Source organism: Falco cherrug, chromosome 11, assembly GCF_023634085.1.
Source record: "Falco cherrug isolate bFalChe1 chromosome 11, bFalChe1.pri, whole genome shotgun sequence".
Lineage (NCBI taxonomy): Eukaryota > Metazoa > Chordata > Aves > Falconiformes > Falconidae > Falco > Falco cherrug.
Window position 1 is genome coordinate 29,180,429 of NC_073707.1, and position 54,691 is coordinate 29,235,119.

The 54,691-nt window shown below is 43.5% G+C and overlaps 2 protein-coding genes across 5 annotated transcripts; one reads left to right on the forward strand and one right to left on the reverse strand.

Moving 5' to 3' along the window:
• The first annotated feature begins 1,138 nt into the window (after positions 1 to 1,138).
• GOLIM4 (golgi integral membrane protein 4) lies at positions 1,139 to 37,777 on the forward strand. 4 transcript variants are annotated; one of them, XM_027806605.2, is made up of 16 exons: positions 1,139 to 1,907; positions 17,732 to 17,806; positions 19,028 to 19,077; positions 19,826 to 19,879; positions 20,387 to 20,537; positions 21,886 to 21,968; positions 22,554 to 22,637; positions 25,580 to 25,747; positions 26,557 to 26,889; positions 28,112 to 28,350; positions 30,437 to 30,516; positions 31,004 to 31,116; positions 32,303 to 32,470; positions 33,225 to 33,293; positions 35,380 to 35,460; positions 35,821 to 37,777. In XM_027806605.2, exons 1-16 carry the CDS (start codon positions 1,721 to 1,723, stop codon positions 35,974 to 35,976), a joined length of 2,091 nt encoding a protein of 696 aa, XP_027662406.2. In that variant the 5' UTR covers positions 1,139 to 1,720; the 3' UTR covers positions 35,977 to 37,777. The 4 variants fall into 4 exon arrangements, with proteins under 4 accessions (XP_027662406.2, XP_027662407.2, XP_055579522.1 ...); XM_027806606.2 differs by having other exon boundaries at positions 35,725 to 35,894; XM_055723547.1 differs by lacking the exon at positions 17,732 to 17,806.
• Positions 28,700 to 30,430, reverse strand: LOC129737047 (uncharacterized). Its single transcript, XM_055723548.1, has one exon. The coding sequence runs from the start codon at positions 29,711 to 29,713 to the stop codon at positions 29,051 to 29,053; it is 663 nt and encodes a 220-aa protein (XP_055579523.1). The 5' UTR covers positions 29,714 to 30,430; the 3' UTR covers positions 28,700 to 29,050.
• Positions 37,778 to 54,691: the final 16,914 nt, after the last annotated feature.

Consider the following 54,691-nt stretch of genomic DNA (forward strand, 5'->3'; position numbering starts at 1 on the left):
TAAAAGTATCACTTTTTCAAAGCAATTACAGTTGTTTCCTGGGTGCCTACCACCTGATTTCCAACAGTCCTTGAACAGAGAGCAAGGCATTCTGTTACAGGACAACCGATATAAATTTGAAATACATTTAGAGAGAAGTCATACCAGCTTGTGGTACTGACTGCTACTAATTACTGGTATATGTAGAGTATTCGAATAATGAATGTTTAAGCTTCTTTAATGCAGTTTTTCTTTTAAGGCCTGAATAATGCCTGTGAAAAACACAGAACAATGAGCTGGATATATCTAGAAAAAATAACTTTGGAGTATGTCTTGGATTTTTTTTTTGTTTGTTTATTATTACTTCTGGTTTAGCCTGAGTCTTGGTTGTTTGTTTTGTTTGTTTGTTTTGTTTCTTCCCTGTAACAAAACACACTAGTAGAGAGAATGCTAGCTACGCTGGTTCTGAACTCATGCTGGCTGAGCATAAATGCCTGAAGACCTGTCTCACCTGCCCAGGCAGGAGAACGGAATTTAGGAGCATTTAGGAGCCCTGCGTTACCACAGACATGCCCCAACCCCAGTCAGGGTTCACCAGCGGCCTGAGCTCGGCTCTGGGCCAAGGGCGACGCACCGCACCTCTGGGGCGCGGCTGGCTGGCACCCCGAAGGAAGGCGCAGCCAACCAGCTATGGGAAACATAAACTAACCTGCAGAAGGGTGTCAAAACCCGAGGCGTTTAGTTAGAAAAACTGGCTCTTTGGAGCTTTCACAGCCCGAGACCCCGCGGCGGCTGCGGGGGGCGGGTACCCTCCGCCCGCCCCAGGCCGCGCCACCCTCTGCCCCGGCGCTGCCCCACGGCTGCCCCGGCCGCCAGGCACCGCACGGCGACCCGCGACCCGCAGCCCGCTCCCTCACGGGGGCCGGGCAGCGCGCAGGCCCCGGCCGCCCCGCAGGAGCCCGCCCCGCCGCCCGCAGCCGCGGGTCGGGTCGGCCTGGCCTGGGCCGGGCGTGAGGCGAGGGGCGGGCGGAGGGAAGCGAAGCGCCCGGCGGCCCGGACGGACGCGGCGGGCACCCAATGCGCTCAGGCGCTGCCGCCCCGAAGGGAGGGGAGAGACCCGCGGCCGGGCCCAATGAGGCCGCGCCCGGAGCGGGACTTCCTTCGGGGATCCCGCGGCGGGGAGCCGCGGCGGAGCGGTGGTGACACGTAAGTGCGGGGCCGGGGAAGTTGCCTTTGTTCCTCTCAGGTGGCGGCCGAGCCACCGGCCGGGCGGGTCCCCGCGGCGGGGCCGGGCCGAAGGCGCCGCCTGAGGCGAGCAGGGAGCCGCCCCCGCCCCGCAGCCCCGCTCCCGCAGGCCGCGGTAGCTCGGCGCCGCTGCCCGCCGCCTGCCGCGGGGACCCGGCGGCCGCCCCCTCCCGCCGCCGCAGGGCCGGGCGGGCACCGGGCAGCGTCGCGGCCGCAGCATGCGTCTGGGGCGCCCGCCCCGCGCCGCGCAGAGTCCCGCCGGCCGCGCTGCGGCGCGCAGGGCCCGCAGGCAGGGGGAAGCCGCCCGGGGCGTCGCGGCCGCGGCGGTGCCCAGGGGCTGAGGCGCTCGGCCGGCCCCTCCCTCCCTCCGTCCCTCCCTCCTCGTCCTCCCGGCGCGGGCCCGGGGCCTCCGATGTCGCCGCCTCGTCGTCCGCCGCCTCCAGCCGCCCGCTGCTAAGCCGTGAGGGGCGGGGGCCCTCGGGACCCCGCCGGGGACATGGGCAACGGGATGTGCTCCCGAAAACAGAAGCGGATTTTCCAGACCCTCCTGCTCTTGACGGTGGTGTTCGGCTTCCTCTACGGGGCGATGCTCTACTACGAGCTGCAGGGCCAGCTGAGGAAGGCTGAGGCCACAGCGCTCAAGTACCAGCAGCATCAAGAGTCCCTCTCGGCTCAGTTACAAGGTACCTACCTCGGCAGCAGCCTCTGCTGCCCTTTCCTAAGGCTTGCAGAATGCCCCCCTCCTCTTCCTCCTCCTCGTCCTCTGGGCTCCAGCTGTCCATCCCCCCCCGAAGTTTTGCTGCTTATGCGCTTCTCCTCCATCTCCCCCTCCAGCCTGTGGGGTTTCGGTAGGATCCTACCCCCACTGAATTCAGTGGGAGCTTTTGTCACGGACCTCCAGAGAGCTCTCCTTCCCCCTCACTCCCACACATTTCATAGAGCGACTCTTACTCCCAAAGGACTGCACGTCCCTTGGCAATTCCTGGTATGAATGGGAAAGGCAGGCATACTGCTCTGCCGCTCATCTAACAGTACAGACCACATCCAGCTTTGGGACTTTGGCGTGCTTCTGTGTTGTCTTAGCAGTCTTAACTTTATGCTGCTGAGAGAACGTTCAGCTGCAAAAATGCAAAGCTGCAGTTCCTGGGCAGCATAAACCTTAAATAGCTCCAGGAGGGTAGAGAGGACTATTCTCATAAAACGTTTCGTAAAGGGTATTTTGAAAGTCAAGTTCTAATTGGTTATTTGGATGACGCTATTCTGTTACTTTTGGAATAACTTTTAATTACTTGGCTTAAAGCTGCCACGTGAATACAGATCCTTGTGTATCTTGGTTTGAGGATGCAGCAGTTGTGGGCATCCTGTACTTGAAGATGAAAAGATGCTGATGTCTGACATCTGCGTGTTTAGAAATTGGATGCAAAGCAGCAGATATATACGTGAAACAGCCATACTCTAGGAAGTGCAAGACCTCAGCGCCTCTCTAAGTGTCAAGTCCAAGGTTATCAGTTTGGCATATACAAAGTCCAGAGCCAACTTTCAAAACTCTTCGGAGTTTTATTTCTCAAAACTGTATAAAACAAGAACAAGAGTGGTCTGCTCTAGCAGCTGTAACAGTACTTAACTTCAGGGTGATCTTCAGCCATACTTTTCACTGAGGAAGCATACAAAAAAACCTTGCTTAGAAGCATACAGTTTTTATGCAGAGAGCATAGAACTGGGCTTGTTCTGTTAGATTCTTGCAGTGAATTGTTACTTGAATATGTTTAGCTGTGATCTGAGACCATCGTTACTTAGTGTTTTGATTTCAAGCCATTTCCAGGTAATGCCATGGAAAAATTTGACAGAAACCTTCATTTTAGTCACAAAAAAGGTGCAAGTGTTTGGCTGGGAGATGGGTATGTGGCAGATGGCTAAAGGGCTACTTTTGCTAGTCTGTATATTTGCCAACAGTATTTGAAGAGGACACAGGAACATCTTGTTCTCGAGCTAAAATTCAACAAGTCAGCTTTTTCTGTTGCTCTGGCTATACCAAAAGAGGAGCATGCAATAAACTTTATCCTAACACAGAGGAGAGATTATCTTGATCACATATGTTGGGTCTGGACTGTTAGTTTAAACTTTCTGTGTCCAAAATGTTATATTGAGTAGTAAGTGCATGGAAGCAGCAGGCAACTAGTAGCTGATAAACGTGGTGACAATGCTGCATTTTGCGTTGAGTATTCTCTTGCTTGTTTCAGTGTATCAATGAGAAATGTAAAATACAGACCAGGATCTGAAAACGTTAATACATTTAGAGTCGCAGAACAATAGACTGGTTTGGGTTGGCAGGGCCCTTAAAGCCCACCTAGCTCCAGCCCCCTGCCCTGGGCAGGGCCACCTCCCCCCAGCCCAGGTTGCCCCCAGCCCCGTCCAGCCTGGCCTTGAGCCCTGCCAGGGACGGGGCACCCACAGCTGCTCTGGGCAGCCTGGGCCAGCGCCTCCCACCCCCACAGCGAAGAATTTCTTCCTCATATCTGACCTATATCTACCGTCTTGTAGTTTAAAACCTTTCCCCCTTGTCCTGTTGCTACAGACCCTACTAAAAGGTCTGTCCCCATCTGTCTTATAGGTCCCCTTCAGGTACTGGGAGGTTGCTATAAGGTCTCCCCGGAGCCTTCTCTTCTCTAGGCTGAACAACCCCAACTCAGCCTGTCTTCACAGGAGAGGTGCTCCAGTCCTGTAATCATTTTTGTGACCTCATCTAGACACTTGGATTTGATTATCATTTCAATAATTTCATGTGGTTCTGGGACCCATGCCAATGTATCAACCCTATTAAGCAGGAGATGTTATCTGTGCCTAGTATGGTAGAAGTAAACCTTGTTTAAAAAAAATAAATTACTGGCAATTAAGTCACAGAATACAAGGAAGAATGTAATATAACAATAAAATTGGTTCCTTAGATTTTTCTGCGTTACGGCAATAGCTAACATACCTAAAGGAGGGTGAGGCTGAGAGCCCAGAGACATACTAAATGCAGTAGCAAGCATTAGATGCCTCATTTCCCACCAAAGTAAATGGAAGCTATATGCCTAAGGACTTCAGAGGATTTGGGCCTAGTAAGCTAGAAATAAACTTTTCCTCCTTGTGTTTCCCTGTACGTTTAATGGCTCTGGGATGGCCTGCCCTGTATAATCACTTGGATTTTTGCAGTAGGAGTTTATTAGTGAGGAGAACATAGAGAATTCAGGAGCTGTGCCTGTGCCCAGCTCACCTGGAGATATACAAGCACCATGCTAGCTGGTAATATACAACACCAAAACCATTTCTGAACTTTGCCTATGTAACTCTTTGATATGGAACAACAGGAAGGAATTTTCTGTAAACAAAGACTTTGAAACAACATAAAATGCTAACAAAATCCTGTGCTTGCAGGTGCAGTATCTGACTGCACTTTGAACTTTTGATTTTAAATGGCCTGGATTTTAAATCAACAATGTTTCTGTTGCCAAGAAAAAAAGACCTCTGAGGGTATCTAGGCTACATCTCTTTGCTGTCCTTAACAACACGAGAGATTATTATTTGAATTACATTTTATTGTTCTCTAAAAGTATAATTGCTATGAAAGCAGTGCAATTTAACTTTTCCATGCTGTGTAGTCAGGTTCTCTATAGATAGTGGTCTAGAGATAACTTTGGGGCCTGAAGTATGATGGGAGCACTCTGAATTTTTTTTTAAACAGGAACCAGTTAAAAGGGCAAAGTCATTGACATAGCATTGCCAGGAAGAAAAGAGGGTGCTGTATCAACAGTAATTGATTTCTTAGTGTTTGCAGCTCTCTTCTATGTGATTAAATAAGACTCTAAATCTCATTACAAGCTGAGGAGAGAACTGAACCTTGGATTTTTACTTCCAGAGCAACCATTTCATCAATACGCTATTATTGTTTTAAATAAAAAATGAAATAAAATAAAAGGCAACTTCTTGAAGTTGTCCTTTTGAGGATCCTGAGGCTGTATTGTGCCGGGCTGGCTGTGCTCCTGGAAGGCCAACTGGATTGAAACGCTTGGATGACAGTGAAATATTGCCTGTCTTCTGAATTTTCATTGGGTTTTGTTATGACTGCTGGTGCCTGTCAAGACAGTTGCTTTTCTGATTGTACACAGAGGAGCACTGTTTGGGCTTCTGGGTGAAATTTGAGTCGGTTTGTGAAATGCTTAGGGATCATAGGCAACTCCTCAGCTTTAGGTGTTAAGGTTGCAGTTTTCAACCTGAATGCCTTTGGTCTGCCCACAGTATTAAGAAGGATCCTCAGATGCAGGTCAAAGTGCAGCCTCCCTTCGCTTCCGACTGTCCCCTCTACTGTTTTCTTTTCTCTCTGCACAGTTTTTTAGGTTTTTCACCTATGCAGGTAACAAGAACCTTCTTTTTGGTACTTGCCAGCTCTTCATGCCTGAATGAGCAGAGCTTTCTGTTTTTGCTTGAAAAGCCAGTCATCTTAGATTTTTATCTTTTTCATTGCCTTGTTTTGCTCAAATGCAGCACGTGAAGCAGGCTAAATCTTCTGTATGCATGGGGAAATAGCCCTTTGATCTACCAAAACAGAATGCACAGATCATGAAAAATGGTGCAGGAAGAGGTCTCAAAATCTTTAACCCATGCATCTGTGACTTTGCGGGGAGTTCTGCTTCTTCTGGTGTTTGCAGCTTCAGCTGCAAAATATTTGTGCTTCTTGAAATTTCAAGACCAGGGTGCAACTGGAAGGATGGCAGACTTGGCAACAACATGATAAGGATAACAGGTTTGGAGAGTCTGGGATCTTAAGCTCACCCCCTTTAGACAGATCACGTTGTAGAAGATTTTTCTATTTGAAAGCTGAATTTCTCAAAAAAAAAGAAAGTCAAACTTTGGCATCTTCATCTCTTTAACAAAATTCTGATAGACATGGAGAAAGTAGGGCTGCTTTTGTAACCCACAAAGGGAATACTGGAGGCAAAATTTAGAGGTGACGCAAAATTTCTTGGCTGCTAAGAAAACCTAAAGTCATTGTTACCTATAAGGTCTTTAATAGAGAAGTGGATCTTGCTGCTAAGCTGATTATTTTTAAATCTCATTCTCTGAGCATTATATGTTCAAAACATGAAGATAATCTTATTTAGTATTTCTTAAAATGATGGAAACAAAACTTGATGCTCTTTGCCTGCTGTCAAACTAAGTTTCAAACTATTTGCTTTATAGGGACGGACTTCAGTTGCTGGAACAGAAACACGTTGACAGCTGTAGATGAACCTGATTATGTTTTTGACTGCTTCAAGATTGAAAGCACCTACAAATGTCTTTTTAGCCCTTAGAGCTTGTCTTCTCATCTTCTGGGTACCAAGTAACCCCTTGTGTACTATTTTAATCTTTTTAATTTGTTTTAATCCCTAATCCTAACAACAGCCTACATTTAGTGCCTTTTACTACCTTAATTTTCCTGCTCTGTCTCTTGAGGCCTGAACGTACCTGATGGCTTCAGGCAATCGCAGTGCAGTCTGAGACCATACTGTAATCCTGGGAGCCAACCCAGCAGGGACTCTGAACTTGAGAGTTCAGAGTTTGTCCTGCTGTAGATGAGGTGTGGATTTCCTCAGAGCGGTCTGATCCAGCACTAGAAAGCACCAGCTGAGAAGGAAATGTAGAATTCCTCTGTGCCTTTTGTGCCATTTGTCCTATATTGAGGCTCCTCCTTGGAGGTGACCTGCTAGAAGTTGATCATATCTATAGCAACTCTAGGTATAGGGATTCGCATAATGCATCAGAATATTAGATCACAGTTCTGCGTAACTTTAGCGGTTAATATGTAATAAGTCTGCATGCTAACTATGTAGGTACCAAAGCTGTTCTTAGTGAAGTACATACAGATGTGCATGTAACCCTCTTTTATAGTACTCTATTTAAGCTTGTACCGTAAGTTGGCAGAGCTAGGAAGAACTAACAGTACTTTTGATGGCTTATTTTTCACGTACATCATACAAGTAGAGCTACATCAATGCAGCTCCTGCATGGTTTGATTGTACTCCGTAACAGCAGCCTAAATTCCTGTCATTCCTATTAGTTTCAGATTGCATGTCACACTATGGTGCTTATTCTGGTTGTGTTTTATTGCTATCTGAGATCTGAATGATCTGTGATAACACTGTAATAGTAGAGGTTAGTTCTCTGTGTACCATTGGCACGTGGGTGTACTTCAACACCCAGTACAGTACTGTGTGAAATGGCAAACACAGCATCTCTAATTCTGTTACCTGGCTTCCTGACATGGTGTGCTTTGGTTTGTAACCTCATCTAAGAACCTGTCTTTTGTACTTCCATTCACATTTTCCACTGGGTATTTAATGTTCTAAATACTTCAAGCACGTTAAATGTTTTAAATAATTTATGCAAAATTTTAGTATGGAAGATCTATATGCTGTGAATGCATATATATGCATTTGTATGTACCTATATGTATGTGGGAAGTGTATACTTAGATAGATATATGTCTGTTCTGCAGCTCAACTTGAAGACTTTGGGTTATCTGGAATGATAAAGATTTCTTCATAATCCAAGTACAGAAAAGGTGCTACAGCTTTGTTTAGTTCAGTTAACTCAGAGAGCTGGTTTGTTGCTTCTAGGTCCATAGGGATTAAGAGTCCCAGCAGCTGAATTCTATGACCTGAAAGATAAATCAAGCAAATGCCTGTGTTTATATTCTTTTTCATTCCTGTAATTTGTGCCCAGATGCCCTTACAATCACTTTTCCTTGTGGACGTAATGCTTCTAGGATAAATTTCTACCTGTGCTGCAATGTTACATCTGCGCCCAAGTTGGAATCTGGGCTGGAGATCAGAGAGCATCTAGTCTGAAGGAATATTAAGCAGCATGAGGTAATAGAGTGATTTTGTCCCCTGGGTTTTGCTGTTCCCCTGCCTGATTTAACACTGGGCCTCGTAGCTAACAGTATGATGTAAGATAGAGCCAATATCCTGAAACTATTTGTTACTGATGATGATTTAATCCTTTCAAATCTTGTGAGCGAGTGATCTGTTTGGGTTTATGAACACTTCAGAGCTGAGGGAGGAGGAGGGAGGCGAGATGGGTGGATGCTTTGGTGAGTTTTCCTTCCAGCTTCTTTGACAGTCATCTTCTGTCACGTATCTCTAGCAGGCAAAGGTTTGACAGAAGCTTCTGCATCACCTAAAACATAATCAGCTTTGTTGGAGGGAGACGAGTAGAGAAGCAGGGGATGAAGCAGCCACGGTCATGATCTGACAATTGAACTGCAAACTGAGCCAGAAATCCTGTAGTCAACAGTGCAGTTTAAGCGGTATCTGGCTGTGCTAAGCACACACCGTGGGAAGAGTCCTGGGAGGGTTGTGACTTTGCAGTGTATTGACAAAACTTTAAAGTTAATACCTGAGAGTTACGCGTTCCTGGGGTTATTGCTTTACTGTAAAAACCAAAGCCTAAACAACAGAGTGCAACTACTTCCTTGCTTCCTACATGAGTAAAACTGATGGAATTCTTAAGTCTTGAATATGATGGTTCAAACACATTGTCTCATTGGGCTGGCTGTTTTGCTGGGCTTGTCAGCCTGTGTATCTGGGTGGGGCAGCCGTATGAGTAAGACTTCCACCCACTCTGAGGCTTGAGCGTGCATTGTAGCATCTCTTGTCTAGTGGTGAGGATATTGCCAGCCGTTTGTGGCTAATATAGTTCACTTCACTCATTTTGGAATAGGATCCTTACATAGAAAAAGTAATTAAATCTCTCCTGCTGAAAGTCAGGTGCTGTTTTGAGGTTTAATGGTAATTTAGATTACTGAAAAAATGAGCCATACAGAACAACTAATTAAGGAAGAATCTTTTTTCGGGTGGGTTTTTTCTTGGGATATTTAGGATGCAGGGGCATGAATTTCTACTCATGTTGGAGCCTGAGGTAAGGACTTAAGGAATTCAGCATGTTTGGATGCTGCTCTTTGTTTAAAGAGAAGGGTCTTTTGAGATGGGTACAATTCTGATCTTTTTCTGGTAATCTAGCATAAACCAAACTTCCCAAGATTTTCTAGTATGTATCATTAATTAGGAAATAAATGAAACTGCAATTACTCCACCTCTTCCTCTACATTTTTTTTTCTCCCCCCTAACGTATCTGAATTTAGCCTAGTATCTTATTTTTCTGAGGTGACTCAGATCCCCGAGTTTGGCAGTCATTTCCAGGGCTTAATTACAGAGATGTTGAGAGAAGTGCCCCTGGAGGGCATAGGAAGAAGTCTGTTCCTCTCCATGCCACCATGCTGAACAATGCCATTTTCAGTGTTTCAGTTAATCTGTCATACTTGGATGCATATTTTGAGGTTTGACAGCGATCTTCTGTTACCAGAAAAATAAAGAATGAACCACTAACTCAAACTATTGATTTCTGTATGCAGCTTTTGAAACACACAACTGGAGCTGACTCCAAGTCCCTTGTGTTAAAGCTCTGGAGAAGTAATTTAAGGAAGCAGTTTAGCAGTTTTGTAAGGTGATAACTGTAGCTATTACACCAGTGTTTGCCGTATTCCATTACAATAAAAATGCAAATGTATGTTTCAGTTAGGAGAGACTGTTAAAACAACATGTGTGTATATATACAGATTACATTGGTTTTCTTCAATGTCAATTTTGTGCTAGTTTTTGAAAATATATATATATATTTCTATAGATCCTAACACCATGTAGATAGAATTACTGGACTGCTGCATGAAATTGAAAAAGGTCTAAACCAGTTTCTGAGAGAAAGAACAGGCCCTTGATTCCTGGAGCTGAGAGCTGAGTCGACCCAGACATTCAGAGATGATGTGAGGAGGAAGCTGTTGTCTCTGTGGCTCTTCTGAATGTTTATGGGTTTTCTTCAAAATCATCTGGTGTGTCATGACAAACATGGCAGAATAACAGAGAGAAGAAAATCATAAAAAGGGAATGGAATTTTTTTTTTAGAAGTAAATCTGCTAACCTTAAGGATGTAAGTCTAAAATCACTGCATAGGTTTTGTTTGAACTGCTTGCATTTAATCATCACTTAAACCCCCCAAACCTTTAGCATAGATGGGTGTATAGAAAACAGCATAATCTGACCCAGCATGTCCTAACTGTGGGTGGCACCGAAGGCTGGAAAAAATCTTTTGTGGAGTTTGCAGGAAATCTTTTCTGAGATGGAAAACATGATCTCTTTCTTAATAAAAGTCATGTCGGAAGCCTAACTGTTAGGGATTAAATATCTAATCGCATTTAATACCTTTTCTCAAACTTTTATTTTTGACGGCTGCTATTACAGTTTACTGCTTCAACATGATAAATACCTTCCTGCATCCCAACATATCTTGCAATTTGTTTTTAAATCTGCTGTTTCCTAGGTGTGTTATTGACTTCCAAGAAAGGGAGTACATGAGGCAGGGTGGAGTAAAAGGATTCTATTAAATGTACATGTTTACTTTGGTTTAGAAATTAATTTTCCTGTCATCCTTATAAATGAATAGAGGCCACAACTATTAGAAATATAAACGTGTTTCTGGGGCAAACCGCGTTAGTGTGCCAAATTCCCCAGCATTCCCCCATTTCCAGAACTGCAGTCAAAGCAAAACTTTTATGATCTGCAACGCTTCTCCACGTTGCGTTTCAGATTTCCTCATTCCTTTTTGAGGATGCAAAGCTGAAGGTTTGATAGGCATGTGAATTTTCTTATATGCTTATCTGAACTCTCCACACATTCCAGAGCTTTTTGAAGTATCAGAACTAATCTGTCATGATTAATTCTGATACCTTGTCTAATCTGTTACCAAGCTCTGCAATGTTAGTGTGGGGAAAAACTGCTTGATAGAAGGCAAGTTTTATAGAGAGCATCAGTGATAATTCTTGTCCTGGGCAAGACACCAGGGACCGACTTGGAGTTTGTAGAGCCAAAAGCAGGAGTCTCACAGCTTTAGTTGAGTCAGCTGTGAGCTCTAATGGATTCCCAGCACCCAGTGACATGTCAACTATCAGGATACAGGTAATTCCCAAACCGTTCTTTGGTTTTTCAGATATATTCCAACTTAGCCAGAAAAAAATTCCAGTGTTCCAAGATTGAAAATGTTGTACAAAAATGCATGTAGTCATTTCTCTCTTATCTTTGGGTAGATATCTTGTGGTTTATGACTAAATTTTGACCCAGGTGAAGCACTTGGTCATCTCCATCCACAGCTCTGTGTGGAGCCGTGTTAGTGGCGTTGGTCCATCTCGTTCGTGTAGAACGGCTCTGCACTGGGAGCTCAGTGCAGCGGGATGTCCCTCTGCACTCAAGCTAGCCAGACCCAAATATCCATAATTTGCTCAAGTCACATTCTCCAGTTCTAGTTTGTTACTGTTAGAGGAGCAGGCTTATTTTAATTGATAGGTTGTTTTTTGTGCAGACTCTTTGAAAGCAGATGTTACACTTTCTCCTCATGCAGCTAAAATCAGTGGTAGGTCTATGACATGAAAGCCCTGGATATGAAGACCCAGATATTAACTACAAACTTCTCTCTTAAAATTATTAATACTCTGAACAACATAAATGGCTAGAGAATTAAGTCAAAGCAGTGGTTATTTTTAAGCACAACTGCTGATGCATGGTTTAATTTGCTAGGAGGAGTTCTGCTCTTTTGCAGTGACTGGCTGTAATTTGACAAAACTGTTGCTTGATTGTTCTTCACGTGAGTAAATTGAAAAAGTGTAGGAGTTTGTTTTAAATTAAACATAATTGTTATACTGCATGCAGTGCTAGTTATGGTTTTCAGTGAGCAAAATGAGAACAGTCCATCCCTGCCTGTATGCAAAACTGTTTCATAATTAAGCCAGAAATATGCTTGTTTTTCACACATGATCAGTTTCATCTTATGCTGGCTTCTATTTCTGTCCTTTTTGTATAAATTCAAAACAGAAAACTTTAAGGGCATAAAATATGAAATAGCTTCAATATTTTGTTCAATATATTGCAAATATATGGTTTCTGTAATGCTGGTTTTTTGTGCTATACTTAAAATACAGGGTTCCTGGTCTTTACTGTGGGAACGATTCCTTTGTTTCTTAGATGTTTGCAGTGTCGCTGGAGTATCCATTTATTGCTAAACTCCCAATTGAGATTCTTTTGAAATAGATGGAGTGTATACGGTGACCGGTATGGATCGTACTGTGCTGGGGAGTCCTGATACTTGTCCAGGAGCTACCCACAGTCTGATGATCAGTTTCTGATAAGATTATCAGTAGTGAAGTAGTGGATCTCCTTGTTTGTAGCCTGATTCCCTGACTTAATCAAACGCAGAGCTGGAAGCTTGGGGAGCAGGTCTTGCTATATTAATAACATGTTCTCCTAGCATGAAATGTTAGCATCAGATGAGTCAAGAAATAATCTTCCGAGATCAAATTTTTAATTATTGTCATTGGACTAGAAAATCTATCCTACATCCCATATTGAAGGGATTCTTCATTGGCTCATGGAAGTGTTTTACTCTCAGCAGAAAAGCTATTTGCTTGGGTTCACATTTTAAATGGTTCTATTTGCAGTGACAAGAATTGGAAATTAACTGTATTTTTATAACAAGTTTATGTTCTACAGGCCTTCATAGTGTTACTAGAAAAGTGCCAGTGTGGCTTACCACACGCTGCTGGTTCGGTTCAACTCTGCCACAGTCTGAGAGAAAATAACATTGAATGTTGCCAAGACTACTGAAATCTGCCGGTTTCAAAATAGAAGTATTACTGTAAGCTCAGAGAAAGGTTGCAGAATTGCGTAAGAAATAATAACATTGAAACTAATAAAATTTCTTGCATCGTGTATATTTAAATCCCAATGTAATTTTTATTTTCTAATATGTAAGATAGTGGGACCTGGGGCATTTTAGACTGGAGTCATGCTTCTGACAGGCCAAAATACCAAAGTAACGCAGTTATAAAATCGCTGATAATGTGCAATAGGAAATACTTTCTTTTAAATATACAGTAATGGCTTATTTTGCTTAATAATAGTTTTACTGCTTAGAGGTGCAAAGCAAAGATAAAAGAAATAACCGTGATTGTTAAATAGGCTTGCTTTCATCACATTGACTCCTGTGTTGCAATTAACGTTAAGCAGTGGTTGAAGTGATGTAATCTTCTGAGGACCTATAAAGCAGCACACACACGCTTCTCCTCCACTTTATTTTCTGAATGAGAAAAATCTCAAGTACTTGATTTAATTGGGATCAATTCAAGAACTGTAAAATATTTCCTTGTTGAAGGCAAAAAGTGTTTTAATTAGCTGTGATGTGTTCAGTTATGAATCTGGGCTGTGCTTTTAGAGGCTGGCTCACCTCTCTGTGAGTTTGTTGTTCTTTGTTCATTCATGTAGGTTACATTATATACGTAACTTAAACAATTAAACTGATACCTGCAGTTATTCCTGATACCTGCAGTTATTCCAGCCTTGGAATAGTGCATATTAGCTATTAGATGACAGTGTTTTCCCTCTTTTTTTTTTTTTTTCCCCCGTCCCATTCTGTTAAATGGAACATAGAAACAAGGTTCAAGTATTTGTGCAAAGACAAGTACAAAATTAAGAACTTGCCCTAGGAAAAAATTATTTGTGAAGTGCCCCATCGGTGCATCATACCAGTAGGAATTTGTCAAATTCCTTATATAATAGGTTCCACCTCCCACATGGGAAACCTATAATAGGGAAAATGTTTTTCAATGTATTGTTGCTTTAAGATTCTTGCTCAGACTTCTTATGTCCAGGCTGGTGGTGAAGGAGGAGAAATCCCCTGCTGTAGTACAAGAGCCTTGTAATTTGGACTCTTCTTGCCGAGGAAGTTCCTGACTGGTGGGAATAATTTACGTTTATGGGAGATAAACTCTTACAGGTACTTACAAAATCTGACCTGCAACCTACTCCCCAAAAGAGCAAGTGAGAAAATATGGAAGCTATGCTTTCTCAATAATTACTTTCAATCAACATCTTAATTACATTGCATGTTATGGGACTTCTATCAGAGAAAAACATCCTGAACCAATCAGTAAATGAAGTAGAAGGGGAAAGGTGTAGGAGGAAGGTTTTCTTAGCCATTTTGGCCATCAGAAGGGCTATTTTAAGACATCGCCAGCTTTGTTCCAGTATTTCAAAGGGTAGCACACAGGAGGTAGCAGTGGGGACGCGCTGCCTGGGAGAGGTGGAGAGACATTGCTTGAAAAAGCAGGGTGAAGACAGGAAAGCCAGTGCTCGGCAGAGGTGCAGTGAGCTGCGAAGGGTACAGAGCACCTAAACCCCAAACTATTGCCTTCTCTTTCTCCTTTCTTCCTGCCCTTATGGGATTGTTGTGCTGGGTCTCCCCCCCACTTCTTAAAACACTAGGAGGAGCTGAGGAAAGTACGCTTGCAAAGACAAAGTGAAATGGAAACTGTTACCTCTGAATCCATTTGTGGTTTGGTCTGTTTGCCAAAACGCCTATTTCCACCCCAGACTGCAGAGGAGGGGAAACCCATTGTGGATTTTCATTTCTCTCCTGAGTTGCTATGCTACAACCACTGTTCTTTTTGCCTTTTTGCAACATTATTTGGCATTCATGATCTTTGGTGCATAGATAAAACCATTGCTGTAGTGCTGCCTTTTTTTTTTTTTTTTTTTTTCCTCTCTCTGCTTCTCTGAAAGCTTACTTGCTGGTAACTTTTTGAATATTCATTACATGCTTGTTTTGTTGCAGAAGATGTTGATACATTAGTTCATCTTGACTGATGCCCTTGACTTTAGAAGATAAATAGGGAAGTAGAGATAGGTGACAAGGATTGATTAGCAATGCAGCTTCTAAGCCAAAACGTAAACACTTTTAGATAAGCCAGTAGCTAAAGAACCTGCAGAATGCACCTTGGTGGAATTAAGAACACGTTTTAAGGTGCAAGAAGAGTTTTCTGTGTCTGTCAAGATACAAATATTTGTCTGATGCTTCCTGCTGAAGGTTTATGTTCACCAATGGTTTACTTCTCAGAAAAGTAGTTTCCTAGTTTTGAAGGAAAAAATCACACATTCCATTAACATAAATTAATAACTCTAAAAAAGTGTGCAAATTATAATTTGGATAGTGAGAGGTACTTGTGTAAAACAGCTTGAACAAATACAATTGTACGCTTGCAGGAGTTTTAATTAATATCTTTCCTTTGCTGCAGACTTGGTAGGCTATTTCAGATAACGATCCTTCAGTTTAGCACAATGAGGAAAGGGTAAATGGGGACCGATGTGCCCCATTGCTAGCGAGAGACATCCGAAACTAGATGTTCAAAGCACAAGCTAAAAGAAATGCTTCTTTAGAGGCAGTTAAATGCGGAGACTTTCTGCCAGAGGATGTTGGATGTCCTAAATACGCATGGGTACAACAAACAATTAGACAAATTCATAAATGTAAAATCCATTTTGGAGTAGTTTACACAAAAGACCTGCAGGCGCCTTGGATAGTCTTCAGGAGCCATAAATTGCTGGGAGACGGTGCCAAAGAAATACTGTAATCTCATTGTGTGTATTCTGTATTGGGGATCTGCCCTTGTCAGGTCTTGAGAAATGGCACAGTTGGTCTGTTGGACCTCTGATATGACCAGGAGTGGTTGTCATACTGTAAGTATCTAGAACTAAGGTTGTCTGCTTTCTGTGATCAGACCCAGGGCAGTCCATCTTCTGCCATGCTGCCCAGCACTGCAGGGCTCTGCCAGTTGTCACTGCTGCTCTCTGAAAAACTGTGCAAGCTGGCACCACCACCAGAAGAAATTGTTACACACCCTGGCCCCAACTGCTAGGTCCTGCTGGGCCATCACCCATAGCAGTGAGAGCAAAAGAAGGAACTGTAGGAGAACAAGCAGCAGAGCCACCTCTTCTCATAGCAGTGTCGGCTCAAATGGCTTCTAGAGGTTGGCAAAGATGCTGGAGCATCTTTTCAAAAAAACACATGGGTATTGTTGTAGGCAGTGACCCGGCTGGAGGGGACCACAACACGCTGCATGACACACTGCATGACTGCTGTTAGCTGCTCTGCTGAGGGTGTTGGGCGTTGTGCTATCAGTGGTGCTCCTAAAACCTCAGCTTGTCGCTTTTTGGCTGAAGCACTGTACACAGACCGCATCTTCATTCATCTCCTAGCCTCATGTGGATATTGTGACTCAATTAAAGAAAATGCATAAATAGATTTTAAATCAGTGAAGATTAAATTTTGCTCTCAAACTGAAATGATTTGCTGACGAGCACTCTCTGATACCCTAGCCTTACAGAGAAGCATCCAGCTTAGCTTTATACTTTAGCTACCCTAGCCCTTCAGATGATTTCTTTTGTTCTTCCTGCCTTATCTCCTTAATTGGGGGATGAAAAAAAGCCTCAGAAAATGCCAAATCCTTCTTAGATTGTACGGATATTGCGAGGACAAGGTGCTTTAGCGTATGTATACTTGCTGTCAGCACATGCTTACTAAGAAATGCAGGGCATTCATAGAATCACAGAACCATAGACTGGTCTGGGTTGGCAGGGCCCTTAAAGCCCACCTAGCCCCAGCCCCCTGCCCCGGGCAGGGCCACCTCCCCCCAGCCCAGGTTGCCCCCAGCCCCGTCCAGCCTGGCCTTGAGCCCTGCCAGGGACGGGGCACCCACAGCTGCTCTGGGCAGCCTGGGCCAGTATCTTGCCACCCCCACAGTAAATAATATCTAATCTAAATCTAGCCTCTTTTCGTTTAAAACCATTCCCCCTTGCCCTGTTGTTCAGGCCCTACTAGCAAGTCTGTCCCCACTTTCTTTCAACCCCCCCTAGGTGCGGGGAGGCTGCTCTAAGGTCTCCCTGAGCATTTCATTGTGCATTTGATGGGTCTTCAACAGCGCTGTGCTGTGAAAGGATACTGCTATCCGGCCTCTACAAAACAGAAGGCTGCAGAAAACGGAGTTGTCCAAGGTTTGGGGTCAATTTAGGAACGGATCTCAGGCTCTCCGTGTCTTAGCCTAAGCAGCCTGCCTAGGGTACTACTGCACCTTTCAAAGTCGTCCTGCTCTTGTGCATCTCTCTTCCCTCCTTGTGACAGTTTCTTTGCTGCAAGGATTTACTCTGGCAGTAAGGTTGTCCCGTCTTATGTCTTTGTCTTTTTACAAATAAGGCAGGAGAGAATGAAAGCATGGAAAATACATACCTGCATGCCGAAGAAGGAAAGAGGATTTGGTAGCTTTCATGTCGGTCCGCCTTAGCTGACTGTCACCATAAACAAATCACACGGTTATCACATTCTATGTTTATGCAATGGAAATAAGCCAGAATCCAGGATCAATAAAGCATGCAAAAAATAAAAATAGTTACTGTCCCAAGAAATACAAACAGTCCTTTATCCTATAACCTCATTTCACTTGTATTTTCCTGGTACGTTCTGTGCCAATGCTGTCTGGGTGTGCTGGGGGTGGGTGGTGGGTTTTGTATATTTTACTTTTAAAATGCATTGTGTACAAAATTTCTCTTTTCAGTTGTATATGAGCACAGGTCAAGATTAGAAAAGTCATTACAAAAGGAAAGGCTTGAACATAAGAAAGCAAAAGAAGGTAAAAATGTGCTTTTCACTTTGACATTTAAGATAACTTGATTATTTTAGAACGTAACTTCAGATGTATTTTGTTCAATTTTAAACTAGTTACCAGTGTGTAACACGTTAGCAGGACCACCCTGGCAGATCTGTGGTGGTCTTTTTAGTACGTCTTTCTAATTACATATATATTTTGTCTGATCTTTTTAGTACTGTTTACAGATCACCACAACATGGCATAATCCACACTGAGAATGCGTCTATATCGATGTACATAAACCTAACTTGTATGTGGAGTATGGACGTGTGTAAATCCTGTTCTGGCATGCTGCAAATTTTACACTCGTACCAAATTCAAGGGATCTTTTTCTGCATTCCATCAATGTGAAATTAGACTCTGAATCAGTATTTTTACACATGCTTAAGGGTAAACACATGCTTACGTACCTTTTTCTGATTAAAACTAAGTTCTAGGTGCGTGTGAGGGGGAAAGGTTGGCACACGCTGTGTTTCTTACACATCTGCCTTCTATGAAACTTCAGCAGAATGCAATCCTCAGAGTTTTCTCCAAGTCTTTGGTTGTTCTAAATGCACTAGAATTTTCAAAGTAAGACTGTATTCTTCCTAAGACTGAGGACTCAGCTGCTGAATTAAAGCAAGTACTTCAGCAAAGATAAAGAACCTGTAAGAAATTGTTCTTTACTGTGCAGTCCTCAGCAGCTTTCTGGGGCCATCTAGTGTACAGCTGTCCCGTTGCTGTGCAAAGGCGAGTCGGCATTTTCAAATCCTAAAGAGGATCAAGGAATAAAAGGGGAAATTTTTTTAATTTTATTTAAACTTAGCCTAGACTTTCATACTTCTTAAAACATACTATTTATTTTTTTTTTTTTTAATCCTAATACAATAATACAGGATTTATAAATGTCCTTTTCCTTTTGAATGATGTTACTCGGTCTCTACTGAGAGAGTTCGTGTAGCAGATTTAATTACCCACCTGTAGTCTGTACCCCTTATCTCTCACACTAAGGTATGAAACTCTTAAATGAAAATATTTTGTCAAAATTTGAGCATTTTGTTAAATTCTCCATAGTCGGTTTCTTTTTAAGATCTTTTGGAAAATTGTAACTGCATAAGTATTCAGCTCTTAAGAGAATTTATGTACGCAACAGTGATGTTATTTAAGTACAGATTCTAATCTTCCTGGCTTTTTTCATCAGTTTTTTTCCCTTTTATGTTGTAGATTTTCTTGTTTATAAACTAGAAGCACAGGAAACGCTAAATAAAGGAAGGGTAAGTCATCATTCCTAGTACAAGTTTTTAATAGTTGATGCTATTTGGGTTGCAAGAAACAGGAAATGCTGTGCAATTATAACGTTCAGAGGAAGAGGTCTTACAAAATACTAATTGAAAGAGCTCTCATTTATCCCATTTCTACTCTGCGTGCATAAGTGCTCTGCAAATCCCATTTATTTGAGCTGTAGTAGGAGATGCTAATATCTTTCCAGAAAAATTAATTTAGAAAGCATCTTCCTGTTTATATTACAGTAGTTCAAACATAATGTTGCTATTTTTAAGGGGAAGGGGGAATAAGAAAGCATTAGAAATCTTTTTGTAGCTTAGTCCACAGGGAAAAGGACAGAGACAACTTTGTAGCACCTGGTCTTTGAACTGGAAAGTGTGAAAACATCAAGAAACTTTGTTTTATATACCAAGTGCCAGAAGGAAAGCTGTATCTGGCAAAGGACCCAGAGACCTGTAAGGAACTCTTCATAAAGCCGGTGAATTAGGATTTTACGGCTACTTAGTGTCGAAACAGGGGAGCGGTTTCTGAGCTGAGTAAACTAAGTTAAAATACATTGTTGCTGCAGTAAGTGCAAAGTATATATCTGCTTGCTAAGTTCCAAACCAGGTAGAGAGATTAATTTGTTTCCTGGGGAGCTGTGTCCCTTGGCTTGTGGCTCCTGGGTGACTGCATGTCCAGGGCTCAGAGGAGTGACAGCATTGTTCTGTTTAACACACCGGTGTTCTTGTTTTACAGCAAGACTCAAACAGCCGATACAGTGCACTGAGTGTACAACACCAGATGTTGAAGGTAGGTCACCGAGGTTGCCAGTGTCCTGTGAAATGGGCTTTCTGCTGTGTCGGGGAGATACGGCCTCGCTGGCTTCTGGTGGTTCTCTCCAGAATGTCCGTCCATCGATGGCGCCTTCCTCTTACCGCAGTACCGTTAAACGATGATTTACTGAAGTTTTTCCTAGTCAGGCTTTCCAGTGGGTAATTTAATCTTATCAAATGCAATTACTTGTGTGGAATGCTGACTTATCAGACTTTATGTAGTTTGGCATGTAAGGATTTTCTTAGACACATTCAGCAGCTCCCAATGGGACAGTGCAACTGCAGGGTGAGGTGACGTAGCCCTAGAACAGGCGGCTACTCATCACAGAGATCATTTTGTGCTTGAAAGGAGCTGCAATATGCATGCTTTGAATAATAAACTTCTTGTTATGAATGCTTCCTATTCATCTGGACTTATTTAACAAACTGCCAAAGACAATATTAACCAGATATGCAGATACAGAACTGTTCTTGGTATTTGCAGAGTCAACACGAAGAACTGAAGAAACAGCATGCCGACCTTGAGGAGGATCACCGAAAACAAGGAGAAGAGTTTAGCAGAACCTTCAGCGATCACAAGGAGCGATACTTACAACTGCAGCAGGAAAAAGAGCAGGAGATCTCCAAGCTGAAGGGTATATGTAACCTGCATCTGGCTGCCCGTATTAAAATGTGTAGTTGTCATCGTGTTTTGTGTGATGTGAGACAGAAAGGCATTTTCTCTGTTCTTGCTAACAGGTCATTCATGTACCTTCCTCCTGATAAGTTACAGTTTAGTCTTCTGTGACCTTCTGTGGCCTCTTTCTGAAATCTGTTCGTATGTGTGCTTGGTGTTTCTATCTGTATTAGAGAAACAGTAAGAAACACGGCACTTAAAAGCCCATCAAGTGCCAGAGGCTGACTTATCCAGGTTTTCATTTTTAGTTCTAAGACTTGTATAAAACTGGAAAAATCGGTTTGCCTCTACTCTTTTTTTTTTTTTTTCAATTGAAAGGCAATCTAAGAATTTGTTATTTCTCTCAGCGATTTAATTGTGCTTTTTTATGAAGTGACTTTACATACATTTTAGACCTCATTTGCTCTACATGTATACCTTGTCTGAAACATGTCGCACCTGTACACCTGGACGATGAAGTATTCGTTATTTACTCTTGGCATCCAGTTTCCTATTAAAGAGATTCTTTGCAGTTGGCAGACCTATTCGGTCCTAATTACACAATTGCACAGAACAAAAGGATGGGGCTCTCCCCATCAAGGGCCTTCAGCCACTTTCTGCCATGTGTCACTAACACATGAGTTAGTTTTGGAGCTGTCTGCAGTTTTGTCTGCACAGTATTTTGCAGGCAGAGGCTGTGTTTATTAGCTCTGCTTTGGCACCGCACCAGCGAAGTCATACAGCTAGCTCTTGGACTGAGCTGGATTGCAGCCTAGCAGCTTGGAGTGTGGGAAGAGCCTGCCTGTGTCTGCTTGCAATATTCCACATCAACATAATGTAAGAAGTGGGAAGAGGAGCCCCTCTCCCTGGTCCCAGAACGTAAAGCTTTTTACGTATGCCGGCCATCTGGGTGCGCTTCTTCCAAAAGAATGGCTTAGTCCCACCACAAAATTCTCACTCACCAGATGCGATGTGGGAGAAGAGGGGAGGGTGGCTTCCTCTCTGCCTTTTAAAGATTCAGATTACCATAATGAATTTTGCTGTCTGCAGGCCCCAGTGTGAAGAGCGATGCATAATTCCAGTTGCAGACTGGGTGCACTAATATAGATTTTAACCAAATTTTACAACTTTCTGCTTGAAAATGTAAGGTTTTTATAGGGCTGGGGAGAGATTAACATAAACAAACCATGCAATTACTCTAATCCATTTTTATTGTAGCAGTTCTGTGGGATTTTAGGTGGTTTGTGTTATAGCCTTAATTTTGGTGTTTAATCTGGTATTATAGATCTGACTGGGTTTAAATTCTCTATATCATTTCTTTTAAACAGAATCCTTATATAACTTACGGGAGGAGAACAGGCAGTTGAGAAAAGCTCACCAAGACATTCACACCCAGCTACAAGATGTCAAGGTAGGCTTTACTTTGGGGAGAACTTTAAAGACCTTTAGGAAAATGAAACATTTTCCCAAGTTTTAACAAGCCAGAAATGGGCTATGCTGGAGACTTAGAGTTTCTGATATGTGGCAGAAAGGAGAAGAATATGGCTGAACTGGATTTCTTTTCTTTTGCCACCTGCACTTTAGGTACATGCTCATTTGAAAAAAAAGAAAAAAAAAAAAGGAAGACATGTATTTAGTATAGAAATTGGAAATTTGATTTTGCAAGTTAAGAATTGGGTTTTGGCAATCTAAGTTTGCTGAAATTAATGTTTTCCAGCTCTGTTTTTTAAAAAAGTGTTCATCAACATCTACTCCAACTTCTAACTTTATTTTATAGTTACGCAGATCCTGGCCTCCAAGTTTTTTTCCCTGGCATGCACGCTTTCCCTTTTTAAAGTACATTCCGTGTTAAATAAATAAATGCTGTCATTCCAACTCGGGATTTTCTTTTCGAAATAAATCGAATGATCTTCCTAGTTCAAAATCCCCCAGGCTACCTAATTTACGTGGAGAATGAACTTGATGTGAAACGTGTCATGTTCTTCTTTTTGTGTAGCAACAGCATAAGAACTTACTCTCCCAACACAACCAGCTTGTAGTGACTCTGGAAGACCACAAGAGTGCGCTAGCCGCCGCACAGGTCAGCGAGGCGAGCCGCTCCTGCGAGCCCTAACCTTCTAACCCTTGTTTCTCCGAGTCCAGCCGACTGCAGCGCTGTGCATGTAGCCTTTCGCATGGGGAGTTTGCAGTCAGCACCATGCTGCACACTGCAGGGAAATGCATGAGTTAAAGGGTTGCTTTTAAGAAGAAGCTGCAACAAATCGTAGGGCTGTCGGAAAATAAAAAGCTATATTATAGGCCCAAGAATGCATGTCTTACTGATAAGAAGAGTATCTCTGCTTCCATGAGAGCTGTCAAATACCTTTCTTTCTCTGTCTTCTCTGATAGAACGTCTGTTAGTTTAACATCCCACACTGACATTCACATGTATCACTTAGAAAGACCTGGACGCTGGTGCGCTATAAAGTCTCTTTATGTGTATGGAAGGTTTATAAGGCTATATACATCACTGCAACCGATGTAGAGTATATAGTATGTATGGAGGAACGTAAACTGCAGGTGGAATGTAAATAAGTTTAAAAGAAGCAGAAGCATTACCTTTCTTAAATGGGATTTTCAAGTGAACCCTCCGTGAAGCGCAGACTTTGCTAGAGTGTTGCAGATTCAGTCAGCTGTGCCAGTACAAGCTGTGTAGGCCACTGGGAATCTGAAAGTAGAAGTAATGTTGGAGCAGAGGAGGACTATTGGTGAAAGATCAGAGGGCAAGGCAATGAGGCAGTGTAAAGTTATTTTTATTCCTGACTAATTTTCTTAATCTAAGTGTTTTTACAGTCCACAAAATCATTAGCAGCATTAAAAGCATTGGGTCTCCTTTTTTTCCCCAGTTCTGTTTGTCGGGCATGTCAATATGTGTAGATACTCAAAAACAGTGAAAGACCAGGAAAGCCCCTCATAGACTAAATATATGAAGGATCTGAATTTCCAGCACTAAAATATGCTGGCAGCTAATTTTAAGCTCTTTTCCCACTGGCCACGTTAGGTACTTGGTATGTATTTGCTAATATCTGAAATTCCACAAGGGCAGATACAGGGTCTGATTTAAGGTTCACCAAATCCAAAGGGAACCTCCATTTAGTTCTCCTGGCTTTGATTCAGTTCTTTAATTAGAAAACCTGTGGCGCACAGAGCCTTTCTATCTGCAGCCAGAACGTGGCATTTATCAAAGGGAGAACCTTTCCTTCAAGAGAAGGAAGGTCTCGCACATTCTTTCAGAACAGAAGGTATTTAGCACAGTTGCCTAGTTTCTCCTGCAAACCAGCTACAGAAAGTTCACAAGGGATTATTGCTTAGAAACACAGCTCAATAAATGACCCCTCTATTTCGAAGTGTATTCTAGACATTAAATACTAGTAGTCAATACTGCAATAATGAATCTGTGACCTGAATCTTTAAGGCATTGCAATCTTTGTACTTTTCCATAGCTCAAGCAGCCAGACAGATTCATTATATATTTTTATAAACCCTGTCTTTCTGCCAGTATTAATACCTTTTAAGCTATGGCCTTGAATCACGATGTTCAGCTTAGTGACTCGTGCAAGTGGCATGGAGTACCTGATTCTGATCTGGACGTGCACTGTTTAAATATACCGGTGTATTAGTCTTTCTGCATGGTCAGTGAGTGGAAGGGGGGGGAAAAATAAAAATCAAGAGGCCTGCGTTTTAGTCTTATGTGAAGTAAATACTATTTTTTCCTCTAAAATTTCTTATTGGACTCTCCAGCAGTTAATCAGGAAGCAGAAGTATCCCTCTGGAATGACAAGAGTAATTACTGTGCATTCTGCTTTGCTTTTAGGCCCGTCTGTTTTAATGGATGCCATAGTCTTTTGAAGATGCTTCGAGGTGCGTCTAGCTTCAGAGCTGGTACGCATTGCATCATGTCAATCTGTAGCACTGTGGATATTGTTCTGTATGAGTATTATGCATTGTACATCAATGCATCATGCGTGTCTGCTGTACTATTGATTGCTATGATACCACATAACACACAAAATGACGTACACAGTCACCAAGTGGAACCTGTAGCCAGTTTTTAAACTGAATTTTTAAAAGGATTATGAAACGCACCTCTGACTTTAAAATGGGTAGTAAACACACCCACCACCTCCACTGGAGCAACAGAGAAACCCTTTTGTGGGTCACCACTTTTTGTATATGCAGCTGATTGGCTTTTATAAATCCTGTCTATCTCAAAAATTTTACTTTATAACATACTCTTCCTTGTATGTCTGCTGTATAGACAGGGACCGGTGTACCAACCGGTCTGGATTCTCATGGTGGACTTCAGAGCTTTTTGAAAGTATCCTAATCTTGAACAAAGTTAAACAGCAAATCAAATTACAACATTTTACCGTTTCGTTTCAGGAAGACTTTAGACATTGACATTTTCTCTCTTCTCCTTTTTCTTTTTTTGCTCTTCTTCTTTTTTCCTTGCTCCTCACCAATGGTGTACTATGACTTTATTTGCCTCAGTACTGTATGTTGGCTGTTGTCTCGTGTAACACCTGTCTAAATGTTGAGGATTTGGCATTTTCATGACGTGTATATATACTTTAAAACTACTGTTTCTGAAAGAACTGCACTTCTTTCTACCAGTAAAGGAGAAGTTGTGGTGCGCTCGATTTCCCTAGCTTTAGTCTGCCAGGAAAACTGCATCATCCCCTTTTGACAATTCTCCCGCTTGGCATGAATAAGACAAATCTTTCTCTTTGTCCCACAGAGATTTTTCCAATATACTTTATATGCATGTGCACTTTGGCTGAAAAGATCGTGATGAGTCGTTATTATCTAGTGTGTGGAAATAACCCATTTTAAAAGCTCCCATCCCTTCTTCTCCCCGGTATTTGCTCTAATATGAATATTGAGTCTTTCTACCATGTGTCTTGCCAGCAAGCCTACTCCAAGGTGACTACGTTTTATTGAGAAATTGGTTTGAACATACTATAATTAATGTGTTGACTTTAGTCCCAGGTGGAGGAATACAAACAGTTGAAGGACACACTCAACAAAATGCCAAGTTTCCGACAACCTGAGAAGTTAGAACGACCAGATGAGCAACCAGAGGTGCGAGTGGCGTCTCCCCGCAGTGACCTCCCAATGCACCATGAAACCGTGGCTGAAGAGCACGAGGAGGTATAAAGTACTGACTGGCTACAGATGCTATAGGAAATGGTTCTTATTCAGCAAAATACTAGCTCTGTGCTTAATGTCTATTAGAAGCGTATGTTTAATTGTACACGTTTGTCAATTCTTGAATAAAGTGGTAAGGAACAGTTTAATCTTATTGAGTAGTAGAAAAATACATTCACGAAGACCTTTTCTCATTACCACTTTAAACTGGTTTATGTAAGCTGCTTTAAGAAGTTGCTAAAGATCTTAATTTTTTGAATAGTAAGTGGTCTCTATAACTTTAGATATCTCCTGTGTTACAGAACAAGCTTTAACAACTTCTGAAGAAATTGTCTTTTCATGTGTTTTATAAAGTTCCAGTTTCACTTAAGTTTAGTATCTTTAAAATTAACGCTATCTGATGTTCAAAAAGAAAAAAGCAATGTTGTGGTTAAAATCTAGAAGGTACGAAATCAGTTGTGGTTTTGTTTGACAAGAGTTCTTGGCCAGCAGAACCTACAGGAAATAAAAATACAAAGCTTTGTAGATACAGGATTGTAGGAGTTTTTTGTTCCACTTCAGATAAAATGAAGCTTAACCGACTTTATGATGCAGTTGTACAGCACCTTGCCTAGCTGCGCAGCGCCAAGAATCAGGTATTGATACCGTCTGGCGGGAGGCTTAGCTTGTTCCAAAGCAGGCATTTGGCTCTCCTGATAACAGCTTCGCTACTGCAGGCTGGAGTAAAGGCATCCGTATCTGGTCCTTGGCTCTCTTGAAAATAAGTAATCCGTAATATCTTGTGCACACGTAATCTTGTGTGATTTTTGCAGAACGAGAAGCTAAAAGACAGAGAAGAAATAAATACCCAGGAAAAAGAAGATGGAGCTGAGCCTTTTCATTTGCAAAGAAGGGCTAATGAAGGCCAGCATACCAAAGAACTGAATATCCAGGAGCAGCAAGAAGCTGGAGAGGATGACGAGCAACGTGTTGATCAAGTCGAAGAGGAACGCAAAAAAGAACTTGAAGAGGAAGAAATGGAGCAGGCAGGTCAGCCTGAGCACTTGGAGGAGGAACAAGATCAAGTACCAGAAGAGCATGACTGGAAAAAACAGGAACAGAAGGAAGAGGAAACCAACATGTTGGGCGATCATCTTCATTCAGAGGTATGGAGCTCTTTTCTACTAATTGATTAGATTTGCTGTTTAAATGAGGCATCTCTTGCGATTGCTGGCAATGTATTGCACTCGCCTGCTTCTAGGTAAAATCAGTGTCATACTTACAGAAAGTTTGGGATCTGGACCACTCGCTGGTTTTTAGAAAAAAATTACCATCATAGAAAATTTGGGACTCCAAGCACTTGGATGCACAGGTTTCAGACTCACCGTCAGCACACATGTACCACAGTGCTGGCCAAGTGCAGCTTAATGAACATTAATTCTGCTGATAAAAAGCAACAGATGGAAAAAAAGAGCAGTCAGATTGAATCTCATCTCCTGCTTTAAATTTGAGGCCTGTGGTGGCTGATGGGAAGAAGATGAGAATGAGACTTATCTTCATCACTGATGGAGAGCTGTCCTGCCTTACTAATTCGATGCATCTCAGCAAATTGCAGTGTGTTTCCTTGTCAGATGTACCTCCCTTCTGTAAACACATTTCCATCTAAATGTTCTCTGTCGTTTGACAGGAGGTTTTTAACTGCAAGATGAACGTGACTAAAATAGCCAGGGGAAATCAGTGCATAGCAGTGGCAAGTCTTGCTCTATGCAGCTCTAAATAAAACCTGCAAATCCTGGATTTACATTCTAGATTGGATCTCCAGTGGAGAATATATTTTACTGATCTCACCTCAGGCTTTGTAAATACTTAGTCTCCTAGCAGATTAATTGTATGACTCCGCTGCGATGCGAAGCCGTTGTTGAAGAGGTGCAGCGGGTTAGAACAGCAGCAATAGGTTGAGCTGTGAAACTGCAGTTAGAGTACTGCTGACTGTAACAGTGTGCAGAGTCTCACTTAAGGCTCAAAGCAACCCCGATTGAAATTACCAGGTAAATCAATGGAAATGTATTTTCTGACTTAATTGCCAGCCATCAAAACTTCCTTTACTGGTAATATCTTGGTGGGTTTATCATTATCGACATGTGAGAAAAGCATGCATTCCTCCAGCCCATTATCTCCTCTTCCTTCCTCATGTCCTCCACAAACACCCCAACATTAAAAACGATAATTAAACTTTAAGCAGAGACAAGAAAACTTAAAATAACTTTGCTGTAATTTTGCCTATTGCATGTAGCATCTGCATATTCTTCCTTCTTGATAGGGTTCTGCTTGCTTGTTTCTGATGATTGAAATTATGATTAATCTATGACTAACACATTTCTTTGACAGATAACATCAACAAAAGCTGTAACAAAAAGACATAAGCCAGCTTATGAACAACAGCTAGAGCAGCAACATCTTGCAGCCCAGAGAGCAGAGGAAGCCAGTCAGCTACGGGAACATCAGGAATCACTGCACCAGCAAAGGCTGCGAGGACAGCTATTACGGCAGCAACAGCTTCAAGAAAAAGAGCTTCAGCTGCAGAAGCAGGCAGAACAAGGAGAAAAACTCTATAAAAACCGGCTCAGGTTAAATTCTTTTACATGAGTTTGTCATGGTCTGTGCTCTAGGTTTTATGGCTTCCACCGTACCATCTTTGAAAAGAAGGTGGTTTAATGCTATAAGCCTTGACTGCCCAGAAACTAAACTCAGTGAGCCTCATCTTCTTTTCAAGGATAAATCTTACTGCTATTTTAAGGGGATTTTTTCCTTCTTTTTTTTCCCCCTTTTACTATGGAAGCCTCTGAAGCCTGGAGTAATGAGTGCACATTGCCATGTGCATCCTTGAGAGAGGTTAGGGGCTTCTGGAATACAATGCCCCTTGTCTTAAAGCTTGCTTTAAATTAGTAATTATTTTCCACTAAGCAGCAGTTACGATCTTGGAGTACTGAGGAGCTCCAGTATCAGATATATATGAGGGCACCTACGCTAAAGTTTCTCTTAAATGTGAGATACTGTTTTTAAGTAATTCCACAAGGACTTTCTGGACAAGAGCAGCTAGTATTATTTGCGTTGTAGAGATAAAATCATGATTACAGGAGAAACCAGCATCCTGACAGCATCATAGTGTTATTGTGAATGCAGTTACGTTCATGATATTGGAGCTTCTACATGCCTTTCACCCTGCCTGTCGTGTTTCCTTATGCTTCTGCTTAGTTTAAAATTAGTCTAAATCTACCCTTTTCTAGTTTAAAACCATTACCTCTTGTCCTATTGCAGCTGGCTCCGCTAAAAAGTTTGTCTCCGTCTTTCGTGTAGGCTCCCTTTTAAATACTGAAAGGCTGCAGTAAGGTCTCCCTGGAGCCTTCTTTTCTCTGGGCTGAACAACCCCAAATCTCTCAGCCTGTCTTCATGGGAGCGGTGCTCCAGCCCTCTGATTGACTGTGGCCCCGGGACTTGCCCTTGGTGAAGTCCTGCTGGCTGTCCTGAATCACCTCCCTGTCCTCCACGTGCCTTAGCATAGCTTCTAGGAGGATGTGCTCCGTGATCTTCCCAGGCACAGCGGGGAGGCTGGCAGGTCGTAGTTCCCAGGGCCCTCCTTTCTGCCCTTTTTAAAAACAGGTGAACGTTTCCCTTTTTCCGGTCTGCTGGGACTTCACCTGACTGCCACGATTTTTCAAATATCATGGAGAGTGGCTGGGCAACTGCATCAGCTAATTCCCTCAGGACTCTGGGATGCATCTTGTAGGGTCCCATAGACTTACGTCTGTACAGGTTCCTCAGGTGGTCACAAACCTGATCTCCTCTTACAGGGGAGGGACTTTGCTCCCCCAGTCCCTGCCTTGTGGTCCACCCGCTCCAGCGTTTGCCAGTGAAGACTGAGGCAAACATGTTGCTGAGTACCTTGGCCTTCTCCTTGTCTGTTGTTACCAGTTTGCCAGTCTGTCTCATCGGGGTGGTATACTATCTCTGACCTTCCTTTTCCGGCTGACATGCCTGTAGAAGCCCTTCCTATTATTCTTTGCTTTCCTTGCCAACTTCAGTTCTGTCCACGCCTTGGCCTTCCCGACCCCATCCCTGCACAACTGGCTGGCATCTCTATACTTTTCCCAGGATACCTGGCCCTGCTTCCACTCCCTGTGCATTTCCTTCTTGCCGTTTAGTTTGACCAGCAGGTCTCGACTCAGCCATGCTGATCTCTTGCCCTCCTTGCCTGATTTCTTATACCTGGGGATCAAGAGCTCTTGTGCTCTCTGGGAAGCATCCTTAAAGATCTGCCAGCTGTGTTCTGCTCCCTTGTCCCTGAGGGCAGTTTCCCAGGGGTCCTATTGACTAATTCTTTGAACAGCTGGAAATTTGCTTTCCTGAAATTCCAGGTCCTGACTTTACTCTTTGCCTGACCCATATCCCTCAGGACTGCAAATTCCACCAGTATGACAGAAATGCATGGAGAAATACAAGCAGAGAAGTTAGCACAGTAGGACAAGAAAGTCTTTGTTCTATAAAGTATATTTCACAAAAGAGGATGCGAGAAAACATTAGGTAATAGAAAGCTAAACTGGAACCCATTCTGGCAGGAGCTGGGAGAGGCAAAGATGTAGGATGGTTTGTTTATTAAAGCAGAAACATGTTTTTTTGAAACTAAAATGATGTATTGGCATTTAATTTCCTCAGCCAACAGGCCCATTATGATAACATGGACCATGATATCGTACAAGGGGAAGAAGAGCAAGGTATTCACGAAGAGGAAGGAGGTAAGATACAATTTATGTCTTTACCATATTCACAGGTTCCCGGTGTACTGCCTTTCATGCAAGATTTTAATATTAATTTCATATCCAGTTTGGATTCAAGTAAAATACAAACTCACAATTTAAAACCAGAAACTCAAATAATACTGGCTGAACTGAGTGACATACAGGAATTACTAAAGATCATATCCACGTTCTTGACAGTAAAAGTGTCCTTTTGATTGAGCTACTAGGATAGGGCTTTGTGTATCTTGGTTACGTTCCTGGCTCTGCCTGCTATTTTGTTTGATCTCTTCAAATTATATAATCTTTCTGTGTCACTTTCCTGCTAGCAGTAAAACAATTTTGTTAGCGCCTTTTGTTTAGGTAAGCTCTTTAGGTAAAGGCTGCCTACTGCTAAAAGCACGTATGCAAGCTAGTATGTGGGGGACTCTTTAAAAGGCTAACTAGAAACCGCTGTAATACAATAACAATATAAAATATTTGTCAGCTTATGAACGCGACAACCACCACCAGGATGAAGGTGAAGATGATGATCAAAATAATGCAAATGAACAGCAAGAACCAGAGCATCAAGTAGAAAATCAGCAGGCTGATGAATCAGTGAGTATGAATTAGGATGCTATGGATTGCAGTTGTTACTGAAGTGAAAACCCAAAAGTCTCATCTAGTATAATTGCATGTTACAGAAATAAGATGAACCAGAGGTCTGCTAGGAAGACAAGTTTGACAGTTTAAAACTACATCTAAGATCTATTTAAAGTTGTCCTTACTGATTTGGGAAGAAGTCAGAAAAAGCTTCCTTGTTGGAAGCAAGTTGGGTTTTTTTCTACATTCCTTTGATTTGTACTTTAGGTGGAATAAAGGATTTGGACTTAGCTGGAACCTGAACAGGTCAACTTGGATTCAAAAAAGTAACAGGAGCGGTCAGTCAAAAAGAGCGGTGATGCTATTTTTCACGCTGAGTTTAGTTAAGAGGTTATGAGCTAACTCAATAGCCACTGGAGCCAGCTGGAGTCTACAGAAGAAGCATGAGATCTTGAAAGAGGTCATACCTCGGCACTAACACAGCCATGATGTCGATTACCCGGAGATCTGGATGCAGAATATTCAGTCCTGCGCCTTCCCCCAAGCTCCATCTTACTTGGGGTTGTGGAACACCAAGCATATTGTCTTTACTTCCTTTCCCCTCAGCAAATTAAGCTGTATAGCAGATATTTCTAAAGGATCTTTAACTTCTCAGCTATAAAGAATGTTTTTACTGAACGATAAGCAGAAAGAAAATGCTCATTTTCTGAACCGCAAAGTACGATGACAAGTGAGTGTTGTTTTCTTTTGTTTTATTATAGGAGTAGACAAGGTCAATATTGCAGGACAGACTGGTACTAAAAGACCACATCAGCTCTTTGGAGCCATGAGCATTTAAACTCTTATCTTTTCTCACCTGGCCTTATCAGGCATTGTCAGTTGTCAGATAGTCAGTACACAAAAGGAGTTCTACAGCCGATGTGAAAAAGTCATCAGATTCAATCTGTTTCAAGCAGCCAGGTACCCCTACGCAGTGCTGCCTGTGCTCAGTGCTGCAGTACTTTTTCTTTCAGGAACTGACACTTGTGTATTGGGTAGGGCTTGATCTAGTGACCCCTGATGCCTGTGGAGAGATTCCAGCTGGTTTCAGCAGGTCCGGAGCTGGCTCTAACATAGCTCATGCTAGGGTAGCTTTCAAGGGAAACGGACTCTGACTGTGAGATAAAAATATGTATTTAACATTCACTTCTGAAAATTACAGAAGGCAGCTGTGGAAGATTTGAATCCTGCTGATGACCCCAACAATCAGGGAGAAGATGAATTCGAGGAAGCTGAGCAAGAGAGAGAAGAAAATCTACCTGATGAAAACGAAAAGCACAAGGAAGCCAGTCAGAAACAAGGACACCCAGGAATGGAAGAGCACCTAGTGGTCAGTAAAAGGAAAGGAAGCACCTATAGGCCCTCTTTAAGGATAGTATAGCACAGCTTGGTGAGAGAATGCTGAACTTGGGTTGTTTGGGTTGTTTTTAAGATCTCTTAAGCCATACATGACAGTGCAGGTAAAAGTGTGGAGTCCTTCCTGGTGATGGGCTGGTATGCCTTTCATCACCGGCTCCACCCAGCGAGGCTCTGTAGTCCCGTCGTTCAGGGCCCCTGTATTTACCGTCGCACAAGCCCCTGCAAGAGCACCCGTTCATAAAAAGAGCACCTGTTCATCAGTCCTCGTGTCTTTGCACAAATCCCTTCCGTGCCATCAGCGCTCAGCCAGCTGTAAGCAGCAGCGTCATTCTCCCTCTGTGGCCGTTCCAGGGGATGCTGCGCATTTCAACCGTGTTTAAACTGTAAACTCCTCTAGGCAGAGATAATCGGTATTTTTATGGCATTGGTCTTTAATGGTGTGAATATTTCATTGTCTTCCTGCTTAGTATGGAAAGTCTTGCTTTATTCTGCGAAGTGATTTTTATTATAATTATTCTGCTGTCTATTTTTTAATTTAGGGCAGTTCTAAATCATGTAGCCAGGCTATCATTAATACTAATGAATGCACTATAACTTCTTATGCTATTATTGTTACTTTGGCTTTACACGAAGTTTTAGTTCCAGAACAAGAAGCTTTAACCTTCCGTCTTCTAAAGTTAATAGACATGAACGTGGAACTGAATTTTTATATGATCTTTCTGCAGATGGCGGGAAATCCTGACCAGCAGGAAGATAATGTGGATGAACAATACCAGGAAGAGGGAGAAGAGGAGGTAAGAAAACAGACATAAGCATACATGGACTCGGGTAGCACAGCACATCACCGTTAACATTCACCGTTGGTATCTTTTATAAGTGCCAGATGAACCCAAGTCACTTTGACTCTAAGAAACATAGGATGCCTTTGCCATTACTCTGCTGTCCACTCCTGGACACTGTTGGTGTTACTCGTGCTTATGTGCTGCAGTTCATGCAACAGGGTATTAATTGTGCAGTAACTGAAAAGATTAAGCCTTTGACAACGCAAGGAAGAATTCCTGAAAACCTCAAGCCTTCTGAAGGTCACTGAAAACCTCGTTAACTTTGCATCTCTAATCACATGCTGCTGTTCCAGGCAAACTGGCTTCCTTGGCCAGCTACTTATTCCTTAGCTCTGACTTTGATTTATCTGTGCTCCTCCCAAGCAATGCACGGTCTGTAAGCCCCTCCTATTGGTGGAGTCAGTCAGGAGCTGTTAGCACATCGCTTTGAACTGGAGGGGAAAACGAGGGGAAGGGCCTTTTTCCTCCCTACGCTGAATGGCACGCTCGTTATGCATGCGCTAGCATAAGCTGCCCTGCAGCTCTCCGATACGTACCCAATCAATTGCCGTTTTCTACTTCCTACATAATGATTTACAAAAAGCAACAGGAACAGCTACTCATTACTCCCTTGTGGGGAACACTTTGTCTAGATTAGCTGGTGTGCACTTGGGATCCACTAGTTCAGAAGAAGGTTACTTAAATCAAACAAGGTCGTGAGGAACTGGGGGTAGTCTTGGCAACTGCTCTTTGGCTTACAGGAAATCATTTAATATGTTCTTGATAAAGGACTATAATACTTCCGGTAAGCATACTGGTCAAAGAGTGAGCAGTCATCGAACAAGCAATCAAGAAAGAATTCAGATGCTGTAATCAGGAACAGATTCTGTAGTAGGTGGGCTCAAGTATTGTACCTTGCTGCTGTTCAGATCTTGCCCTCATATCCCTCAAAGCGATGCAGGTTCGGTGGCTGCCCTTCTGCTGGCAGCACTTCCTAACCCCAGAGAGCTTGTTCACCAGCAGCTTTGCCTCCTGTTGGAAGCAGCTGCTGAACGCACTCTCCTGCTAGCGGTGGTGTTGGGAAGGCTGTTGCTGTTGCTGCTGCGGAGAATGACAGCAGCTGCTAGCAGCAGTCTGGTCCTCGCTCTGCGGCAGGGGAGGTGGCAGCACTGAGTGGCGAATGTTTCCCAGCCAGGTGAAGGAGCTTTTTCCCACGGGAGGGCTGTACAGCCTTACAGGAGGAGCATATGACACGGCTCGCAGGACACCCTTTGGAGCAGAACGCAGAACAGCATTCTCCGAAAGACAAGTTTACTTTGAAAAGCATAGCTCTTTCAAAGCTGCACCTGAAGGGACGTGGAAGCGAGGGAGAGGGCTGAACCAGAAAATCATTGAGGTTAAAAAAGACCTTTGAGATCATCAAGTCGAACCGTTAACCCAGGACTGCCAAGTCCACCACTAAACCATGTCGAAGCGATAGCTCAGGACCTGAACATCTGGAACACAGATTCAGCATGGCCTGCTCTTTCCAAGGGTAGAGTTGGGAGAGATTCTTCTTCGCTCCCAGTCCTCCCTTGCTCTTTTGTGGCTTTCCAAGAGCAGTTGGCAGAAGGAGCACTCAACTGCTGGGAAAACGTGGACAAAGTTACCATTAAATACGTGCACTGCACATCGGAGCTGAAACAGTTGTAGGAGCCCAGGGTGGGGTGGAAGGATCGGTATTGTCTCTTTGCTGCATCATGACTCTTACTCTGAAGAACAAGGAGAAAATAATATATATCTGAAGTTAAAACATGGAATGGAAATCTGGAAGTGTTAGCTGATGATGGGAAGGTCTGTGAAAATGGTACTTAAAAGTGAAACATGCTCTCAGAGGAAGTGAGCTTCCCCATTGTTGGGCGGTTGGTTTCCACCCCCCCTCTAACCTCTCCGTGCCCTCTTCTCCCTCTCTTTCAATCTTCGTGCTGTAAAAGTGTCGCTGTGAAAATGCATACATTTATGCCACAGGCTACTTTTTTAAAGGAAATTGAAATATACAGAATGTTTCTGTACTTTGTAGATCCAGGAAGATTTGACTGAAGAGAAGAAACGAGAACTGGAACGCAATGCTGAAGAGCCATATGGTGAAAATGATGAAAATGTAAGTAGTGTATAAACCCACAAACTCGGTGACATGATTAAACACTTAACATAACTGCGATCATGTCACAGTGCCATTATATAATAATTGTTGTAGCTTGCTTTAGAGCACAGACCTTAAAATTTCATGCTGTCCCAACATGCTTTTGCTCATCCTTCCACCCCCACATCAGTTCCTGCTGCCTGGAGGCCTTTGAAAATCTTTCCTGTTTCTGTCCATCGGCTTTAACAACTCCAGCTGACAGTCATTCTTCCTTTCCCTTAGCTTCATCTCATCAAAAATAAACTGTAAGGAAACTGGCAGATGCACTGACTCTGCTGTTCTGGGTTTGTTTGTTGGGTTTCCCTCCCCCCCAATCAGGCAGATGAAAAGAATAACAGAGGAGCAGATCAAGAGCAAGAAATGCAAGAAGAGAACAACCAAAAAGAAGTTCATGAAGAAAATTACGAGGAGGAGGACGAGGAGGAGGAAGGCAGAGCTGTTGCAGCAAAAACTCGTAGACGAGGGGAGATGTAGTCCTCTTTTTTTTTTTTCCAGCACAAAGATTCCTGTGTGTGTTTGTTCTTTTTTTTTTTTTTTTCCAAAAAGCCCAACAACTTTTTTAGGATATTTAATTTCCCAAAAAAGTTTGTGTTTTAGACTTTTTACTTTTCTATTAGATGGTCTCCTATGTTTATATGAATACGGTATTTTGATACTCTAGATTAGGATTTCTTTTCTATTACAGCTGTACATAAACAGACATCCTATAGGTTTAATTTTTTGTAATTCTGGGCATGTTTTATAAAGGCCATTTTGGAATACACTCTTACCTTGTCCAGGTCCGACAGATGTTTGGTCTGAATTTGGACACGTTCACCATCTGAGGGAACATACCTAGTGCCTAAAGGCCGTTGACGTTAGTCACCCCAGCTCTCGTGGTCTTCCCTGGCAGCTTTGCTGACTAACGGCTGGCCGCTGCCTGCCCCGGGCAGGATCTGCGCTGCTCGGAGAGGCCCAGGGGTAGTTTCATTCCTTATAATCTCTTGAGAATCTTCAAATCCTTGCGGACAAGCACATGCCTAGCTATTTGCAGGACCAGGCCTTTTATAGGTGCAGAACTAACATATAAAATATGCAAGTTTTACAAGCCTTCAAAATACAGCCAGGTTAACAGCTGTTAATTTTGGCAGCTGTTTATATACAGTTAAATTATGCATTTATTTTAATGAGCATGCCTAGGTACTTCAATTACATGCACTACATAGCAGATAATGCAAATAGTGGTATGCTGAGATGAGATGTGAGCTACGAACCAATTTAGACTTGAAGATCCATTATGCCAAACCAAAACACTACAGCTGTCATGTGAATGAAGATTTATAGAAGGAACACTTTTTTTCTCCTAGTTAATATATATTAAAATATTTGACCGGAGAAATAAAATGACATTGCCTCAGTGACATGCTTTCTGGAGTCCGTAGAGAGGGTTAAGGCGTATTAACTGCGTTGATACGCTTGGTGCAAGATGTTGAACTAAGGCCTTTACCTTCTTTTACTTATTTATATTTAAGTCTATGCTGGAAGGATTTCTGTGTCCCCTAGTGTGAAAAATCAGACTAGGGAGAAGTCCCACAGAAGTTTTTTTGAACAGCCAACATCTCTAGCACTGCATGCTGAAATGTAAGGGGCGGGGGGGGGGGGGAATGACAAAAAAAATTGTGCCTTGGTGTAGGCTACTATGAACATAATCACGGTGCATGAATATATACAATATTTGTATTGGTACAGACCCTAGTTATTTAATATATGTTAAAAGGAGAACGGGAATCTGGATTTCCTAGGCTACGCCCCATTGCTGGAAATGAGGTGCACAGTAGCTCCCCATGAAAGTGTGTGTTAATATATAAAAGGAGAGGGTTTGGGATTTTTCCCTTTTTTAATAATGATGCATAGCAATGTTTTTAGTTTAACTTTTTATATGAATGTAATTTAATTCATTTTTCTACTAACTCAATTATATTATGTTTTATAGCTGGTTTCCATTCTTTGCAATTTTCCTAAATGTCCCAGACACAGTGCTTATGTTTCATAGGAAGATTTTTGTCAGCAGGTATTTTGGGTTTTCTAGTTACCATAGATCAGATTTACCTTATGTATAAAAAAAAAAAGTTTACATGATACTGTAAAATGTATAATATGTACATAATCTTCAGAATACAATTATTTTGGTAAATTGGCCTGTATTTTTAATGTCATGGTTGCAGTATTTAATTATTTGAGGCATAATAAAACTTGACTGCAGTCAATAAACTAGAGTATCGTTACTGATCTTTCACCAGTGTGCCGGTGTTTTCGTTCATGCCGCGTTAACGGAGCGCAGCGGAGAGCGGCAGAGGGAGGGAGCTGGCAGCGCCGTGGCGTGTCGGTGAGGGGCACCGGGGGCAGCACCAGCACCGGGGGCAGCACCAGCACCGGGGGCAGCACCAGCACCGGGGGCAGCTTCTGGCGGGCTGGAGGTGCACTCTCTAAACCGTTACCGCCACCGAGGCCCTTCTCCAGCTGGAGCACCAGAGCACCTCAGCCTTCTGGCCCCCCTGACAGGGGCACACAGACGGGCCGCCTGCCCTCGCTCCTGCCCACCCCGCGGGGCAGGGGCCACCCCCGCTGTCTGTGTGGGGCCGCTCAGGCCAGCAGAGCCCTTCCCACAGAGGGGACGGCTCACGGGGGGCAGGGAGGGCTCCCAATGCAAAGGGCTCCATCTTCTCACCGTACCTAGCACTTACAACAAGCCGGACGCTTTAGGTACGCGTGTTAATGGCTACAGCATGGCCTGCAGGGAACACGGGCCCCTTTCTGCCACAGTGCAGAAAAAGCCACTTCCAAAGTCACCTGTGGGTACAAACTACCTGCTGGCACAGCACCTCTGCACCAAAATAAGCTGCTGCTCCCCCCTCCCCCATCGCCTCCGCAGTGCAGTTTGCTGCCTACAGCCGACGCTCGTCGCGCTGGCATGCAGCCCCTCTGTTAACGCCGCTTTGGCGATGTCCTTTTGTCTACTCTCAGGCTGCAGGGTTTCACTCGGGTGACTTGTGGCTCCGGCCAGAGCCCAGGGAGACAACAGAACTCTGCCCAGAATGAGAAGCTGCAGAACAAGGGCTCCTATTGTGCGGGAGCAAGGCAGCACTGGCAGCGGGTGCAGTGTTTACTTCAGTAAGCATAACGAACTCACAGCTAACACAGACAGGCCAAGAAAGGTCTTAATGAAAGCCTCTTCTGTCCTTAATCAAGGGCCTGTTCACTTCGGGCAAGAGTTACTTGACTGAAGACCAACTTTCCGGGAAAGACTCGAGGCCTGGCTGACGGTAGCGCTGTGTAACCTCTGCAGCGCCTCGGCCACTGCTCCGGCAGCGGCTGCCGCTGCTTTCCCACGACTCCCTGGCCAGCGCCGCTCCCTGCCAGCGGCTCCAACTCAAAACACAATTCCTTGGTTCCAGTAATTTGGCAAAAGCCAAGGCAAACCGCACGAGACCTTGCACTGCTGCCTGCTCAGTTGCTGCTCGCCCTAAAATGATCCCGACCTCTTTACCTGACACACGTCACTTAGTGCCAGGCCCCGCGGTCCCACCCGGTAGATGAGCTGGTGGTGGGAAGGGGGACCCACATGGCAGGTCCTCATTGCCCTAGGATGTCTTCTGGGGCACAGGGAGTGCTGAATGCTCTGCTAAATCAAGAAAGTGATGTTTGTGACCTAAAAAATAAACCGGAGACAGCGCACAGCTCTGGCGCTGTGGGCATACTGGGCAGACGGCAGAGGGAAATGCTCTTTCCCAGTTTTACTGCTCACAGAGCGCGACTCCCAGCATAATGTTGTGGCAAAGAGGACTAACGAGAGTCCTGTGCCAACGGTGTGAAAGTACAAACTCAAAAGGAAAAGTTACATCACTTCTGGCTTTGGCAGCAAGACAACTGCTATTGGCGTGCTGTGACCAGGTCTAGCCTCCGCTCATATCAAAATACTGGAGACTGTTCAGGGAACAGGGTGAGAGTGACAGGAAAACTTGGCGTATAGAAAGAAAGTTTGTGCTACAGTCAGCTCAGGAAAGAAATGTCAGGGTGACTTGATTTGTGGGCTAGGAGAACTCACAGGGGCAGCCAGCCGGTGAGACGGGAGTCCTCAGCCTCCCAGTATAACCCAAAAGTAAATCCCACAATAAAATTTAGGCCAGAAATACAGAGTAAATGTTTAGCAGTGGAGTTAGTTAGTCATGGCAGCAATTTTTTTAGAGGCTGTGATGAATTCTTGATCACTAGACATCTTTGCAAAGTCTTTCTCGTTCAGCCCCAGCTGGGGCATCACAAGATAAGCCCTACTGCCTACGATAAATTGAAAGGTCAGTCAAGAGGATCACAACAGCATGCTCTAGCCATAAAATACATGAAACAATAACACTCACTGCAAAAAATCAAACCCAGGGGAATTCATTCTGTAGGTCAGGAAATCCTCCAGTGGATCAGATACAATATTATGGCTCCACAACTCATCTCAGTAAAACAACTGCTCCTTGCCACACGGCCTGTCACAGCTCAGTGTGTTGGGGAGCTGGGAACCACTTGCAGGCAGAAAGCCACCACGCGCCGTCAGGGAGCCTCTCGGCACCAGCAGGCAAGCAGCACCCAGTCTGGGTTTTGTCCACGTCTATTAAATGCCACCACGCTAACCTAAGGCTTGATCTAACCCCAGCTGAAAAGTGAGTTAGGTAGCTCTCCTTTAAAGCACACATTAGGGGGGGAAATATATATAAAGTCACTGTGGTGAGGAATGAAACACAGATGCACTTGCCATCGAAGCACAAGCTAGTTTCTGACAAGTTTAATCCACTTTTGCTACAGGTTTTCATGACAAAGGAGCCGTAGAGCGGTTATTGCTAAAACCAGCCTTCACTCAGCTGCTCAAGTCTGAGCACGTACAGCGTGTTTGCTGCGTGCACAGAACTTCTTACTCTGCTACACGCAGGAAAAATTTGTACTCTTCCAGCCAAAATATTTTCAGGGTGAAGGGAATAAGAAACCCAAAGCTGTGTATCCAGAGCAAGATAAAAAGTTGCCTTCAGTGCACCTGACATCACCAGCTTTCAAACACATTTCCTTTCACTTCCACAGTTCTTGCTTTAATAGTTCTTGCTGGTTCAAATGCAAAATTATTCGTTATTTTCTCCTCATCGCTTTTAAAAGGGGATAGAAAAAACCCAAACAACTTTGCCATATCTATTAACGAAGGATTTTTAAAATTTTGTTAGAAGTTCAGCATATTAAAGGTATTTATCAGCTCTATTATAGTCAGGGATTCAACTGACAAAATTAGCAATGCCTTTACTTGTTCCGACATGCTGACATACACAACAGAAAATTCACAGGCATGTTGAGAGCAATAACCTACGATGCCTTGAAACACAAGCACTGCACTGCAATGTATATTTTGTTCTCAAAGCTTCTTCTGCCTGCAAACCTCAAATCATTATGAAAAAAAAACCTGCTAAACTGTATCTTAGGGAGAGGCAGAGAGGCAAGGCCACACAAGTGATTTGGGAAAGATTGTCAAGAAGAACCCTGAGAAGACAGATCAGGCTGGGCCCCAGTTCGGCCCCAGTTCGGCCCCAGGGTCCTGCCATACCCTCTGACCACAATAATCAATATTATACTGCATCTTCCGTGTGTCTCAACCACAGAGCAAAACGGTCTTACCAGTTCAAAAAAATGTTTTGCAACAGGCTTTTGACCTCTGGCTGATCTCTCACTATTCTAGTCTCACAGCCCTCACTTGTACGAGTTGCTGCCCCCCCTTGCATCACCCCGATGCCAGCTAGGGGCTATGCTTTCCCTAAGTTCCATTCCGACATTTGAGCTGCATGAATTAATGCTCCGTGAAAGTTTCAGAGGTGGCAAAACTATCAGGACATTTTTCGTCGTAAGGGCTGTGTATGTCAGCCACGTACGTGATCACAGCATCACGCGGTGCCTTGGAAACACTCCTGGTGCCCTCGAAGCCACAGGAGCGGAGCCCCCAGCGAATGCCCATCACAGAGCTAACTGGCTAGGAAAGCCCTCATTTCATAGACTTGCCTTCAGTGATTAATTGCAGTATTTTCACAGCCCTACAGACTTTCACAGGATGCCCTCAAACAGCTTTGCTGCCTGCGGTTGAGTAGGAGTCCCCTTCCCAGCCAGCCATGCCGACACAGGAACGCTGCCTTCTGCGTCCGCCGGCACGAGCCGCTCCGCATCTGGGTGCCGCTTCACACGCAGCAGCCGGGAAACACCGTCCTTTCTCCCCATCCTTATTTCATAAACCACACTATTGCTTCCTGCAGAATAACTCAGCCAGTTCCATTCCTGCTGCCCATTGACACACCCCGGCTGGCGCTTGAGTGAACCGAAGCAACTTTGATTTCTACAAACACATGAGTCGCAGGCACCGGTAGAGCTCTGGGGGTAAAAACCAGACTGACTACAGCAGGAACGGCTCAGCCCTTAGCGCCTACGGGAGATTTCTCCCCTGCCACCTAACCTCTCGGTTCATTCGTTGCTGTTTGAGAAGGGCCTCCAGAACAGCCATCAGTCACCCTGAGCAATGAGCACGCTCATTTTGCAGTTCTGCAGGCAAGGCACTCGTTCATCACGGGCTGCGCCAAGCACGGGCAGCGCTGTGTCCCTGTCTGGTCACAGCTAGTTAGGATGTGCTGGAACGGGGCGTTTTAGGAACGGTGCTCTCCTGCTCCAGGTTGCAGGAAGAGGTGAACATCTCCCTGCATCTGATACTAGAGAATCCCCAAAATGTTGACTCTCTCTGATCAGAGGTACGCAACAAGCTGTTCCAGGATTTCTTGATGTTTGTCCTTTTCCATGAGGGAGAAGGCAACTGTAGGGATGTGCTTGCTGAAAAAAAAAAACCCTTCCGTGTAAAGAAAAATTTCATGGGGAAGGATCAGGGCTGAGCTCTTGGTGTGCCACAGGTCCGAGCCTAGCTGTCAAGCAAACCACAAGCACTGTGATAAATTGATTAACAATTCCTAAACATTCATAGGGGCTCCTCAAATCTTCAGCATTACGCAGGAGGCTCACGGAACTCATCATGCATCCTCACACAGAGGATGGAGTCAAGAACCGGCAGCAGATGGCCAGGGCCAGCCCAGCAGTACCTCCTGCTGGGGCTCCACAGCCACCCCTGGCTCTGCCACCTCTCTTTTCTCAAACAAGTAAAAATATCTACCATCTAACCCGCTGCCACCAAGGCAGGACTGGGGGCTCTCATGCATCAGAGGTCAAACAAATGGAGGGTCTGTGTTCCCATCAGTATCTCTCTAAAGGCCACCAGTTTTTACCATGAATTTACAGAGCATCCAAAGGCAATGTCCCTCTCCTTGGCAAGGACTGTGGTTTACATCACAAAGAAGTTAGCACAGTTTCACTCCTGAAAGAGCTCATATTCACGTCAAAGCAACAATTTTACATTTGTCCACAAGGTGCAATTAAGACCTTAACTATGAATTGAAGTAGATTAAAAAGGTGATCTTTAATGAAAGGTTAAACTTCACAGGGAACTTTATACACTGCCTTATACCAAGGGAACAACAACAACAGAAAAGTCCTAGATGGCATTTTGGAAAAGACAGCGTCCTTAATTAATGAGCAAATGGTATTGTTAGCTGTTCGTCAGAACAAAATAGCTAAAGTGTGTAGAAATGAGATTATGAAATCAATTCACAGACTATTTGGGATACATTATTCCACTGCTGTCAAAGAGAATGGCAAGACCTGCAGTTTCTCCCTGGCCTGTGGAAAAGACAAGCTCAGCCTTTCCTGGCAGGAGCTGCAAAGTACCTTCTGAAAGCAGTAATTGTGGCGAACAACCCAGGTCAGCCCTGTGCAAGATACTCCTGATCGCAGGAGCTGCTTGTGTACAGGAGACACCGCAAGCTGAACGTGAACAGCCCTCCCGCGCTACCGGGAGCCGATTTTCTGATCATTTATAGTGACAGGTGAGAAATGCGATGGCTTCTATATATTAAGCTGAGATGGTTTGGACTAAACAGTGTCCTCACACCCAAACAAATCCCACCTGCATTTAGCCTCACTAGTAGTTCTAGACTGTAATGCCAAAGAATAAAATCAGTACCTGGGAAGACACAGAGTCCTCGCCGAAGAGCTGGGGCAAGGCACAAATGGGAGGTGGAGCGCTGCCAGGCACCTCGGCGCACCTCAGAGTGATCTATTAAAAGCAACAGCGGTGCCAATGAAAACTGCTGTAATTAAGTCACAGCTAACCAGGGCCTGTGCCAGCAGACTGATATGAAAGGAAGATTAAAGGAGTTCTCTATTTCACCACAGGAATAATCAACAGGTTTTAGAAATGGACTTATGCAAATGCCTGTCGCGGCAGCTACACCTTTGAAAGCTTTCGTGTGACCTCCTGGCAAGTATCGGGCACCGCAGTTGTTTTATCAGCCACAAAGGACAAGCTTAATTCAGCAGCAGCTGTGGTGCTGGAGCACGGCTGGGAACAGGGGGCAGGGAAGGGACCAGAGGAGGTGGGCAGAGGGGGAATAGCTGGGGTTACTGTGCCGGAAAAAGGCGTAGGGATGAGGGACATCAAACCACATGACACCAGATTCCATTGGCTCTAGTGTCCATGGAGCAATTCGTGTTACCTTGAAATTATATAGGCATGTATAAAGAATGTACAGAAATATATATTACATTAAGAAATAGTTTGTCCTAAATTGTATCTACCTGAACCTGGGGTAGAAGACTTTTATAGATGAGCTCAGTTCTGAGTTTCCAGCTACTTTCTCCTGCAATCAGAGTCAGACCTTTCCAAATAGCTACATCCTAGCAGCCTCCTCCACTGAGGAGTAGCAACATCATGTGGCACAGAAGAGACAACTGGCACTCCTTTACACTCCCCGGGCTTCCAAATGCTGTGGGAGACATGGAAATGGTTCCACTTCTTGTTTTAGTTATGCCAGATGGCCATGTTATCAGATCGATTTGCTTGTAAAATTAGGGGATGCGGTGCAATAATGAAAAATGCCGAGATGTTTACAATCTCAAGATCAATATTTTGATAGGTTTTAAATTTATTGAAAGTAATGCTGTAATTGAAGAAAGTCTTTGTAGAAGTGTTATAATTCACAGCGATAAACGTGCAAAGCCACAAACCACGTTATTCCTGAAAAGGCATTGAGATTTATCCTGGAGAAAGTTTCTTTAATAATTAGAATATTGGACAACCTGGTACCCTTCTGCGGTTTAAAAATGGTAGAAAAATTATTTAGAAAGGAATTTCACATTGGTGTTTGTGTACATAGGTACGTAATCCCTACCAGGAAACATACCCAGCTCTGCTAGCCCAAAACCCAAAAACCTGAAAGATCAGGTGGGGTATTTGGTGGCTCTGTTACAAAGCAAGGTGACTCAGCACAAGTACGAAGAAAGACAATGTCAAAGCTTCTAGTTCTGCTTCAATTTTCCATATTGATTTTGACTGTAATATAATTAGTAGTTCGCCAGGTTATTCTGTACAGTGGTTCCACAGTCAGCCATTCCCCTTAGGGGCCATCCTCGCGGCGAACATCATTACATTCACAATTTACCTTAACCTGCTACACTCCCCACCCAGACAAGCCTTCGTGCCATATTGCTTCAGTTAACGTGAGAGACTGCTGGGCTGCCGCTACCTGGCTGTGACACAGCACCACTTTCCTACCCTTTCTTACCCAGTTTTCCTTTATACTGTTTAGGTTTCCTGCTTTTAATGCTTGTTCTTCAGGGGACTGGGCTTCCATTTCTTCCCATAAGTCCGCGTGAATGACACTGCTACCCCAGGGCTCCCCCTTACGCACTAAACTGATTTATAGAGCCTCAGGGATTTAAGCCCTTTGCAGATAATGTCACCATGAAATTAACCCAAACTCTACGTCTAATCCATGCTGTAAGTGGACCATCTGCATTATAGACATGACAATCCATGTTGTAAGGAGTGAAGGAAAGAAGTGGGTGTTTTCATCTTGGTGGCTAGCAAAAGTTTCACATCTCGCAAACTATTAAATGTTAGAGTACAAAAAAAGAAGAGGAAATTATTTGAAATTTCTCTCTATCTTAGGAAACTGCTAAAGTTTCATGAGTATTTCAAAAAGCCCTGCCTTTCTAGCAAAGTTCCTTGGTTCTCTTTGGTGTATTACAGATGTGGATTTTTTTCAGACCAGGCACAGCATCACAGATGCACGGATTAAGATCCCGTGTGGGCTGACTGTATCTTTGAGCATCAGGGGAAAGGGGGAAAAAAATTTAAAAAATACAATCAGTGTTGTTCTTTCTACAGAGCAATCCCATGCTTTGTGCAGTTGGTTCATGTGAACACAGATCAATTGCAATTACACAAATTTCTAATTCTTTTTGTGATTAACATTTTCTATAGCCAAATACACATTTACACAGAACCTGGTCTGCGCAATTTTCTCATCCTGCACCATCTCTTGCTCCATTCACATTGCCTCTACATCGCTCCTGTAGAAAGCATTATCGGTCTGGAGTAAAAGCAGAGAGTCAGGTTCCAGTTTTCAGAAGGTTTTGTTTCCTTGCCTGCATGAAATGGTATTTTTCCTTCTGATGCTGCTTTCCTGGGACGGTTGTGCCCTGAAGCCAGAGTAGCTGCCAGGTTCGATTTTCAGGGGACCCTGCTCACTCTCTGCCCCTGTTTACTGATGACTCAGCCACCAGTTACCAGCCCCCCAACGCCACAGTGCCTCACCACCGCAAGCCGGGCACGAGCCCTGGGACCTGGACACGACAGAGTCCAGCCCCGCCTCTCTGCCTCCGCAACCCAGACCTCACCGCAATGAACACACACACACAAAGAAAACAGAGGGACAAAGAAAAGGCTTCAACCCTCTCCGGAGGGGCTTCGTTGGTTCAGTTCCTTCTGATTTCTTAGGGAGATAAACACCCTCCACATTTTGTATTACCGGGCCCGCATTCAGGAACTCAGCCACCAGCGAGCAAACGGCTTTCATCCTCTGCAAGACAGGTTGTACATCTAACTGTCAGAGACAGAAAGCGGTAAGCTTTTAGTAAACATTCCCCATCCCTCACAAGATTTGGGGCCACGTGGGTACCATCTCTTGCACAGCACCGATGCATCATCCTTTTTTTTTTTTTTTTTTCTCCCCACAAATCATTTATAGTATTCTCAAAAAAAACGCTCACTTCATTGCTTGCTCTTCCCAACAGGTAGCAAGCACACTAACAGCCAAAGGAATACAAAACCTAATAAGAGGATTAAGTAGAGAGGATTTCTATTTAATATTGTATTAGCAATAGCAGATACCTTGCCTGCGTATTCTAACTCCCTCACAGGATGCAATGTCCACGCTTGTAAGGGAAGCTTATTGACATCTGATCAGTCAATGTATCTGTTCTTGTTTTTTAATGACCCCAAGAGTTGTTCCCACAGGCTCACGTAATCTTACCAACAATTTACCCTCATCAATTAATAATTGTCTTTAGGGCCTTTTAAACCCTAGAACCTGCTTTAGCTCCTTTGCAACAATTCTCTCAATCATAAATCAAGACTCGGCGCAGAGCAGGATTAAGCCTCACCAAACCAAACACAGCAGTGCATAACAAACAGCTGAGAGACAGAGACAGGACTCCTGTGCGTGACCAGCTCCAGCACCTACAAACAGCAGCAAAAAGCCTTCCTCAAAGGAATTTGGATGATTAAGGAGTTAGGACACTAGATTTTGGACTTTGGTGGGATTGAGTCTTTGCCGCTAAAGCCTGCATGTGATGTTTGCAAGTAGTTTCTCCTCTGCGTAAATGGGGAGGACAGGACTTTGTTATCACACAAGGAGCTGATCAATAAGAGTGTATTAAAGATTCACACGTAAGTGCATTAAAGCATCCATGCTATGCTAATGTCTCCCATTTAAATACTATAAAAAGCTCAGTGGGCTCTTGACTGAACCATTAAGTGAATGATAGGCAAATCAGAAGTGTCCAAGAACAAAACAGAATTACATTCTGCTATGAAACACTGGGCAAGTCCTATAAAAATGGGGCTGCATAGTAGTAAATTGCTGGGAGATGAGCTTTATTTCATGGCTCATAAGCGAAAGTGAATCTTTAACAACCTGTCAGTCCTGACAGCTCTGCCTCTGGAAAGAACTGGCTTCTCGGGTGCTGCCGCCTCCAGCCCCTGGCCCAGCGCCTGCGGGCAGCGGCTCGTCTCCCGGCACAGCTGCCCCGTGCAGGGCCAGCCCCGTCCCTCCACAGGGAACCACGGGCTGGAGCGTTCCAGAGGCAGCGTCTGCCCATATGGTGCCGGGTCCCCTAAATACCATGAGATGGCAGAGAGCCTCCCAAGCCTCCCAGGGCTGAGCCCACCGAATGCTGCAGCGAGGAAGACACTGCAGTGAACGCAGCACCAGCCAGTCGAGCTGTGCAAACACCTCTTCAAACTGTGGGGTCTATTTTTACGTGTTCTGCTCTCTGCCAAAGAGACCTTATGCTTCAAACAAACAAGTTAGTCACTAATAATGTTATCGCTCCAGTTTAAAGAAGGAGGCACTGAGAGAGATAGCAGCCTGCCTGAAAACAAACAGAAAAATCTACAACAAGGCTACAAACTGAAATGGGAGCAGGGCTCCCCTGTGCCTCAAAATTTGTGTCCTAGTCCAGGGCCTAACCAAAGCAGAAAGATGCAGTGTTAGCTAGCTGGTTTTGTGTTAGGAAAATTGTTAACACATGGCAGTCAAACAACAGGATTGGCAGCAACTGTGGTGCAACAAAATACATTACAAGAGGGAAAGATGCATATTTCAGAGACACGGACCTTGGTGACTGCGCTGTGCTCACTGAACTGGTAGGATGGATGAATTTGGGGAAAATGCACGTTAATATGCAAGATGTCCTGCAAACACGAGTGGCTTTGCTGCTCCCTTAGCTTGCTGGCAGAATGTTTACCTAGCCTTGTATGCCAGAAACCTAACATGTGCCAATAAATTATCTCTTTTTGGATTACCATAGAAATAACTTGTTTTGTTGCTGGCTGTTCACTTAGGGAGCACAGTGCCACGCTCCAGATTCAACAATAAAAGCCAACAGGGGATCTACACAAATCAGCACTTTGCGGCCATTTCTAGAGGTAAAGGTCTATGGAAACAATAGACAAAATCAAAAATATTACAGAAATCCCTGAGGTTCTGAAAAAAAAAAAAACCAAAACAACAAACAGATTTAACCATTGCCCCTTACTTATTCACATAAGGTCATTATAACATTTGGGGTTTTTTTATCTGAAAGTGAAAAGCATGAATTCCTGAAACCTTGAGATGAGAAACCAGCCTAAAACCAGAATGTGTTTTCCCCTCAAGCCAAGTTCTTCACCTTATTCTCTCCCCAGATACTGCACTTGCCTTCAGCTCCCCCCTCCAAGCTGCTAACCGCCTTACACAACCCCTGTCAGGCCAGCACTTCCATCTCTCTCTGCCTAATCGTTCAACTATTTTCCTTTTCCACAGTTGTTTTTTTTCTCCTGATAATGATTTCTTGTTACCCTCCAAAAGGCATTCTGAATCTGTTTTCCCCAAATCATACAGCACAATAAATTATCAGGAATTAAATTAGCTATCAAAGGGCTAATAGACTCATTCCTTCAAGGGCTAAATTAGCTTTATCAAACTTTACTTGGAAGGAGGAAAGTTTAAAAAACAAAAAAACACCTTCCAATAGGTTTTATTCCTCATTATGTATCCTGAAGCCTATCTTCAATAGCTACTCATGGGACTGAGAAAAGTCAGCTGCTCAGTACAGATGGCCTTGAACTAAAGGTCAAAGAGAAGAGCATGAAAAACGTGGAAATACTTTAAAACCATTCTTGCAGGCAGCAGTTGCTGGCTAGAGTTACCTTTCTGTATAGGCTTCACTGTCTTTGAAATGCCTTCTCAGTATTACCTCATTCAATTTAATTTTACAAGAAATATTTTTGGTTTAGCTTTGCTTTGTGTTGAAAGATATCAGAAATCCTACTTTAAAGAAAGGTAAAAATATTTGCTTCATTGTGAAAGGATTAGGAAATATGGATAGCTGAATTAGCTAAGACATTGCATAATATCAAAGCAGCCTGGACTCTCCATTATACAATAAAAACTTAATGACAAAAGCCCTCAAAAACAGATTACAAGCGCTATTTTTCCCTGCATATCACATTGTGATCCCCACTGGTAGCCGAGTAGATGAAAAAGCTATACTGGACATTATTACATCTAGGAAAAACACTAGGTAAATGCCTGTTGTCTACAGTCCCCTTCAGCTTGCCAACTGACAGCCAAGCAAAATAGAGTATATCATTACTTTGACATTACCACTTAAATACTGCTCTCCAATCACAGCTTACTGCTGCACTCTGTACAGTTTATTTCCGATGCACTCATCAAAACCGAGATTATATGAAAACAGAAATCCCTGATGTAACCGGCACTGAATCTCTAACATTTATTTGTAAGACCCAGCAGCCTGTGCTACCAATATGGGCCAAGAAGCCTTTTGGGTACAGGATCTTCCCTTACCTGGGTGAGGCTGGACCAGATAACCTCCAGAAGATTCCATTCCAACCTGAACTCTCCTGGGATGTGATGTTCCTCCCAGACTTTCTATCCCAAGCATGAACGCCGAGTTGCCTTGTTCTGACCACTACAATGTGTTTCAGCAACAAGATACACCTGTGAGCAGACAATCAAATCCAGCTGCCTTTGGCAAGGGAAGTAGATGCTTGGTTACAGGATGAGTGCAAACATGCAGCAACAGGGGTTGTTTGCTAACACACACCCAACCTGAGGAATGGAAATATTGATATGACTTCATTTGAAGTGGAAATTAGGGTAGAAAACTTAAATTTTGTAGGAAGAAATGGTTAAACAATGCACAACAGAAACAGTTTGTAATAGATACACGGGGTGTTTTGAGGAGCTGAATGTGCTCAGCTCTACAGTATTTGTTGGGAGCTGAATATTTCTGCACAGAAACGGCATCTAGTGAGTCTAAAGAGAGCTCTTTAAAATTAACATTTAGTTAATTTTAAGAAGCACTATCACTGTCATAAAGGGATTTTATTCTTTTGAGAATCCTATGAAACAGGATTCTTTGAGGCCTGCAGGAAGCCTTGAAGAATAATTTGCACAACCCAAAAAGTTAGCACAAAGAGGGAAAAAAAGCACTTTAAGCCTAAGGCCTAAAGCCAGCTACCTCAGGTAGGCTCTTTCAGGCATGCTGGACACAAGAGACTACACTTTTAGCAAAAGCTCAGCAACCAAGAGACCCAGAATGGCTTAAAGAAGAGAGAGCAGCAGAACGCAGCTGATTATTATTGTCAAAAAGTTCAGTGTTTTCCTGTGAAATCTGTGTCTCTTTTGGCTGTAGTTCATGCCACTGGAAAAAAAAAAAATTTCTAATTCATTTTACTTCTTGGCAGTTGCACTGCAGTTTATTAGCCAGGGTTTGGTGGCTGCTCTGCTCTCTACAGTACTTATTGTTGGATAGTTCAGGTCATATTATTTCACCCAAGACAATATTAATTGCTGTGACAATTCTCAGTGCTCATACAGATTTCTATCTAACAGATAAGCCCCTAATTCTGTGAATACCTTCTCTCCCAGTCAATGGGCTCTGTTGAAACAAGATTATACACTGAAATGAATAAAAAGAGATTCTATAGCGAGTAGCTAAAATTAGTACTAAGGGAGTCACAAAGCCCCATGCTTCAGGAATGAACCACATGCCGGATGGCGACAGCCAGATTTGCCCTTCACCTATGTCTAGAAAAGGACAAGAGCTAAAAGTATCTGAGAAACCCTATTCGTTTTCTTTGAAAGCCTTCACCTTGGCTCTACAGAAATTAGCACGCCATCCATATTGCCTTATCTCAAATTAAAGGATGCGTCTCCAAGTGAATTAGCAAAACAGTTTGTTTTAAAGGAAGAGATGAATTACAACTTAATTAAAATGACGTAAGGAGGCTGGCAAAGGAAGGATGAATTCAGACCAGTCCTAAGGGAACTCCAGTCCTCACAGCACTTTGAAAGAAGACATTTGGGTACCATACATTAAGGATTTCCATTAGTTATTCCCAGGAGGCACAAGTCTCCTCAGGTAGATGGCTTCACAAACACACCTCTTTACCACAGCATACCTCCCAAGCACAGAAATCACTCACTCCAAAGTAATTTCCTATTTGGAAACAAAAAAGCATGGAGATTGAATGGGAACACAGCAGCAGTCTGCTTCTGAAAGATTTAAAGTCACAGCAGACAGAACAAAAGACGTGCCACCTGCATAGCATGAAATGCAGCTGTAAGTTACGGCGCAGCAGTCAGAGGGTGTTCCAGCATGCTGTCCCATGTTGTAAAGCCAACAGTACTCTTAGCAAGTAGATAAATGCAAGGAGAGTATTAACTTCAGCAATATATACATCTTTCAAGAAACTTGTTTACCAGCTGCTTTTCTCCAGCAAAGTCACATTCAGTAATTAATAACCCAAGCTTTACGGCCTACGAAAAAGTGTGCAATAATTAGCTTACCTTGTTTAGCCCCATGTTGCCTCCTTATTTGTTTCCACTCACAGGCTGTTAGTTGTCCTCAGGCTGTTGGAACTGAGGCTGCAGCAAATCTGCTGAGGCTGGAGGAGCAAATCACAGCAAGTCCTGTGGGGCAAGCACTTACACAAAGCAAATTCAGCCTCAGTGATCCCCCTTCCCAGCCACCCCACGCACACCGTAGCCCTTCATCTTTTCTTTCTTTGGAGACTCCAAAGTTCAGTTCACCAAGTTTTACCTTGTTAGGCAGAGCCCGCAGATGTCTGGGTCCTCTGGCTGTAGCTGGTGATGCTTCTTATCAGGGCTTAATTTATACACGTTTCATCCATTCTGCTTGTATGAGACTGTGGATCTCTGTCTTCAGCTTCCCAGAGAGCCTGGCAGACACCCGTCCCATGGTAGGAGGGCTGCCTTATATCTGGAGATAGCTGCATGGGCCCCAGGCCTGGAAGGCAGCGTATCTTTTAATTTACAGGCAGGGGAAGGAGGAGAGGGAGGAACAGGAAGACCAGTAGCAACTGGAATATGAGCACATCAGGAGTCCAGCTCAGTTAACGATGGGCCTTACAGCATCCATACTGGATTCACGCCCTTCACAGGAATCAGGCACATGGAGGAGATATGCCTATAGAGGGAGAACTGGCTTTCATTTATACACAGATGTTTGTAATTAGAAACAGAAATAGATATTTTGGTTTTCTTCTAATACCGTATGTAATACCTTTCGCTTTAGTTATTTTAAAAATACCTAGCTTCTTCCAGAGGTGACTATTCACATACATTTACAAAGCAAACAACCCCACCATCCCCAAACCCTGGTCCTTCTTGTGCACTATGAACTGCCCCGTCTAGCTTGCACCTGCTTTGAAGGCTCTTGGCATTAAATGCACACATACATTTATTATGTCGCGTTATATTTTGCTGTGAATGTAGATGTTTTAGATATCTGGGGCTTTTATTACTCATCTGGACTTTTTCCTCTGGTAAATACACCAGAAGACATTGCCTTTCCAGTCATGTTTATAGTTCTAAACGTGAAGATAACTGCAGTGAGTGCATCAGTCACAACGAATGCACCACAATACATCTTCTAGACCACCGAGGCATTATTCTGTCAAGCCCCTGCTGAAATGTGCCTCTTTAGCTTTGGTTCAACATTGCATTTCCAGCCCTTGCCCAGGCTCGGTCCTCCCTTCCCAACCTATGCAGTCCTCGGCCATCTGCCCCCCAGTGCATCCCCACAGCCCAGCTGGTTTCTCTCCAGCACAAATCTCCCCGCCAGCCCTTTCCCGACCAGGCTCCCCAGGCACAAAACCTGCCACGGCACTGGCCTGTCTCCCCTCTTGAGACTGCAGTTCCCAAATATCTGCTCTTGGAGGACTAGCACTGCTTCACAGCAGCGCAGGTTTGGAGCTGTAGTAATTTATATCAAGTCTCCAGCAGAGCTGGCTTAAAAAGCTCCTTTTTCTTCTCTTGAAATACTCATTACGGCAAGGATATAGAGACCTGTACATGCTGTTATAGCCCCCAGAGAACGCTGTGCAGGACCTTGCAGTGCCACACAATTATGCTCAAACTTGGACACCTTTCATCATATAAACTGCTGCCTTGCAGCCCTGCCCGTGCTCGGGTGTGCAGTGCTAACAGTATTCTGCATCCAGCACCCAAATGACTGCAGGCACCCAGATACCGCACTGAACGGGATGTGAAGGTCCAGAACTTAAAGGCACATTCAGGGTACATTTAATTATGGCCTTTTCAATAACTGGCAGACGTCTGTGATGTAAATAAACTCAACTAGAATAAATGGGATTATATCTGCCGAGAAATTTGTCCTGAACTTATTCTAGCACTTCAAGCTGGCAAATATTAGGGGCTGAATACAATAATAGGCACTCTGTTACTGTGAGGTTTTTGGCTCAGAGTACTTGACTGTCATGGTGTCACAGTAAAAAACTTGGGATGTTTTTACCTAATCTTCGTGGCATGGGCCATGATAAGCACTTTAAGCACTTCCCTCTATAGAATTAACACTATGTTCCATTTTCTCTCCAGGCAGACATCTACCCTTTTGAGCTTAAGCTGTGATTTTATAGTTGTATTTGTTGTAATGTTTAAAGGAAGACAATAAAAAAAAAAAAAAAAAGGCAGAAGAAAACAGATGGCCAATACTTCAAGTTAGATCCAGTGGTAAAACATTAAGCTAAGTGAAGAAATGCAGCAGGTCTAAACTCCTTATTCTTTCTCTTTTTGACACTGCTGATTTCAAATGTCCCCCAAGCTGAACACATTTCTCTATAGTGTACCCTGGTTTAGACATCTGTCCTCATGAAGGATTCTGCCTTTTAAAGATAAATAGGGATATCTTGTACAGAATGGATGTCGTTTGACTGACTTATTTACACCCACAGCACTTCTTGCTCCACCAACAATTTTGTTTTGCCTACACGATACGAAACATACCAACTGCAGTGGTGGACCTGAAGGTGGAACTGGGTGAAGCTGCAGGGCAGGACCAGAGGCACGAGCAAGGAGAGAACAGCTAGGTCTGGGAAGCAATGAAAGGCTTGCAGCAGCCCAAGCAAATGGAGACACCCTGGGTG

Excerpts from the sequence above, each read along its gene's own strand:
- GOLIM4 (XM_027806605.2), top strand. The coding sequence starts at position 1,721 with ATGGGCAACGGGATGTGCTCCCGAAAACAGAAGCGGATTTTCCAGACC. Across the intron at positions 20,538-21,885 it reads GGAGATCTCCAAGCTGAAGG|AATCCTTATATAACTTACGG; the intron begins GTATATGTAACC and ends TCTTTTAAACAG. Across the intron at positions 25,748-26,556 it reads TGGCTGAAGAGCACGAGGAG|AACGAGAAGCTAAAAGACAG; the intron begins GTATAAAGTACT and ends TGATTTTTGCAG.
- LOC129737047 (XM_055723548.1), bottom strand. The coding sequence starts at position 29,713 with ATGAGACAGACTGGCAAACTGGTAACAACAGACAAGGAGAAGGCCAAG.